Source organism: Natator depressus, chromosome 10 (assembly GCF_965152275.1).
Source record: "Natator depressus isolate rNatDep1 chromosome 10, rNatDep2.hap1, whole genome shotgun sequence".
Lineage (NCBI taxonomy): Eukaryota > Metazoa > Chordata > Testudines > Cheloniidae > Natator > Natator depressus.
Window position 1 is genome coordinate 46444860 of NC_134243.1, and position 71129 is coordinate 46515988.

The following is a 71129-nucleotide window of genomic DNA, read 5'->3' on the forward strand; positions in this document are numbered from 1 at the left end:
GGCACCTGAGCTGAGAGAACTAGGTGATTTGTCAGAAAAATCTGAGCAGATTGGGGAACTAGCATTGATTAATTAGCACTTCACTATTGGTCAGCATGGGCTTGGTTTGATAAACTAAACTTCTTTGCAAAGGTCTAAGGGCTTGTCTTCACTAAAGCACTAGAGTGGTGCAGAGGTCTCCCTTTATGTTTGAGTTTGGAAGAAGGGGCTATTTCTCCATCTACACATCCAAGAGTATTGAGCATGGGGGCAGGTGGTACAACACCTGGGGGTGCACCTTACCTACTGCTATACATCTTTAGACAACTACTATTGCTGTTTGCGCTCTTCAGGAAGCTTCTGCTGCTCTCTTGACAGACAGCAATTCAGCAGAGGATGGACTTCCAGGTGAAAAGTGGACAGTGACCCCTTGAGTCTTATTTTTAAATAGTGACCAAGACAGACTGACTACACCACCATTTTTCTATAGTGAGAGGGTCAGCAGAAAGAGTCCAAAATAAACTCATCTGATCAAATCTGTAGTATTTTAATAAGTTTGGTTCGTTCCCTCATGAAGATTTCCCTCTGGACACGTCTTCTGGCAAAGACTACACTGATTTGGTCAAGTAGTTACCAAGCGTATGTGAAATACTTTGAACAAGCCTACACTTTGATTAGGCTAGTCTTGTTCATTGCCTTTTTTAACTGTAAAAGCCTGGGGTCAAAAGATGATTTATGAAAGGATAAATTCCTTCTGTTAATATCTTCAGGTTCTTTTTCAGGTTTGCTATAGATTTACAGAGAATACAGAGGAAGTAGCTACTCAGCTGTAACAACTACTCTTCTCTCCTACACTCCTGAAGTCAGTGTTATCTCAGCACTGTTTGAAAAGAAAAACTGAACGGGCGTGGTTCATTTCAAGAACCCAGCAATAAATATAAGGTGTGGTATTAAATATTCTTGCTGTTTAGCTTCCCTTATCAGTCTGTTTTTGCTGCCCAACTCTAATCTGGCTAGGATTGCCTGTGAGCAGCTGTTGGCTACAGTTACTCACTCCTTCATGTGGACAGGGCTAACATCCCTGTGCAGTGGCAAAGAGTATGATTGAGGTATTGATCATATTATACAGAGGCAGATGTCGCAATCTCCCCAGTGAACAGTTCTAGAATGTTTGCACACTCCTTTTCACATTAGACACCTTTTGGTGTTTGGACTGTACTCCAAGTCAGATTCATGATGCACATGTCATTGCCTTAGGCCCTCTGAAAGATTCCATGCCTGGCAGAGCAGCAGGTGAGGTCATCAGGGAACAGTTTTATATTGATTGTTTTTTGGGAGGTGGGGAGGAGAGGGAAATAAAGATTCCTAAAGAGAGGAAAAACAGATAAGTGGCACTATCTGTATTGCCATATCACCGCAAAGTCCTGGTCAGGATCGGGACCTCTACTTTGTAGAACACCTAGCAAACGCAAAGATGGGATTCCTGCCCTGAAGAGCTTACAATTAGCATTTTATGTTAAAAAATAAAACTCAGCAGGTTAAAACGGATGTCCTTAAAAACATTTAATGCCATGTATGTCCTCTATGGGAGAAAAGAGGCCCTGATTTACTGAAGTTCAAGCATTAGTGTGTAAGCATAAGTCACACACAACAGACTTGGGTCAGCCAGTGGTCAAGCAAGCACACAAATGATTGCTTAAATTACATTCTGGGGTACAGCGAAACCAAGCAAAAGCCTCCCATGCCTCATTGCATTAATCTACATTGCTAGGTAGTTCAAAGAAGCCAGCTGACACAGTACTTTTATCCTTAGAATTCTAGTAAACTTCACATGTTGGGAATATAACATCCCATCTAGGAACTCTGCAGCTGGCCTTGGAAACCAGCATTGTTGCTGGATGAATTCAGAGTGGGTTATACAGTTAATAGCAAGTTGGCTCTATCCAAAGTGTATTTTTGCTACTTACTTTGCTCTTGGGAAATTTCATTTTTTGTTTTTTCTCTCCAATATCACCACAGAGGTAACAAGGACCAAGCTCAGTTCAAACCCATTTCTCCTTTATTAGGTCCAACTTCACATTACATACACTGGGACTCAATAAAGAAGGAAGTTATTTCAAATAAGGTAATATTTAACATTTGTGTCTCCAGGCGACTGTGTACAATCAGGGAGCATTAATAAAATGCACGTGCAGCCCATCTGGAAGAGAACAGATAAGGGATTAGTTTAAAAAAATTACTTTAAGCAAGCCAGTACTTCCACACCATTTTAGGTGGTCTCAGGTAGTTTCAGACCATATGGTGTTCTTCCCATCACTCACTCTATCAACACAATGCCAGGTTTAACAGTCAAATTCTTCAGAAGAGCAGTACCAGCACCAGTGACCCAGCATTACCACTCCACCCAGGGCATTAAAAAAAAAAGTTAGAAACTCAGTTTTTACCCCTTTAAACAAGCCAATTTGTTGAAGTTGTTAAAATGGGTGAAAATGCAAAGTCTGAGCTGCTTTAAGGTTACATATATCTAATCTTAAGAACTCTTCTGTATAACCCACTATTTTCCGAGAGTGAAGTCCATTTCTAACAAACAAATTGACATGCATCAGTTGCATCATCACTGAAAGTCCTGTTATGCTTCACTCTGGTCTACATAATAATCAACATTTACATTCAGTGCCTGCAGCTTACTTGCTATTGTGATAGATACCCACTGGCCAGCTGAGGGCCTTTTGGTACTAAGCTGTCAGCCAGTGATGCAGCAACATAAGCATTAGCTAATGTTAGACAATGGTCAACTTACTACTTTAAAACAGGATTTAGATTCCCATTCATGTCATTTGAATTTGAGGAAGATACCAGCTTTGAAGTTTAACCCTAAAAACAGATCCATCATCTTTACAGCACTGAAAATACCTTCCCCTGCCCTACCTCCCTACTTATTAAGGATTTCAAGCCTTAATAAGTAGGACCTGATCCTGCAAGCATTGCACTTGAAACTACTGAAGCGAACAGTTTTGCCCACAGAGCACCTAACCCTAGCTACACTATGAAACCGACCTGTCGACTATGTTGTAAGCAAGGGGTCCCCTGTGCCAGTGCTGTGCTTTTTAAACAGCTGAAAATAGCACTGTCCCCTTCAGCACTGTGTGGAGCCAGATCACACCTTGTGAAAGGTGCAGAAGATTTATCCCTTTTACATTAGCAGCTTCACTATTGTGATAGATGTTGCCAGCAATGCGTCCACTTCCCAACATAGGGAACCACTAGTGTCCTGTTCTATCTTCTGTTTAAAAGGGTTGGATAAACAGACATTAAAGTAAAGATTAGCATAGTTTCATATGGGATGATCCTTCCATATGGAAGGAAAGAGCTTCTTGCAAAGACTGCTGGGATAGCAAAAAAGTCAGATATACTTCTGAGCAAGTATGGTAACAGCTTATAATCAAGGCAACAGACTCAAAGCTGCAACACTGAAAATAAATGAGGATTCTTTAAAGACTAGTAATTGTGACAATCAAGCAAACATCTAGAACACTGAATATTGCCTCTTCCCCTGACCCCCCTCAAGCAGCAGAAACACATTGTTAGTTTTTAGTAGTACTACAGCTAGGTGATCAAAACTGTCAACACGTGAAAATGTTTCTCTCCATATATCTTCTGTCTTCTTGCTGTATTTGGACAAATGCATTTGATAGGCCCTCTTACTTTTATTAGAGGCACCATCTAAAGTTTTCCATTTAGGAATGGAGTCTAGGCTCCTTGGCTTTAAAAAGACATCTGTCTCAATTTTAACCTCCTTTCATTTTTAGGATGCATTAGAGACTCTGGGGCAAATATTTCAGTAACTGAACGTTACAATGATTTCTGTTCCAAAAGCCTCTCTCCACTTACTAAACCATGCTCAGATTAGTCTGCAACACCAGTCTCTCACCCACAGCCCCTTTGGTTTCTTTTCACAGAACACATTACAACTAGGAATTGGACTCGAGACACCCTCATTCTGTATATATAACTAAAAAGAGAACTTTGAACTCTTCACTGAGCATAGCCTTACTGTAGACACTACTGAATTGTTTCACATTGCCAGGTAATGCAAGTCCCAAAAGTCTTACCCATGAAACATGCATTCCACCTCCCTTCTCTTTAGGAGTTCCTTATATCCAAGGAAGACTACTATATACCCTTAAAAGGAGTTTTAGGCTGTGTAGTCCCCCTTACCAATTATGTTTATGCTTTGTCTAGGCCCAGTTCCTCTGGAGTGGAGATTCCCAATTCATTCAAAGTTGGTCTAAGTTCCTGGATAACATAAGGATAGATTTCCTTGTGAGGGCCTGCCTTGTCCTAATCAGAAGAGGAGAAAAATTAATTCAATAGCAAAGAGATGTCCAAAAAAAAAAAAAAAAAAAAAAAATCAATGTTGCACTGTATGCCAGACTATGTCTGTCTGTGTCTGAGAATCATGTACTCACAACAGGATCTACAGTTTGATCCACTTATTGCTAATGATAAAATAGTTTGTCCCCAATTAGATGGAAAGGTAACATTGTACCACTGCTTAAGAACAGTAAATCAGCTGAGCCTTCCACAGAATATCTACACTGAAATCTGCTAACCACAGCCTGTACTTATCTGGCTGGAGTATAGTACGAAGAGGTAGTAGCTAAATTCATTCATTTACTGCAGAGTTTTTCGAGTGTTCATAACGTGGACTTCTTCCAACCCAACCACAGTTATGTGGACTACCCTCCCCCATTCACTATCATGCAGGCTCTCTCATTGCCTAACAAACCACAGCAGTTGCTTACATGGAAAATAAATGGGTGGGCTGGGATTTTGAGCAGCACAGAACTTCCACTAACTTCAATGGAAGCAGAGTTAGGCCAAAGCCGAGTGCTTCAGCAAACCCCCTCCCAGTTTATCTGTAATGAAATATACAAACTGAAAACAAGGAAAAACAGCACTAGGTGAACAGCTGGCTCTCCACACACCTCTACATGCTCTACAGACCAGTTTGAGGGATGCCTGTTGATTGTTTTGGCAAAAAAGAGTAAGAGATACACTAATATCTAAACAAGTCCAAAGAAAGGGTCAGTTTATAAAACATAAAATTTTAGTTTCATGTCTGTTCAGGGGTTAACGAGAAGTCACCTCCACAAAAGTCTTTCAAACAGGGTTTTAGAGGAGAAGTAGTTTGGGAGGGGGGGTTATAGAGGCAATCTGATCCCTTACATTTCCCCAAAGGAAATATTTTAAAGAATCATCTCAGTGGCCAGTCATCCTGGCATAGAGGGAAGAGGAGGAGAGCAAAAAAGACATGGCACAGAGAAAAGAGAGACGATAAGTTTAGCATGTGGTCATCTTTGTTAAATTCCCTGAAAAAATGCTACAGTTGTACAGAGCTGTTTGACTTTCACAGCCGTGCTCCTTATATTCATGTGTATGTCTCGGATGATTTGGTGATAGGTAAGGTCTCAATTTGGTCTTCCTTACAAGATATGTCCAGTATAAACACTTCTGAAAGTCAGGCCCCATTAGCACACAATTCTCCTACAAGTTTACCTGGTGAAGAAGAGGGGACATGTTCCTTTTCTCATACTTTCCAGTGTGGGTTGCAAAGGCTCACCTCTTTATTCTGTTCTCCTCTAAAGAGGAGGGTCAAGAGAGGGGAAGGAAGAAGTACAGCAGTATCCAGTGCATTTACACTTGTGATCCTGTACAGGAGGGATTTTCTGTTGGTACTTAAACAGCAACAATTTAAAACTGATTTTGACCATGCGACCTTAGTCAAATTACTAGTTCCAGTACCATCAGAAAACTGGAGGTTTCCCCTGCTTAAGTGGGTGAAAAATGCAACATGAGAAGCTAGGAGACTCATCTCCATTTTAAAACCCTTTCAGCAGCATGAAGGCACAAGCAGCAGCATTTCCAGCATACCCCAAGTCACCACTATACTGACCTTTACAACTTCTAGGATGCGGACCGCAGTAGCAAAGTCATTTAACCGTCTGCATGCTCTCAAAGCAGCATCGATGATTTTTGGTTCTGGCACCAGATCGTAGCCCACCAGAGTGTTCATGCCTGTCAGAATGAGAAGATAAGACAGCCTGAGAAACCCTCATTATCTAAGTGGTAAAAGGAGGGTTAGAACCTGTTGCGAGAGAGTTTTTCAAAGTTCAGCCCAGGGGGTCTCCTTGCCATTGTAGTTTGATGCTAGTCATGTGATCTCATTATCTACAAAAGCTTTAACAGAAAAGCTAGGTTTCATTAAGCCACTGAGCCCCAGTTTCATCCATGCTCCTAAGAAGTCAGACTACATACCTTGACATGCCATTCTGCTGTCAGTTACAGAACCATCACATTTAACCAAGCACACTCAATTACACTCATACAAATGCATTGAAGGAAAAAAATTTTGTCCATGTCTCTGTTCCACCTCTTTCCTTTTTAAACTTCTAAACAAAGAGCGCGATTCCTTATCTTTCGCTCTTGCATTCAACTCTCTGCAGGTTTAGAAGCACAAGTTTATAAGCCTTAGTTTTAGGTTCCACAACAGTTGACATTATAAAAAAACTTCAGGGCTCAGACCAAAGGCTCAGGTCAACTAGAAGAGCTATTATACAGGTTTCCAGTAGGTAATGGCCACTCTTAAGCTATATAGTCAACCTCCAAAGGTTATTCCATTTGTGTAGTTATTCACATTCGTTAAGCAACAGCTGAACTCAGTTACTTTTCCCAAAAAATCAATTTTTACTCAAGTGACTTAATTATCAGCTACTGAAAAAAAACCTCAAATTTAATCAGATTCTTTAACTACAGTCTTATACTGGGATTTTAATGTGTTGAAATCTAAGCAGATATTTCACTTGGGCTACACAGTAATCCTCCTCCCTCATCTCAAGAGTTTGCCATGAAGATGCAAGAAAGTAAAGCCTTTCTGCACTAGCATAATGTTTATTAGACTCACTTTGTACATGCTATAAGTAAGGCTGCGAGTCTGTCACAGAGGTCATAGAATCCGTGACCTCCGTGACTTCTGCAGCAGCTGGTGCTGGCTCAGCCCCTGGGCCAGCAGCAGTAGTTTGGGTGTGTGGGAGAGGGCTCAGGGCTAGGGGCAAGAGGTTGGGGGGGACTCCCCGGCTCCCACCAGCATGGCCCCCACAACTCCCATTGGCTGTGGTTCCCGGACAATGGGAGCTGCAGCAACCGGTGCTTGTGGTGGGAGCAGCGGAGCCCCTGCCCTGACCCCTGCCTCCGCCGCCTAGGAGCTGCAGGGACGCGGAGCCGGAAGGAAGGCTCTGCCAGCCCCCTGCCCCCTCAGAGCACCCGCGGGCCCCCCGCCCAAGTTTTAGTCAGGGCAGGCATTTTTAGTAAAAGTCACGGACAGGTCACGTGCCCGTGACTTTTTGTTTACGGCCCATGATTTTTACTAAAAATATCCGTGACTAAAACGTAGCCTTAGCTATAAGAAGTGAACTCCAGGTCTACTACATCAGTGTTCTTCAAAGTTTGGGTACCCAGTACTAGGTCACGGCATGTAAGACACTGGGTCGCCTTGCTCAGCACCCAGGGACCCCAGCAGCTCTAGTGAGCACCGCCGAGTGGGACAGAGGTAAGTCTGTGCCCCAACCCCTTCCTGCACCCCAAGCCCCTCATCCCTGGCCCCAGCCCAGAGCCTGCACCCCCAGCCTAGAGCCCTAACCAGCTCCTGCACTGGGAGCTGCCAGAGGTAAGTCCATGCCCCAACCCCTTCCTGTACCCCAAACCCCCAGCCCAGATCTCCGACCCCCTCATTCCTGGCGCCACCCCATAGCCCTCACCCCCGCGCCCCAGCCCTGAGCCCCTCCCACACCCCTCATCCCCAGCCCCATTGGGTCGCAGGCATCAACAATTTTCTTCAACTGGTTAACCAGAAAAAAAGTTTGAAAGCCACTGTACTACATCACTGACCATCTTAAGAGTGCTGATACAAAGCAATCACAATGAAGCAGCAAGTCACACTGATTGCATTTGGACTACACAAGTAACCCCAATCCCTAATCTCAGGTGTCTACTGCCTAGAAAAGGCAAGACCCCATCACCTATGCCCTTGGTTAGCACTGAGTAAGTTAAGACGACTACGTTGGAGTTTCCTGGGTTCTTTTAACTCCTTCACAAATGTCTACTATTACAGTAAGTGTAGTAGTTTGTGTCATTCAAGGAGGTTTAGAAAACATACACAGACCGTACAGTTCAGTATTATGGAAGTGAATTTTAGGAGAATTTCTGAGCTCCCCCCTACAGCACAGCACATCTGCCCTGCTATAGCATAAGCTTTTACTTTCTGACATAGTAGTAACATTCAGTGGTCATAATATTTCAAAGCAGTTTAGATTTCCCCATATTACCATAGCCACGAGTATTTCAATATCAGACATTCCTTCCTGCCCTTTTAACATACCTTTCCTCAGCTCCCAGGCATCAATATCTGGTTTGTTGAAGTATGTCACCCAGCGAGCATCAAATTCTTCATCTGACTCTTGTGTCCCATGAGAGTAGCAACGAGCAGGCAACACAGCTGTGTGACGAAGGAATAGGAAAGGGTTGAAGTGAAAACAGAGGAAATTTAATTCAAAAACTTAGGCCAAGAGACTGTAGCTATGAAGTCATTACGTCTACACAGCAACTAGACACCCACAGCTGGCCCATGCAAGCTGACTTGAGCTCGCAGGGCTGTGTAGACTTCCGGGCTTGGGCTCTAAGACTATGCTGGGTGGGAGGATCCCAGAGCTCGAGCTCCAGTCTACACAGCAATTGAACAGCCCCGCAGCCTGAGTCAACTGGTATGGGCCAGCCATGTGTTTTTCTTCACTGTGCAGACATAACCTTAGTCAGGATGCAGCAAGTACATAATAGATTTGAGTCACTAATTCAGTACATTTAAAGTCCCAGTGATGTGCTCTATGGTAAGATGGTCCAAGTAAAGGCCTTTCAAGCAAGTGTTTGCTCTTCCTTTGAAAGAGCAAATCTACAAAATGTTTACAAACTGGATTCAAAAATGTAGTTATACCAGCTCTCAAAAAAGCACTAGTTTACGCTTAATAAAAGTGATCACCTTGAAATTGTTAGAATCTGTTGAACAACTCATTTTAAAAAAGGCTTCCAGGTCCCCAAATAGAAAAAGACAGACCACTGCAGTACTTTCGCTCCTTTGCTGCAGAGCAAACCAGTCAAAAATGAAAGTCAGAGTTAAGGAAGCTCTATCTACAGTATCTAGTTGGCAACACTGTCATCATTTACGACTACTTCACAAGGATATTTGCAAGCTAACACTATGTCAATTTTTGCTCCAAATGAAATGGTGGGAGAGGAGAAAGTGAATTCAACTGTTCCTGCCTCCTAAGGGCTTGTCTACATGTGGAAATTGACCAGTATAGCTATTCCACACTAGCTCCCAATGTAGGCACTTCAGAATAAGAGCATCCACCCAGGGAGTTATTGCAGAATAGCTATTGTGCTTCATGTTTACACACTACTTTATTCTGGAACGATTTCCCCATGTAAGCTCTACAATTGTTAAATAGTTGGTTTTGTAATCTAAGGGGGGAAATGTTTCCTAGTTTCTAAATCCTATTTCTAACAGTAAGAAACACTGAGAGCACAGAACTATTGGATGACTCAGAGGAAGGAGTAGCACGATACACGCAAGTCTGGGTAACCAGGTTCAATAGTGGATGAAAGCTAACTTTCAATTAATGGCTGTTCAGTGGCCTGTGTAAAGTGCCTTTGTGTACAAATATCCAGTCCCCAAAAACACACCTTTGCTGTCTCCAAGGGCATCCTCGAGGCAGAACTACTCTTACCCCGAGAATAGAATAGTGAAGCCTTACAGGGGAAACTTACATTATCGCTACTACAGCTATGCAGTGAGTCAGCACAGAACTTCAGTCTTTGGGGTTGTCATCCAGCACTAAGTCTACATTGAAACTTGAGTATCTGACAGTTTCTTAAAAACATTTATTTAAATGTAATAAAATAAAAGTGGGCTGGATTCTAAGATGAATTCAATTAACATGGTTGTAATCTAGTTTCCTCTCCTAATACTGTTCTTTATCACAAGGGGCTTTCCGAACACTAAGCAAGGGAGAACAAGTAGCCTTTGCCAACAGCAACTAACAGCTATGGGACTAGCTGCTGTGCAAAACCTCAGTTAGATCCATACTCTCAAGAAGAAAAGGAGTACTTGTGGCACCTTAGAGACTAACCAATTTATTTGAGCATAGCTTTCGTGAGCTATAGCTCACTTCATCTGAATGCATTCAGATGAAGTGAGCTGTAGCTCACGAAAGCTTATGCTCAAATAAATTGGTTAGTCTCTAAGGTGCCACAAGTACTCCTTTTCTTTTTGCGAATACAGACTAACACTGCCGCTGCTCTGAATACTCTCAAGAGTAAGTGCTTCCCCAGCTGCTCCACCCACAGAAGATAATGACTAAGACCCATCAATTTCACTCTTATGATTGGCACTGTTGAAAGAGTAATTGCACTCAGGAGCATAGCATTAATTGCCAACCTGAAGACAAGAGTCTAGGAGAAAGGGGAAAGAAGTTAAGACTTGTTCCTTTCTAACTTAGATGCAACACATTATTTTGTTCATATTGAACAAAGTTTTATTAAGATCTCTGGGGAGGGGGCATGTCTTATTCTATGTTTTGTAAAGTGCTATCTGCATTTACAGCACTTCATAAATGTTTAATGCGTGTTAAGGACTACTATGCTAGACTTTGGTTTATTCATGCTGACTAGCCTTTTTTTCCCCTAGCTTGAAGTGACACTAGGAAATTTAATTTACCATTAAGCATGAAGCAAACAATTTTCCTAAAAAACACGTGACTTAAGACAGTGGATCCTAATTACAAAAAAATTGCAAAATACAAAAGAATGTTCTCCTGAACATCATTCTCTCCAATACATATATACGCTGAGTCAGACTAAAGTTACGTTTAACAGAATGACCTGAGTGCAACAGATTCTTGCCAGATATTGATTCAGTACATCATTTGAACAAAGCTTTCACAAGGTATTCAATGCTCCCCAAAATGTAACAGATTATTGCATCATTCAAAATGGAGATTACGAATTACTGATTTAGAAATCAAATAGAGTTCTCTTAAAAAGATACAACTCTCCACATTATTACAATGCCTTCCTACTAGGATGGACAATGAACTCCCTCAGGTATACTGCTGCATTGTAGCTAATTGGAAGTCAAATGAAACTCATTAAATTTGACTGGAATTACTGACAACCCTTCACCTTCCAGGTATCCAAGTATTCCAGGGATCTGGGAGAAAAGAGAAATGAAGGGTATTCTGAACCACTTTGCAATAATCAGGCCACTGGTTTACCTAGATCAGACCCTCACTTGGCATATTCTTGATTTTTTATGCTTTAAATGTAGTATACCTCTATAATGATGGCTACTTATGTTAAAAGGATGCTGTCAACTTAATCATATTTCCGACAATGTTCCTTATATGTGGGCATACTAAATTTAAGATTAAAAGTGTAAATTTTAAAAGAACAATTGGCTTTTCCTTTCCCCTCCCCCAAAATCTCAAGTTGGAAAATGGAAGTATTGGAGAGTTTTCTCAGGCATCAACCCAAGACTGTGGAATGAGCTCTCAGAGGAACTAAGGACCATCATAAGAGCAGCAATACTGGGTCAGACCAAAGGTCCATCTAGCCCGGTATCCTGTCTTCTGACAGTGGCCAATGCCAGGTGCCCCAGAGGGAATGAACAGAACATGAAATTATCAAGTGATCCATTCCCTGTTGCCCATTCCCAGCTTCTGGCAAACAGAGCCTAGGGACACCATCATAATCTTCACCACCTTCCACTATAAGCAAAAGGCGCATTTCTGTGACTTTGCTTTTTCTGACATATATAGCAACATATGTATTATAAAAAATTCCAACATACGACAGTCTACTGCACACACTTCTCCAAGGGAAAAGATGACAGAACAAATACAACAAACAGCCACATTGCTTTAATGCATTACTGGAAGTTGCTCTAGTATTACAACCTACATAGAAGTCAATTAAGTCATTGTCACTTTCAGATTCTTACTGCCTGTGTTTTGAGTTGCAATTACTGAAGATTAAACAAAGTTTTTTTTTAAGAAGTGCCATAAAAATATGTCCATTGGTTTTAGTTTTTAAAACTGCATGTTTACAAAATATATGTTACGGGCCAACTAAGTTAATAACATCCTTTTAGAAATAGATACCTGCGCACTTAAATATTAAGAGCCAGGAGCTAGAACTCAAAGCTTCCAGGATATATTCCTAACTCTACTGCTGACTTGCTTCAAGACCTTGGGCAAGTTACAGCTTCCAAACACCTTGTCTAGTCATAGGTAAAAGTGGATAATACTTACCACCTGCCTTTTATAGGAGATATTCCAAAATGTTGACAGACATTTATAAAATATTTAGATCAAGCTGGAATGTGATATACATACTAAAATAATACTGTGATGAAGATGTGTCAACATACCCACATTTAGAAGGAGACAGCCTCAAATTCACTGTTACCCCTCATTATCCAACATACTCCATCTCTATTTGGTGGTCAAACCAGACTTGCACTCAGCTGCCTCCAGAGGATGACAGGGACACAACAAAAGCAAAAGTAAAATAGATTGGTAGAAAAAAGACAAGGTCAGAAGAGTGCTGGGGGAAGGGGAGAGGAAGTGGAGGGTTTTTTTTTTTTTTTTTTTTAAAAAGACCATTTAAAGAGATTTTTAAAAAGTTAAGTTTGAGTAAAGACATGCCCAGAGACAGAAGACAGGCGAAGAAGGAGGCTGTCCCTGCTAAGACAGAGGCAAAATCCAAGGCTCTGAAGGCTAAAAAGGCAGTCTTGAAAGGAATCCACAGTCACAAGAAGAAAATCAGGACATCTCCCACCTTCAGGAGGCCCAAAACTGTATGATTACGGAGACAGCCCAAATATCCAAGACAGGACATTGTACACCATACTCAAGTGTGCTAGCTAGGCATTTCACAAAAAACAAGAGACAGGTCTCTGTGCCAGAGAACTTACAATCTAGCGATGCACTTGACAAAATTATACAGGAATGAAGCACGCACCAGGAAGTGGGAGGAAGGAAATACAAGTTTACAGATATTCTTATACAGTTACTCAGTTTAGACAAATGCATCTTGGGGGCATAATTTTTTTAAAAGCATGAAACATTTTTGTGGAGGTGATTCTGCAAAAGTGGGTCTTAGGAGTGATTTGAATGAGGTAAGGATGGAGACTTGGAAACATGAAAGGACATTTCAAGCATATAGGGTAGCAGAGAAGGCAGCACACAGACTTTTGTGAAAGGGTGTAAGAAGGTTAGCACTGATGGATACCAAAGACGAGGAACAAGAAGAGGTGTAGGAGAAGGGAGACGAGGGGCTTGTTTGTACTCAAGATGTTACAGTGGCACAGCTGCGTCTCAGCAATGCTTGCATAGACACTACCTACCCCAATGGGAGGGACTCTCCTGTCTGCATAGGTAATCCACCTCCTCAAGAGGCAGCAGCTAGATAGATGGAAGAATTATGTCATTCTTTTTGTGGATACAGACTAACACGGCTGCTACTCTGAAACCTGTCATTGACCTAGTGCTTTCTACACAGTGACTTAGGTTGTTTTAACCAAATCACTTGGAGGGGTGTGCATTTTTCACACCCCTGACCTACATAGTTATGCCAACCTAATTTTCTAGTGTAGACCAGGCCTAGGTCAGAGATTTAAACATAGGTGTTTGAAAGCAATCAGAGAAAGCTTAACCTTGATGAGCAGAGTGCACATCAAGATACAGAATTGAAGACCAGGAAGAAAAGGAGGAAGATACAGCAACAAATTTTACATAAGTATTCTTTTCAAACCTATGATTTAAGGGTAGCCTGGCTGTTTATATTCTGAAGTGTTCAAATGCTTCCTAGAAACAGGGATGCAGCAATATCAACTTCCTCAGTCCACTTTCATTTTCTTTTTGAAAAAGCAAAGATAAATCAGGAGTTATTCCTGGGATAGATTGTAAGTTTACTGTAGACACAGATTTGAGTTTGCAAGTGGTACATTTTTGCAACCAATAGCCCTAATCATTTCAGACAAGAGCACAATATGCTCTTTAGCAGATCTCACAGTATCCTGTACAGCAGTGGCTCTCAACCTTTCTAGATTACTGTACCCCTTTCAGGAGTCTGATTTGTCCTGTATACCCCCAAGTTTCACCTGACTTAAACAATTTACTTACAAAATCAGACATAAAAATAAAGTGCCACAGCATACTATTACTGAAAAATTGCTTACTTTCTCATTCTTCCCATATTATAAATCAATTGAAATATAAATATTATACTTTACATTTCAGTGTATAGTATATACAGCCATATAAACAAGTCACTGTATGAAATTTTATTTTGGAACTACTTTGCTAGTGCATTTTACGTAGCCTGTTGTAAAACTAGGCAAATATCTAGACGTTTCGATGTACCGCCTGCAAGATCTCTGTGTACCCCTGGTTGAGAACCACTGCTGTACAGACATGTCACTGGGCTACTAATCTGAGGATTAGTAAACCTTAACACTTATTCTTGTACTCAAGATTTGTTTTCCCTTTGGTTGCAAGGCATGTGAGATTAACCAAAATATATATTTTTCATAAAACTGGGAGAACAAACTAGGCTGGTTTACACAAATCAAAATTTGCATGCCACAGACAGGTTAGCTTTGTTATAGAAAGGCCCATACAGTGGCTGCAAGTGGTGCCAACTATCTTCAAATCAAAGTCACTGCAGAAATGCTAGACGGGGAGTGGACAGAGACACAAGCATGAAAGAAGAAAAGGCGTACTTGTGCCACCTTAGAGACTAACAGACTGAGTTTATGCTCAAATAAATTTCTTAGTCTCTAAGGCGCCACAAGTACTCCTATTCTTTTTGCGGATACAGACTAACACGGCTACTACTCTGAAGCATGAAAGAGGAAGAGAAACTGGCAATAGAGACAGAGGTAGCGGCATTGCGAAATAGGCCGGCTGGGCTGGGACCCAGCTAACCTGGCCCCCTTTGCTGCCCCTCCCGAAAGAGAGACCCGCTCCCCATCGGGATGATTGAGGGGCCAGAATCAGGCCCACCCTACCTCCTCTCCCTTACAGGGAGGCCAGCACAGGTGCCCGTGCAGGCTTCACCTCCCTCTCCCCTTCAGCCAGCTCAATGTCACCTTCCCGTGGCGGCCACGGATGCAGCCATCCCCAGCGCTCCTTGGCGGGCGCGGCTCCCGCTCCGGCACGCGAGGGACCCCGGCACAGGCACCGGAGGCTCGACCTTTAAGCGATAACCTTGACAGGGTAGGGCGGTGTCCTAGCCCGGGCCTCCCGCCCCACTCATGCCACGGGGCGGCGCGGGGGCCGAGCCGCGGGGGGGACCGGGCTGCCACAGCCGCGGGGCAGGGCCCGAGCGGCGCGCACTAGGCCACAGGTGCAGCCAGTCCTCGAGTGACACCGCAGGTCACCACAAGGACACGGCGCCGCCGGGCCGCCGCAGCCCCCCCGCCCCGGGCCCCGCCGCTGGGCGCTCCCGGAACTGGGCGCCCCCGCGCTCCCCCGCGGCCCGGGACCGCGGAGCTGAGGGGGCCGGGGCAGGACCGGGCAGGGGGCACCCGTGCGGCCGGGCTCCAGCGGCCCGGGGCCAGCGCCGAGAGGAGAAGAGGGAAGAAGGCGCCGCTCGCTCGCGCGCTCATTCACTCACCGGCGGCGGCGCCGGGCGGCTGTCGGGCCCCCCGGGCCAGGCCACGGAGGCCGGCAGCGGTGCAGCGGCGAAGGAGCAGGGCGGCTCCCAACATAGCGGAGCGGGCTGGGGAGCGGGACGGGACGGGACAACCGGAGCGCGAGGCTTCCTCTCGCCGGCCGCGCTCAGAGGCCACCACCACCACGCGCCTGGACCGAGGGCAAGGGGCGGGGTAGCGGCTACGGCGTCGCCGGGCGGACAAACCGCCCCCGTCACGTGATGGCGGGGAGCCGCAAGGGGGCGGGGCCCTGCAGAGCGGAGGGGAGGAGGGGCGCGGGCGGCCATTTTGAAGGGAGGCCGGCGGGGAGCGATCGCTGCGGATAGCAGAGGGCCGGGGGGGGGGTGAGTAGGACAGGTTCCCGCCCTGCCCTTGCCCCCCCGTCCTGCCTCAGAGCAGGGGCAGATCGGAACAGGAGGGGGGCTTGAAGTTGCTCCCCCAGGCGGGGGGCGCTGCTCCCCCAAGCCAAGAAAAGGGGGGAACTGGGCTTCTCCCTTGGGGTGCGTCCTCCCTAGGAGAAAGCCTGTTCCTGGCACGTGGGGGCTAGCGAGTGGTATCTAACGCCACAGAGGTATTTAGGCTCCTAACTCCCAATGAGTTCAGTGGGAGGTGAGTGTGATGGGTTGGACCCCCCCACCCCCCGGGGTGCCGCGCGATGTACTAGGATTTAATTGAACCTGCCTACTCTACTAGCCTAGGCTCCCTCTCCCTGTCTTGCTCAATTAGGCTCTCCGGCCTTTGGCAGCGCACACACACACATACAGGTAGGGCCGCACAGCTGTAGAAATACAGAGAGTCTGCAAACAGCTCTCTGTGAGAGGACTCGGCTAGGAAATCACCCGGCACTCAAGTGCAGCGCCCTTCTGGAGAGTGCACCCCAAATAATATCATCTTGTGCTATATACAAAGATCTGCACAGCACAAGCTCATAAAAATTTGCCGTCTCCCTCAGTGTGTATAGAGAGATGCACAACTTCTTGCTCCCCCCCAGTTATGAATTGCACAAACTGTGTTTAATAATAAACACAAACAAGTTTATTAACTATAAAAGGTTGATTTTAAGGGATAGCAAACAGAACAAAGCAGATTACCAAACAAATAAAAGAAAACACACATACTAAGCTTAAGATCTTAAAGAGACTGGTTTCAAGAAGTAATTTCTCACCCTAAATGTTGTTTTAGGCAAGTTCTAAAGTTTCTGTAGCTTAGAGTTTTATTTCTCTTTACAGAGTAGACTCCTGTCTTAGGCCTTGTCTACGCTGCCACTTTACAGTGCTGCAACTTTCTCTGTGAAAAACACCCACCCTGAGTGCTGCAAGTTTCAACGCTGTAAAGTGGCAGTGTAGACAGTGCACCAGCGGTGGGAGCCGTGTTCCCAGCACTGGGAGCTACTCCCCTCATGGAGGTGTTTTATTACAGCACGCTGGTGCCATGACTACACATCCACAGCACTTTTACAGTGCTAGTGAAGCTTTGGCTACACTTACAGATGTACAGCGCTGTGAGTTAAACCTGCCTTCCTACAGCTGAGTAGGGAAAGTGCTGCAGTCTGTCCACACTGACAGCTGACAGCGCACTGTCGTGGCCGCCTTTGCAGCTGCATTGGGAGCGGTGCATTATGGGCAGCTATCCCAGCATTCAAGTGGCTGCAATGTGCTTTTCAAATGGGGGGGAGAGAGGGGGTTTTTGGGGTGCTGAGAGTGTGTCAGCATGCTGTCTTGTAAGTACAGACCCCTCTCCGCTTCTCTCTCACTCACTGAAAGCAAACGGCAGCTGTTTCTTTTTTTTCTCATAGACGAGATAAGCAGCTGCTTGCCAAAACGGACCCCAACCCCCCACCCACCTCTTCAAGCAACCATTAGCTGTCGGCACTCCAAACGGAGCCCCCCTGCCTGCCTCTCATTCATTCAAAGCAAACAGTAGCTGTGTTTGCTTTTTTGATAAGCAGCCCCTCCCCCAATGGAGCTTTGAAACATACTTCCCCATCTGGAGTTCACAACAAAACAAGAGAGGATGCTTCAGTTAAAAGGATTATGGGGAGTTTCTGGAGGTCAATCAGGGCCTAATAACTTACTCCCCGTTTACACTGGAGCTGGAGCCCCTCAGCCAATGCGCAACAGCTGTTAATCCTCTCAGGGAGGTGGAGTACCAGGAGCACTCCAGCCAGGGAGTCAGAGCGCTCTGGGAGGCTTTATTGCGGTATAACGTGCAAGTGTAGCCAAAGCCACCCACAACAGTCTGGACTCAGCACTTGCCTCTCCCACACTTCAGTTCCTTTGTCCCTTCAGGTATTGTCAGCAGTCTTTCTTCTTGGGCAGAAAGACAATGGAGGAAAGTCCTGTTTGCCTTCCTCCCCAGCCTTAAATAAAATTTACATAAGGCGGGGCCCTTTTGTTCACCAGTCTTGACTTCCCCTTCCTTTTAGTGGAAAATTACTAGAAGTCCAAGATAGTGTTTAGTACCAGGTGACTGGACCATCTGACCTAGTAGTAAAAAGAAAAGGAGGACTTGTGGCACCTTAGAGACTAACAAATTTATTTGAGCATAAGCTTTCGTGAGCTACAGCTCACTTCATTGGATGCATTCAGTGGAAAATACAGTGGGGAGATTTATATACACAGAGAACATGAAACAATGGGTGTTACCATACAGACTGTAAGGAGAGTGATCAGGTAAGGTGAGCTATTACCAGCAAGGGGGGGGGGGGGGACCTTTTGTAGTGATAATCAAGGTGGGCCATTTCCAGCAGTTGACAAGAACTGAGGAACAGTGGGTGGGGGCGGGTATGGAATACGCCCCTCTGGCCGACACCCTGAGAGCGAAGGGCTATGAGGTGCAGCTGGACGCCCTGATCGTTGGAGCCCTGGGCGCTTGGGACCCCCGCAACGAGCGTGTGCTGCGGACCTGTGGGATCGGTAAACGCTACGCACGGCTCATGCGGCGCCTCATGGTCTCGGACACCATCCGATGGTCCAGGGACATCTACATCGAGCACATCACCGGCCACCGACAGTACCAGGAGGAGTGAGCCGGTACGACCTTGTGCACGCACTGTGGGAAAGAGACTGAGAGGCCTTCCCCATCGGAACACTATGCACACACTGTGGGAAAGAGACTGAGAGGCCTTCCCCACCGGACCGTACGAACTGGAAACGTAATCCCACTGAACATTAAACCCCACCAAATGAGGGTAGACCCATCCTCACCCCCGTATTCACTCACTGTACCCAGCATACTGAACATAGCCGTTGTGTGGATAACTTACCCCATATCTCGATGTCTGTACTCTGACCGGTTAAACTTTTCCCCCAATCGGGGAGATTGCAGATTATTATGTGATCCTTGTTCCACCAGCTCCTAAATCGAATTTTATACCCCTTGATAATCTGTACCTTATCCCCTGACAACCAGAAACTTCTATGCTTGAACTCTGTACCGTTGCTTATTTCAACATTATCTTAATAAAATTATTACTTTGTGTAATGACCCATCCACTCCCAGTCTTTATTCAAGCCTTAGTTAATTGTATCCAGTTTGCAAATTAATTCCAATTCAGCAGTCTCTCCTTGGAGTCTGTTTTGGAAGGTTTTTTGTTGAAGAATTGCCACTTTTAGTGGCATATGCTTAACTTTGGTCTGTAATCGAATTACCAACGAGATTGAAGTGTTCTCCAACTGGTTTTTCAGAAACTGGTTACAGTGTGTATGGTAACACCCATTGTTTCATGTTCTCTGTGTATATAAATCTCCCCACTGTTTTTTCCACTGAATGCATCCGATGAAGTGAGCTGTAGCTCACGAAAGCTTATGCTCAAATAAATTTGTTAGTCTCTAAGGTGCCACAAGTCCTCCTTTTCTTTTTGCGGATACAGACTAACACGGCTGCTACTCTGAAACCTGACCTAGTAGTGTCACAGCTAAATCCCAGGACACCTCTCAGGAAGGAGAGAGATTAGTATCCTGGAAATCTTATTGTTTCTTCCTAATGGCCCATCAAAGCTGATGACCTGTTGTCTGGTGGGTGTCTCCCAAATACATACACAGTTGTAATTGTTACATAGTCAATATGCCTAACTTTAGATACAGAAATGATACATGCATACAGATTGGATAATAACATTCAGTAAATTATAACCTTTCCAGTGATATCTTACATGAGCCATCTTGCATAAAATATATCGTAATTATGCCAAGGCCTCCACCTCAAACCACTGATAACTGAAGACTCTGATTCTGTAAAGATGTATGCATGTGCTTAACTTTAAGGTTGTGAGATCTTGGTGGGACTGCTCATGTGCTTTGTATATGTGTAAGTCTTTGTAGGCAGGGACTAAACAGACATCTTTCAGAAAGCAAAATGAGAACAGAAACAATGAGATTGAGTAGGGAGGTTAAGGGCACATCTTCCTAATTTCATGATTTTTGTATGGTTTTTTTTGGTAATAATATCAAACTATTCAGGTTTGAATACTGCACCCATCATCCTGGTGTCTGATTCCCTTGCAGAGATGCTGTACTACATACTTGCTGGAGGAATAAAGAGGATTTGGTTCCCACGTTTGTATGAATAATATTAATTTTGAAACTGTTTCTTCAGAAAATAGATTGGGTGAAAATAGGGTTAAAATGGAAGTAGAATTGTAACCTCAAATATAGCAAAAGTGCTAACATACACGAGGAGACAGGATGACCGAAGGAATTGCTAAAAAGAGATGATGCTTTTCACCTATAGGTCACCATTTTGAAGGCACCTTGCATGTTGTGACAGAAAACGGTTACCACTTGGTTTATATCTTTCAGGGAAACCACTTGACAGCTTTACTTCACTTTCTAGCAAGCAGGTGTCCAAGTCACAAGAACAAAATTACTGTGAACAATAATTAGCCTCTGTCAGTAGTCTCTGCAGAGCTCAAAGGTTCAGCAGTGATTGAAAATGAGCTATCCTCACCCCCAGTATGGCCCTTCTAGGTTAGAGTTAGAGCATGTTGGTGGGGAAAGGTTGCACTGCCACTGTTCTTTAGATAGAGGATTTCAATTTCCAAAGCTATCCGTTTCAGCCCAGATTCTCAAAATGTATGTAGGCGCCTAACTCCCTTCATGGAAAAAGAAAGAAATCACCCAACGGATATCGGCCACTATGGGAGACAGGATATTGGAGTAGGTAGGATCACTGATGTGATTCAGAATAGTTATTCTTATCTTTGTAGGGATAGAGTTAGGCTTTTTAAAAAACAGATCTTTGGATGGTGTGAGTATAAGGCTCAGAGTAGCTCCATTAAACTCAACAGAAGTACAGTACAACATCAGAGTTACAAACAGGAGAGTAACAAACTGACCAGTCAACCACACACCTCATTTGGAACCGGAAGTACACAGTCAGACAGCAGCAGAGACAAAAAGAAGCTAATACAGCACAGCACTGTGTTAAATATAAACTACTTCAAAACAAAAGGGAAAGTTTAAAAAAAAAGATTTGACATGGTAAAGAAACTGCTTCTGTGCTTGTTTCTTTTAAATTAAGATGGTTAAAAGCAGCATTTTTCTTCTGTGTAGTAAATTTCAAAGCTGCATTAAGTCAATGTTCCACTGTAAACTTTTGAAAGAACCACCGTAACATTTCGTTCAAGAGTTACCAACATTTCAGAGTTATGAACAACCTCCATTCCCAAGGTGTTCGGAACGCTGAGCTTCTCCTGTGTGCTGATTTATGCCACCTGACGATCTGGGCCCTAAGTTTCAGGAGCTAAATCAGGCCCTGTATCTCATTACAAAGCTCCTGAGCCTCTCAGACCCCATCTAAATAAATCATTTGTCAATACACACTTTGAGATGAACTTTTTTAAAAATAACTTTTCCGAGTGAATGGGCTTGTGACATTGGTGTGGTAGTGACTGTGGGCCAGATCCAAAGCTGGAGTGGCTGCAAAGGCTCACACTGACTTCAGTGGGTTTTGAATATGGCCTGAGGAGAGGCAGTGTAACCTTAGGAGACAAAGTCATTTAAATTCTTGAGTTTTCATCCTAACCATGCTATTGAATCACTGTAACTTTGGGCCAGTCTCTGGGTGTCAGTTTCCCCATCTACGATAAATTGATGATAATGCGTACCTCCGGTGACTGGTGTTTATGTGCTTTGGAAACAGAGGGCTCAATACACAGAGCAACACTCAGTACACCTGAGCGTGGGGCAAGGGAAGAGAGAGCTTCATGCCACCTTTCCTTCCCCCCATGGCTCCTGGGACTGACTGAGAGCCAGTCTGGCTCTGGATGAAAGTCGCTGCAGTCCCAAGGCTACTCTAAGTTACACCAGCCTGTAATGAAGCCCCTAGGAGCTGTTGGTTTGGAACTGTCAGAGCACAACATGCTCTGACCCCCCCACCCCCTGCATCTAACAAGCCTCCTATGCTGGGGACAGTGTAAAGGGGCTGATGTAGAGCTAGCTCCTTTGGGCAGCTATAAGGCTGGTGCAGAGGGACTATATGGGCCAGGATCTAGCCAAGAAAATGCTACATAAGAAACCGTCCCTGTACACTGTTCTGCATAAGCACAGGGGGTCTGCCCTGCATAGAGCAGTTTGCAGGATCAAGGTGCTAACTGTTATTATTAGCAGCAGCTTCAAGTGTTAAGATGAACATAATAAACTGAGCCCCTTAAGACGCTGTGCAGTAGGGTGACCAGATAGCAAGTGTGAAAAATCAGGACAGTGGAGTGGATAACAGGTGCATAAGACAAAGCCCCGAATACCGGCACTGTCCCTGTAAAATCTGGACATCTGGTCATCCTATTGTATAGCCAGATGCCTGCAGGCTATTTTTAAATGTTTTTTTTTGTTTTGGGTTATAGTATTTAAAAACAAACAAACAATTTCCTAATGCAGAGAATCCTTGGTACACAGCCAATATAGTGAAGAATTTGAAATCCCCAGGCTCTAGTGTTGGAAACATACATATAAACCTGCATATAAAATTAAAAATCATTTAAAACATTAAGCAAGTATTGAGGAGAAATGACTTAGAGGATGTTTTCCTGCTTGCCAGGAGCTTTCCTGATATAAGACAAGATCCTTAATGACAGGTTTCAGAGTAGCAGCCATGTTAGTCTGTATTCGCAAAAAGAAAAGGAGTACTTGTGGCACCTTAGAGACTAACCAATTTATTTGAGCATAAGCTTTCGTGAGCTACAGCTCACTTCATCGGATGCATAAAAGTGGAAAATGCAGTGAGGATGTTTTTATACGCACAGACCATGAAAAAATGGGTGTTTATCACTTCAAAAGGTTTTCTCCCCCCACCCCACTCTCCTGCTGGTAATAGCTTATCTAAAGTGATCACTCTCCTTACAATGTGTATGATAATCAAGGTGGGCCATTTCCAGCACAAATCCAGGGTTTAACAGGAAGGGGGGGGGTAGGAAAAAACAAGGGGAAATAGGTTACCTTGCATAATGACTTAGCCATTCCCAGTCTCTATTCAAGCCTAAATTAATTGTATCCAATTTGCAAATTAATTCCAATTCAGCAGTCTCTCGCTGGAGTCTGGATTTGAAGTTTTTCTGTTGTAATATCGCAACTTTCATGTCTGTAATCGCGTGACCAGAGAGATTGAAGTGTTCTCCGACTGGTTTATGAATGTTATAATTCTTGACATCTGATTTGTGTCCATTTATTCTTTTATGTAGAGACTGTCCAGTTTGACCAATGTACATAGCAGAGGGGCATTGCTTGCACATGATGGCATATATCACATTGGTAGATGTGCAGGTGAACGAGCCTCTGATAATGTGGCTGATGTTATTAGGCCCTGTGATGGTGTCCCCTGAATAGATATGTGGGCACAGTCCTTCATGTCGGCATTCAGCTTCTGTGGCGGTGAACACGGGACAGATGGCCAGACAGATCTTTGAAATCTGGGCTTGGCAATCTGAGAGGTCTCGACACAGCAGGGAGAGTGAGAAAACAAAGGCCCAATTCTGCTATCAGTTAGTTGGACACAAGTCCCACTGATTTCCATATTTGTGCCCATTATTTGGCAGAATTAGGCCCCAAGAGCCTATCCAAAACCAGTGGGGAAATGGGCAGAAGAGTCTCTATGAGATTTGAAGAAAGTAGACAAGATGTATAGGAAGGGCCTGATTTTTATTTAAATTTCCTGAGATTCTGGTTGATCTGGGCCCTGTTTAATTATAGCCTATGCTGCCCTCTCCTCCAAACACCTCCAAATAATTTGGCATGGCTGAGAATCCCTGTTTGGGAAAGACTTAGGCAGGGCTAGACTTATGAAGGCACAACGATGCATTAGTGGCACTGCCTCTCCAAGCCACATGACAAAATTAAGTGTCATGTCTAAGATGGCAAGGAATAAGCATAAGCCAAATAGCTTATGGAGTGCCAGAGAATGTCTAAGTGCTCAACATGAAAGGATTTGGGCCTCCCTCTCCTAGAAAGCATAGCCACTGGGAGCAAGTTCAGAGAGGTTTTAACTGATGACTATTGGGGTCCTCTGTCTGCTGCGGGTGTTCCTAGTGGGAGAGCCCCACAACAAGTTGCTTATACTCACAGGTGATGAGCATAGCCCATAGAAGGGCCAGAGAATTCCCCCACCTCAGCCTCTATTGGCCCATTTGCCGATACGAGGGCACTGCAGTGGGCAGAGGGGTGTAGCAGTTATGGGAGGACACCTTAGCACTTCCCCAGATAGGTGCAACTTCACCTTCTTCCAGAACGTGCTCGTCACTTGCAAGCATTGCCATGCCGGGCTGGTGCTGGACAGAGGCTGCTACCTTGCATCAACAGCGAGCTGTGCAGGCAAGAGGACTCCGAGGTTGTTAGGCTGAGGTGTGCGCTAGAAGAGAAGTGCAAGTGTCTTTGGGACCATGGGAGCAGCACATGAGGCTGAGAAAAGGAAGCATTCTTCAGTACTGGGAGAAAGCACAAGACACTGTGAGAGCGGCTAGGAAAGGTAATTGATCTGATCCAGGGGGCACAGGGGAGGGGAGAAGTTTTTGGAAAGCGTAGGGGACAATTTCCTGGCGCAAGTGCTAGGGGAGCCAACTGGGGGGGGCGCTTTTCTTGACCTGCTGCTCACAAACCGGGTAGAATTAGTGGGGGAAGCAAAAGTGGATGGGAATCTGGGAGGCAGTGACCATGAGTTGGTTGAGTTCAGGATCCTGACGCAGGGAAGAAAGGTAAGCAGCAGGATACGGACCCTGGACTTCAGGAAAGCAGACTTCGACTCCCTCAGGGAACAGATGGCCAGGATCCCCTGGGGGACTAACATGAAGGGGAAGGGAGTCCAGGAGAGCTGGCTGTATTTCAAGGAATTCCTGTTGAGGTTACAGGGACAAACCATCCCGATGAGTCGAAAGAATAGTAAACATGGCAGGCGACCAGCTTGGCTTAATGGTGAAATCCTAGCGGATCTTAAACATAAAAAAGAAGCTTACAAGAAGTGGAAGGTTGGACATATGACCAGGGAAGAGTATAAAAATATTGCTCGGGCAGGTAGGAAAGATATCAGGAGGGCCAAATCGCACCTGGAGCTGCAGCTAGCAAGAGATGTCAAGAGTAACAAGAAGGGTTTCTTCAGGTATGTTGGCAACAAGAAGAAAGCCAAGGAAAGTGTGGGCCCCTTACTGAATGAGGGAGGCAACCTAGTGACAGAGGATGTGGAAAAAGCTAATGTGCTCAATGCTTTTTTTGCCTCTGTTTTCACTAACAAGGTCAGCTCCCAGACTGCTGCGCTGGGCATCACAAAATGGGGAAGAGATGGCCAGCCCTCTGTGGAGATAGAGGTGGTTAGGGACTATTTAGAAAAGCTGGACGTGCACAAGTCCATGGGGCCGGACGAGTTGCATCCGAGAGTGCTGAAGGAATTGGCGGCTGTGATTGCAGAGCCCTTGGCCATTATCTTTGAAAACTTGTGGCGAACGGGGGAAGTCCCGGATGACTGGAAAAAGGCTAATGTAGTGCCAATCTTTAAAAAAGGGAAGGAGGAGGATCCTGGGAACTACAGGCCAGTCAGCCTCACCTCAGTCCCTGGAAAAATCATGGAGCAGGTCCTCAAAGAATCAATCCTGAAGCACTTACATGAGAGGAAAGTGATCAGGAACAGTCAGCATGGATTCACCAAGGGAAGGTCATGCCTGACTAATCTAATCGCCTTTTATGATGAGATTACTGGTTCTGTGGATGAAGGGAAAGCAGTGGATGTATTGTTTCTTGACTTTAGCAAAGCTTTTGACACGGTCTCCCACAGTATTCTTGTCAGCAAGTTAAGGAAGTATGGGCTGGATGAATGCACTATAAGGTGGGTAGAAAGCTGGCTAGATTGTCGGGCTCAACGGGTAGTGATCAATGGCTCCATGTCTAGTTGGCAGCCGATGTCAAGTGGAGTGCCCCAGGGGTCGGTCCTGGGGCCGGTTTTGTTCAATATCTTCATAAATGATCTGGAGGATGGTGTGGATTGCACTCTCAGCAAATTTGCGGATGATACTAAACTGGGAGGAGTGGTAGATACGCTGGAGGGGAGGGATAGGATACAGAAGGACCTAGACAAATTGGAGGATTGGGCCAAAAGAAATCTGATGTGGTTCAATAAGGATAAGTGCAGGGTCCTACACTTAGGACGGAAGAATCCAATGCACCGCTACAGACTAGGGACCGAATGGCTAGGCAGCAGTTCTGCGGAAAAAGACCTAGGGGTGACAGTGGACGAGAAGCTGGATATGAGTCAGCAGTGTGCCCTTGTTGCCAAGAAGGCCAATGGCATTTTGGGATGTATAAGTAGGGGCATAGCGAGCAGATCGAGGGACGTGATCGTTCCCCTCTATTCGACACTGGTGAGGCCTCATCTGGAGTACTGTGTCCAGTTTTGGGCCCCACACTACAAGAAGGATGTGGATAAATTGGAGAGAGTCCAGCGAAGGGCAACAAAAATGATTAGGGGTCTAGAGCACATGACTTATGAGGAGAGGCTGAGGGAGCTGGGATTGTTTAGTCTGCAGAAGAGAAGAATGAGGGGGGATTTGATAGCTGCTTTCAACTACCTGAAAGGGGGTTCCAAAGAGGATGGCTCTAGACTGTTCTCAATGGTAGCAGATGACAGAACGAGGAGTAATGGTCTCAAGTTGCAATGGGGGAGGTTTAGATTGGATATTAGGAAAAACTTTTTCACTAAGAGGGTGGTGAAACACTGGAATGCGTTACCTAGGGAGGTGGTAGAATCTCCTTCCTTAGAGGTTTTTAAGGTCAGGCTTGACAAAGCCCTGGCTGGGATGATTTAACTGGGAATTGGTCCTGCTTCGAGCAGGGGGTTGGACTAGATGACCTTCTGGGGTCCCTTCCAACCCTGATATTCTATGATTCTAAGGAGCTGATTGAACTGGAAGAGCTTGCAGGCAGAGGGACTGGTATCCCTGTCCTACTGTAATTCTCACACAGCTTCTACAAATATATAAGACCAAAGGGAGCCTGAGATGCACTGGCAGAGCTGGGGTGAGAAGTGTGCTCAGCAACAAAGCGTAGGAGTTTGTGGCTCATGATTTACAATGTCAGGCCGAGGAAAACAAGGAGGTAAAGCAAGGGCTAAGGTGAAATCTCGCTTCTCGCGGGCTGGGTTGCAGTTCCCGGTGAGTCGAGTGCACCGCTTGCTCCGCAAAGGTAATTATGCTGAGCGGGTGGGGACTAGAGCCCCGGTGTATATGGCCATGGTGCTGGAGTATCTGACCACTGAGATTCTCGAGTTAGCCGGCAAAGCTGCTTGGGACAAGAAGAAAACCAGAATCATTCCCTGCCATCTGCAGCTCGCTATCCGTAACGACAAGGAGCTCAACAAACTGCTTGGGAAAGTGACGATTGCTCAAGGGGGTGTCCTGCCCAACATCCAGGCCATGCTGCTGCCCAAGAAAACCGAGAGCCATAAGGCCAAGAGCACGTGAAACTGATCAGGAAGAAGCAAAAATCTTCAATCCAAAACCACAGATTGGTCCTTGCTCTTACCAGTGCTAATCACTGCATTTTGAAAGCCTGAGCAGCAGCAGGTGGGGGGGGGGTTGTTGATCTGGCGACGATCTTACCTCTAGCTTCTGACTTGCGATTTCACAGGCCTACACCTCACGTGGGTTTTTTTCTTCTTGGTTGCTTTTCATTGTTACACCAATCCACTGCTTTTTTGCACTGTGTTTCCCTTCTTTCCCTCTCTCCCCCTTCACTTCTCCTTGAGTATCTAGACGGAACTTCACACAGCTTGTCTTCCCAAGTGCCCCAACTTTGCCGACAGACTCCACTCGTCCAGTGGAAAAGCATCCGTCATTTCTCTTGTTGGTGTCAGAACAGCACCATCCAGCACAAATTAAACCCATCAATCAGTTCAGCTCCATCTTCCCGGTAGTTCAACAGAGAGTAATGAATAGCAGGGAGGGGTTTTGAGATCCTAGAGTTTCTGTCACTTTCTGGGGAAGAAGAATGAGGATTTTGTATCATTATTTGTGGTGGGAAATGGTAGGCAGAGTGGGCAGGTGGGTTATTATATGGTAATGAACTTACCCTTATCAATAGAACCAGAACTGCTCAGTCATCTGTGTATCATAGGCCCTGTATTGCTAACACCTAAGTGGGTTTCTCCTTTTGCTCAAGTAGAAGGGTCTGTAATTTCAGAGCAGGAAGGTCTTGGCACTAATTTTCACTGCTTCTGTATACCTCTGAATGGCCGTGATGTTCAGCATAGCGATAGCCATGAGGTTCCTGTGTGGCCATGAATATGTTCCAATATACTGATATATCTGAACTCTCTCAAGCATGTTGCTTTGTGAGTGATATAGAAGAAGCTAGTTTGGACCCTGAGGCAGAAATCTTTCACCCAAATTCAAAACACTCAGGTTAGCACTGGAGCTGACATTAATAGCTCATTAAGAATTGTAATCTTTCTTTATTTCTTTAAACACATATAGGGCTGACTCATTTATATTTATGCCCCTTTACACCACTCTGGCAATGGAAAGTGGCCTTAGATTGGATATAAATTATTATTAAGAACCAACACCATCCTGCTCTGAAATTGCAGATCCCTTTCACTTGAGCGAAAGGAGAATCTCCCTTGGGTGTTAGCAACACAGGGTCTATGACACACAGTCGAGCAGTTTTGGTTTCCTCCAATAAAGGTCAGTGATGTGCCTGCACACACATACACACATGCGCGTGCCAGTACTTTAAGTCCCATGACATTGCCAGTGTGATATAAAAGAGAATCAGGCCCTTGTATGCCTAATGGTTAAGATCGGGGATTGAGAGTCAAGAACAACAGGGTTCTGTCCCCAGCTCTCCCACAGACTTGCGGTTCATCTTCAGTAAATCACTTGACCTCGTTTTACAGATGGACAAATGGTTGCACAGAGAGGTTGATACCTACCCTCCTATGTCATTTTCAGAGCCTCTTGTAAAGCACTAGTTTAGTGCTTGTGATTATGTCTCCCTCTAGTGGCTGAACCCAGAGACTCCACAACCTGCTACTTGCTACCAGGGAACTTATTTCGCAGAACAGCTTGTGCTTTTATTGCAGAAGTTCCAGGATTCGATCCTCCCTGGCAACCGTGTCTTTTCATGTAAGTGGCCACAATTTATTCTGCTTGCATGCATGATGCTATGGATGTGCCAAATATCACTAGTATCATCATCTTCAGATTTAATCTGCTGAACTCCAACAGGACTGGCTCAAGCAGGTGCTGATTTTTTGTCTGAACTGTTTGCCAAGCACTAACTGAAAATCATTCTTCTAGGAGGTCAAGGAGGACAAGCTGGTGGGATGATTTAGCAGCTCAGTTCATGCTGCTGCATGTCGCAGAGCAGATAAAACTTCAGGACTCTTGCTCATGGAGTTGGAACTCTCACTATGGCAAGATGTGAGTAGCAAGCATCTGCAAAGCAAGGGGCTTGGTGTTACAGAGGGGAATTAGAAAGTAACTACCCTGAAGTCAGTGGAGCTTCAGCAGTGTGAAATTGGTGTGAGAGGAGAGTTAGGCTCCAGGTGTCTCCTGCTAGCTGATCCATGGAATAGCCCTGGGGTCGTCCTTAGAAGTGTCACCCTCCAGTCTGGAGTGGGAGCCCAGAATTGGTGATGGCCGAAGAGAGTTACAGTAGAGGGAGAGAAGTGGTGGTGGTTCACTAGAATGGAACCAGGGGAGAGCCTCTTGAGCCTGCTGGAACCAGGTACAAATACAGAGATAAATCTCCTTCCTATAGCTGAGGTACGTACCATAATTGACAAAAGAACAACCCCAAATGCCTGTCTCTCAGGGACGGGTGGCACTGAGTGCTCTCCTACAAGGAATGCCAAGAGAGGAACTGATGAGGTTAGGATCTCTCTGCAGAGCTATGAGAATTTGGACCAAACTCAATTGAGGAAGGATTAGAACCTTTACAGTATAGCCCTGGATGGGTGTTGCTGGGTTCAAGGTCCGCTCTGTCTCCTGCAGTGAACGCAGAGTGATAGTTGTCAGAGGATCAAAGCCAAGCCACTCCTGATTTTATGATTGCTGCATAATATGCCCCGGCCAAGATGATACACAGTCAAAGGAAAGCAGGGACAGAGCTTGGCTTGTGGGATTGGAAATGGACTGAAGAGCCTTTGAACTCTAGGTTACCAAACTGAGAGTGGAAGTCACCAAAAATCTTTCCTAGCTGGCCACTGTCTACATGAAAGGAGGTGGTGGTGTCACTTCTGTTCCTAATGGATGAGTGTCCATATCACAATAGCCACTCTCCCCATTGCAGAGTACATGCACACGTTAGCAGACATAAGACCATCGGAACTACTATACTGGATCAGACCAATGGACCAGTTAGTGCTGGATAATGCCAGATGCTTCAGAGGAAGATGTAAACCCCTGCAGTACACATCACTATAAACCTCTACAATCATTCCACCGTGGGGGAAATTGCTTTCCGAGCCCATCTGCTGATGCCCTGAAGCCGGAGGTTTAACTGTTGTCCCAGCTCATATAGCTACAGCTGCTGTTTGCTCTCAGCAGAGACGCTAAAGATTGAATGGGTTGTGGACACTGGACTGAGCTCTCAGTCCCTGTGGATGCTCCCTCCACATCAGGATGTACAGTGCAGAAGGTTGGCCTGCTACTTCTCCTTCTGTACCTGGGCTGTGCACTGAGGATTTCAGTCACCAGGGCTGAAAATCCAGCATCTAAAGCCATTGATGTATAAAGAGACAGGAGAGCAGCAATCCAGCGACTGAAGTGATATTAGACTCTGAAAATAAGGCATGACTTTTTAACAGGGAGAGTGATTAACCACTGGAACAGACCGCCAAGGGGAATGGTGGGTTCTCCAGCTCTTGATGTCTCCAACCAGAGTGGATGCCTTGTTGGAAGATCTGCTTTAGCCAAACACAAGTTACTAGGCTCAGTACAGGAGTAGCTAGATGAAATGTAATGATCTGTGATATACAGGAGGTCAGACTAGTTTGATCTAATGGTCCCTTCAGGCTTTAAACTCTATAAAGCTATGAAACCAGATGAGGGATTAGTTCAACTCCCCCTGCAAAGAATCACCTCCAGTCTGCATTATTGGCCTGAGCCCCAACAAACTCATTACATCCACAGTTGCAAAGCATTCTGTCTCATCTAGGCTGGGCACATTCATCCCTGTGTCCTGGTCTATTTCCCCACCCTCCATCCCAACTCCTCTTCCTCCCCACAGCCTGGAATATGACAAAAGGGCCAAGATAAGAGCAAAAAATAACAATCAGAAATTAATATTCAATTACACAGGCGCCAGATAAGTGAAATGAATCAATCTGTGCCACAGGCAGATAAGCGACTGCCTCTGGCCCTGAGAAGCAGCTGTCTCCTAAGAGATAAGGAGGTCATCCTAAAACAAAACCATTTCCTGCATCCTCCCTCTGGTACAGCCCCTTGTCTCCCTCGCTCCCTGTTTCTCTTCCTTCTCCTTCCATAGTCATTTCATCTCCCCCATTACTGCAGCCGAGATTCAAAGCGAGCCCTGCAGAACCAGAGCGAAACAAAAGGAGAGCTGAAAAGAAAAGGTTTCCTTCCTTCTGTGCAATGTGACTGTTGCCTCTGCGTACCCCCTTCCAGATCTCTGACATCTTTTCCTAGCAGCAGCTGTGCTGCAGAACATAGTTGGACTGGAAGCCAGGGGAGAGGCAGAGAGATAACGGAGCGATACAGAGACAGAGAGGCAGAGCTGAAGGGATTTCTCTCTTGCTGCAGGCTCAGGGCTTACAGAGAGAGTTAATACATTTGGCTGCCTGCAGACACTGATAGGAAAAAGCCATTCAGGGCTGGCAGCAGAGGGGAGAGGATGGGGGTGAAAAGACTGAGAGCTTGTGGCATCTTTGACTCCCTTTTGTATTCAGCCCTTGTGAGCTGCCCTGTAATCCTGCAAGACAGAGATCGGCGGCTACTGTAACTGCAGCAAGCGCGCGAGTGCTGATGTCGGAGCGAGCGGAGGTTCATCCCCTCCAATCTCTGTACATCAGGCTGAAAAACAGCAACCGAGAGCTGTCTGAACAGCTAAGTCTCAGTCGTGGCCAACATTGCCCATGCATCACAATGAGCCAGGGCGGAAAACAAACCCAATATCCATTGGCGCCTCTCAGGGCCTCTTCTTGTTCTAATATGTTTGGCAGAGAGCATGTGGCTGAATCCAAGAGCAGAAAATGCATTTTCTCGCCACCGTACCGTGCTCCTTCATCATCTATCCATCCATCACCGGTTATTAGGGCTGGCCTGCCACGTCAGATCCAATAGTCCCTGTTCCGGACGAGAGACCAGTTGAAGGCTTATTTAAATATTTTCTGACAGCTGCCTTTTGGGTGAGACTGCAAAGCCTAAGTCCTGCTCCTAAGCAGCTCTGAGAGATCCCAGGGCACATATTGCAAGGGTAGGGCCCGCCACCCCAGGGTCCTGGCTGAATTCCAACTCAGTTCATTGCATTATGCCTGTCTCACGTTCCTCTGCTGGGTCAGTTGGATGCAGTGGCCAAGATTTTCAGAAGTGGCTAGTGCTTTGGGGTGCCTTGGGTTGTGGGGCTTCCAACCAGAGACACTTGAAAGGGGCCTAGTTTCAGAAGGTGCTGAGCACCCACCCTGTGAATATCAGACCCTTGTAAGGCACCTCAAGCTGGGCCCCCCCAATATTGAGGTATCCACAGTCACTAAATTCTTGGCCACTATTCTGAGGGCTGGTTTCAGTCAGTCTCGGGTCCTCTGCAAAGCTGTTCAATTGAGCCCCCATTGCTGCCACGCCCACGATTCCATGGATGACCTTCCCCTCTCCACACACCTCCCCATCGTTCCTCTGGCTTGCCAGCTAGAGGGAAATTCAGTGCCAGGTGGGGGACGGGAAGGCCAGTAGGGAATGTGTCCACAACTGGTGCAAGTAAGGGCAGCTAGGAGCACAGCAAATTGCGGCCTTCTGTCCAGACACCCCAGTTTCCCCAAGCAGAGCTCTTGGGCAACTTGGGCATTACACCATGTGCCGGTAGGCCATGAGCACTGACTAGTATCACACTAGTATTTCAACATGGTCTACGTAGGACTCCGGAGATCCCGTGCCCCACCACACACTGCACGTGACTTGGGCAAGTTACTTAGTCCCAGAACCACAAAGCTATTTAGGCTCCAAACTTCCACTGATTCCTAAGTCTCTTAGGCCTCAAAGCTCCTCAACTTCCATTCATTACAGTGTATGCAGCGTAGTTGTAGTCCTTCTGATCTAAAAAAGAGCTGTGTGTGGCTCGGAAGCTTGTCTCTCTTACCAACAGAAGTTGGTCCAATAAAAGATATTACCTCCCTCACCTTGCCCCCCATTGGTTTCAGTGGAAGTTAGGATCCTAAATACCTTTGTGGATCTGTGCCTCAATTCCTCAGTTGTAGAATAGGGAATAGCTCTTCCCTGCTTCTCAGGGACGTTGTGAGGATGAATACATTAAAGATTGGGAGGTGCTCAGATATTAGGGTCATGGGGCCCATGTGAGTGCCTAAAATAGGATCAGGGCCCCTCTACATTATGGCTGGGAAGTGTCTCTGTGATCTGAGCTCCTGCTGTGGCTGCTGGTGTGACAGCTCCCTTTGCCTTCTTCCCTTCCTGTCCTAAGCTTTTGTGTAGTGCTGCTGCAGCTGTGTCGCATTACTGAGTGTTGTTGCTGTGTTTCACCTCCAGAGGTGCATGCATCAGTTTGTTATGCTCTTTGGGATGCTGTGTAAGTGCAGGACCATGAGCGGAGGCTGACTGGTTAGAGGATTGTTTATTGGGGACATGGAGCTGCTGGCTCAAAGCCAGACCAGGTGGGGAGCGACCAAAAGTTGTTACCATCTAATGCCTTTTTGATGTGAAATGAGATTGATGGTCCCAGTCCAGTTGCTCATGGGCAGGTACACAGTGCTAATCTCTCCAGTGAATGGGCTCGGGAGAATGAACTCCCACTCCAGAATAGGGTGGAAGTACATGGGTGGGGCAGTATGGGGAAAGCTAGCACTCCTGGGATCCACGCTGTGTCCCAGTCTCTAGGGCTGTTGATCCAGTACTGTTTGCCAGCACTAAATCGACTTCAGACAGAAAAAAAAAATAGTGATTCCTAAATGATTTGCATGGATTTACGACTTCATGTCTCTCTTAAAGGATCTTCCCCAGACGGTGGCATTGGGAACATGAACAGTAACGCTTGCTCAACAGGGCTAGAACACATCCCCTACTCTTCAGAGAACAGATCCCTGAGTCTTCACAAGAGAGCCTGATCTGAAAGGCCCAGGCTCAAAATCACAGCTAGCTCGTTTTAAGCTTTTTTTTCCTTTGAGATTGCACCAAAGCCCATGCATGGTTTTCTGTTGCCTTCAGTGAGAACAAGACCAGGCCCTTACTCCTCATGGCAGTCATAATCATTCCAGGTGATTTTTCCATTTCCCTGGAGAGAATGCAGTGCTTGGATCTCTTTGAGTTCACCCACTGCCAGCAGTTGGACAATTTCAAGGCCTGCTAGCACTGAACATGGGTCAGCCTGGGATTCAGAAAGATCGGACATTTCATCTTTCTAGGGCACTGCTATCCCCTAGTGGCAAGCTGGAAAAGTGACATGTCTCCCTGCTGCTTTAAACCTGGAAATGATATACAGAGGGTGCAGCCTGAATGGCTAAGAGTTATTTACCCCTTTTTTACACACACACACATACACACACCCCACCCTCCTGTCCCTCACATGACTGCAGATGATCTTGGACACACAGGGCAGTCTGGATTATTGAAAAGAGAGGCAGATGGCTATGTAGACATTTTTAGTTTACCATCAGAGAGTCCCTGTAGCTTTTAGAATGTGGGGTTGTGGAGGTTGAATGCCTGGGTGGATATGATCTCCGCCTTGTCTATTAGAACCTGGATGTTAAGCCATAAATCATCAGAATGGGGATTTTCTCTAGGTCTACAATAATTTCTCAGACTTGACCTTGATGCACAGAGAACACTAGATAGGCAATTCTTTTAGATAGAAATAAGTCCCGGCTTGACAAAGCCCTGGCTGGGATGATTTAGATGGTGTTGGTCCTGCTTTGAGCAGGGGGTTGAACTAGATGACCTCCTGAGGTCTCTTCCAACCCTAATCTTCTATGATAAAGAGAATTACATGGCACAAGGAATTAATGATCTCTGTACAGTCAGAGATGAGATGACCACTATTTTTTTATTTTGTTGGAGAGTGGCTAGAATTTTATTAATTTGAGTTTATCAGGATAATGGGAAAAATTCTGAAAAGCACATAAGTGACTTGGGAGCCTAAAGCTCATTGATTTTTTCAATGGTACATGGGCTCCTAAATCCCTAATGTGCATTTGAACATTTTGCCCAATGACAATAATGTTATTTATCAAGCCTCCTGCCAAAGGGGTTGGCTGGTGTACATTAATTATTACTTTAATTTGTATTACAGTAGCATCCACAGGGCTCAAGTGAGATAATGGTCCCATTGTGCTAGGCACTGTACAAATGCATGAGAGAGTCAGTGACCCAAAGAGCTTACAATGTAATTCAATGCCCATTCAAATAAATAGACTCTTCCTATTGACTTCTGTTTTAATTTAATCTGGCCATAAACAGACAAGACAATAAAGAGATTTTAAAATACAATTAAGCACAGAGAACAAACAGAGATGCGACTGGCACAGGGCAAAAAGGAGAGGAATCAAGTGTAGGCGATTATTCCTGTAGGGGGAGCACCAGTGGGGCTCAGAGGTGGTTTGCACACTGTCTTTCAGAGGCATATGTTCCTGAGTAGCTCTGCAACTGGGTCTGATCAGACAAGAACCCCTTAAAACCATCACTCTGAGAGTCTGAACTGAGTTTTGATTAGTGGGTCCATCCCCCCCCCCCCCACTCTAGTTTCTAGCTGGGTGGAGGCCACGTGAGAAAGTCTCTTCCCATGAGATCCTCAGGAAGGAGAGGTTTTGAGAGGCTTGGGCTGAACATTCAACCAGCTGAGCACATACCAAAGCACTGACCCTCATGAGCTTCACCCAGCCTGAGAGATGCCATGGCTTTGGCCCTCTTTCCCCACCAGGCCCTGACAGCTGATGTCCCAGCTGCCACCGCTTTTCCTGTCCTGAGGGAGAGATTCGAGGTCCACCAATGAAACGTAAAGCAAAAGCTGCTGGAGCGGCAGTTCCAGCCGACAAGCTGAACAGAGCGGGAAAGCGGGAGGCAGACTGGCATCTGAGAGATTGCTTTTTTTAACTCTGAAGAGAAATTGGCCAGGCAGCACATGTTCCCTGAGGCGGTTTTGCTGCTTCAAGCTCATTTGCGGATGAAGGTTCCATTTTTTCGATCCTCCATCTCCTGTTCCGTACTAGTCCTGGTTCCCCTGGAAGTTTTGGTTCTGATGAGTACCTCAAGCCCCCTCATTTCTCCTTTTTCAATTGGCACCTTGGCTTTTTACTGTTAAAAACTGTGGGTTTTGAGCCCCTTCCCGGCCTCGTTTCAGAGTGGGGGGAGCAATTGGAAAAGTTGGGGCACTGTCATATCTGCCTGACTGGGGAGCAAGAGCAGCCTGGAATTGGAACAGGAAGTTGATCCATTTCTGTATTGCCTGCACCTCTCCCTCCGAGTGATCCTGCCATACCCAGAGAGGAATTGTGTCCAACTGAACTCATACACCTGCCTGCTCTGCATCATCTCTGACCCTGGACTGCCCAACAATGAATTGAGTCCTTCTGCATCCTCACTGTAACCTTGCCTGCCAAATAAATGTTCCTGCCCTTTTGCACTTTGGCACCAGCCTGGCACTGCTGTACCTCAGTATTTCTGGCCTGATGCTGTAGAGTTAGGTTCCACCTGGGCACTTGGCAAGATGTAAGAGCAGCTCGCAGGAGACATCTGAATCTGATACCATCTCCTTTTCTCTGAACCCCAGTGAAGAACAAGAGGCTGAGCAGCTCAGTAATACAGAACAAGTGACAGTTTGCTTTATTCTGATGTTAGTGAGGAGCTTCTTGGGCTGCGTAACAACACATCCAGCAGTTCTCCAAAGAGGCAGCATGCATACAAGCCTGGGCATTAGGAACTCCTGAGTGCTAATCCTGCCTCTGCTACTAATTCAATGTATAGCGTTGACCACATCACTTAATAGCTTTGTGCCTCAGTTTCCCATTTGTTAAATGGAATAATTATCCATGTGCTCCTCCTTGGTAGAGTCTGGATCCCCCTCAAAGTATAGTGTGATTGGAACCCAGGCTTGGAGAAGGGAAGAATGGAAAGAGGTATGTTGCTCTCTGATCACAATCTAATTTAAAGTTGCAGTAGCGCTATCTTCTTTAGAGTTAGCCAATGACCTCTGAGGGAGGGAGGATCAGTGACTTGCCTGAAGTCACCCAGGAAAATTTGTGGCTGAGTCAGGAACTGAACCACATCTCCTGAGTCCAGGGCCTTAACCACAAGACCGTTCTGCCTTATTCAAGGGGATGCTGAGGTGGTATTTACCTCACACTGATCAACACACTGAGGGCCAGATCCTCAGCTGATGTAAATCAGCGCTGCTCTGCTGAAGTCAATGGGGCTATGCTGATTTACACCACCTGAGGATCTGGTCCTGAAAGTTCCAAAAGAAATAGCTGCCCCTGAATAGGTATGAGCATATGTCCTGATGCCCATGTGCTATGCGTCTTGCAGAGGGGTGTCACCTGTTAGGGATTATTCACATTCATTATTGCCTGGCAGAGACAACAGTCAGGTACTGGAGCAGAGGGCGCCATGGGTTGCTTAGAAATGCCCTAAGTTTTGGCTGCCTGCTGGTAAGAGATACCTCATGATACACACAGATGCCTTTTAAAAACATTAAGCAAACACAAACTCTCCACATACAAACCCCACATGACAAAGTCACAAAACAAACACACAGACACAGGAATGAAAAATCGTGAACCCCAAACAAAGGGAAACACTCAACGTTTAAAATACACGAGACCAGATTTTCCCTTTACAATAAAAACGTGAGCAGGGCAGAAGAGGAACAAAGCTAGAAAAGAGTAAATTGCATCCTGTCATCCCACTAAGAATTTCCAATAGGGCAAGGCAGACGTTTCATAGAAGGAAAAGGTGACGTTTATTCAAATGTAGTAAAAGGAGCCTCATTTATGACTCCTGGAGACTCAGTGTGCAGCTGTTTGCCTATAACACAGCAATCATGTCAAACGGGAGATCCCTCTTGCTATGTCAAGGGAGCAGGCATGGGAGCCAGCAGGTGTTTCAGCAGGAACATTCACACAGGCAATATGAGGGTGGGACTGTGGTGCTGAATCCCGGCAGAGAGGATAACTTGTGAGAAAGGTCAGTCTGAAGGGGATAAGAAGAGCGAGTGCTGTACACTCTGTACAGTAGGGGCCTGATATTTGGAAGTGCTGAGCAGCCACATCTCAAATTGAAGTCCCTGGGTGCTGACAATATTTGTCCCGTCTGAAAATCAAGGCCTACGTGGAGAGAGAGAGCGCTGCATCCTTTATTTATTAGCGCTTCCCATCTCAATCCAGCCGTAGCCACGCATGCCTATTAGCTCCAGAACAGCAGTCTCACAAATGCTGAAGTTGGAAAACAGCGGATTGTTTTGTACAACCAGTAACGTCTGCTGCAGAGTTAAGCTAACAAGATTTATCTCCCATCACAAGCACCTAGGCCATTCAAAGTCAATCAGCTGGAAACCAGAGCTCCTCTATTCAATAACATTAACCTGAACACCAAAGAGCTTATGACGTAACGTGGAGGGGTTCTAGCAGGACCATATTGCCAACAGATTGTAAGCTCCATGGGGCAGAGGCTGTTTCTTCCTATGTGTTGAACAGTGTCTAGCACAACAGGGTCTTGATCTGGATTAGAAATAAGTCAATATATATTATCAATATGACATGCATATCACTAGAATGGGCTATTTCAATTTGGCATCAGCCCATTCAGCAAATACATCGTCCCCCGAAGCGCAATAACCTCTCATTAGCAGCAGAATTAGATACAAAGAGGGGCAGAAGGAGAAATGTATATCTGTCCTATGCAAATACAGGGAACATGTCGAGTTCAGGATGTAGCCCTGGCCACACCTCCTGTTGGGAAAGCCACACCCACTTTTCCATACCAAAAGTGAACTAGCCACTTGTAACTTTTGGTGTAACTTGCACCAATGGAATTCACAACACACCCAGACAACACATGGAAATGTACCACAGCGCATACCCACAAGTGCATACAGAACACAGAGCCAAGCAAGGCCAAGTCTACACTGGAACCTTTTGCTGGTATAATCACATCGGTTAGGGGTGGGGGTTTTTTTAAATGACATTTCAATACTTGCAGAAGCCCTAGTATAGATGCAGTTATACCTGCTAAAAAGTGCTTTTGCCACTATAGCTTATTTCGCTTGCCAAACCAGGATAAGCTATGCCGGCAAAAGCATTTTTTGCCAGCATACATTGCATCTACACTAGATGGTTCTGCCAAATAGCTATATGGGCAAATCGTCTCTAGTGCAGACTTGGACCAAGACATGTGGGAAGCACCTTGGACTGTCTGGCGCTGTTGGAGCAGAGATTGTGTGGTGTGGCTGGTGGTGGCCATCTCACCCCATACCACAGAGACAGCAGGACCAGTGAGGGGAGAGAAAACTTTGGTATTGGGGACTGTGCCTTTAAGGGCTGAGCTTCCTAGACAGAAACATCTGAGGTCACTCTCTCTCCATGAAAAACCTCTTCAACCCAAACTGGGAGATCAAGCCCCCTCAATAGGAAAGACTCTCCTCTATTTTCAAGCTCCCCCATCCCTACTTTGAGACTGTCACAGTAGTATGATGGATAAAGATGACCACAAAAAAATTAGGTTTTTTTTTTAATTTCCTTTTTTTTCACCTCAGAAATATCAGGAATGTCAAGCCCCCTCTTCCCTGGTTTTGTGGGAGGACTTCTTGGGAGATTCACATGTGCTTACAGGCACTCAGCAGCTTAGCTTAGTGGTTCTCAACCAGGGATACGTGTACCTCTTGGGGTAAGCAGGGTCTTCCAGGGGGTCCATCAACTCATCTAGATATTTGCCTAGTTTTACAACAGGCTACATAAAAAGCACTAGCGAAGTCAGTACAAACTAAAATTTCATGCAGACGATGACTTGTTTATACTTCTCTACATATTACACACTGAAATGTAAGTACATTTATATTCCAGTTGATTTATTTTATAATCATATAGTAAAAATGAGAAAGTAAGCACTTTTTCAGTGATAATGTGCTATGATACCTTTGTATTTTTATGTCTGATTTTGTAAGCAAGTAGTTGTTAAGTGAGGTGAAACTTGGGAGTACGCAAGACAGATCAGACTCCTGAAAGGGGAACAGTAATCTGGAAAGAGCCACTGGCTTAGTTGAAGAGTTTTAACAAAGATGTACTCTTTCTCCAGAGTGTTCATTGAGCATTGAAATTAGATTAATAAAACAGAACAGTCTGATGAAAAATTCCTCCCCATCCCAATTGTTCAGTCTCCTGTGATGGCATAGTTTCACTAATTCTTCAGAAACTTCCAAGGTAGATAAGACCTGATTTTCTAAAGTAAAAACAGATTATTATTTTTTAAAAAAATCTTTCAGAACTTCTAATCAAAAAGACAGAAGCCCAATCTTTGTTTCTTTTACAGGTTAAATTTAAGACGTGAAAGGGACAGGACTGGATCACGCAGTGGATTTACTAACTCTCTAACAAGCTCAGATGTCACAGTGATGATCATTGGACAGATAGATGGGTTAGATGTGCTTGCTCACCTATCTAAGACAGAACCAGAGAGCTCTCCTCAGTTTTCCAGGCTGTAGGATCATTTCCCCCCAGTTTGGAGGCTGAGCCATACTGCTGTCAGGAATTATTTGTGTTTATGACAATAATGGGCCCAGTGCTGCTTTCATTTATAACAGTGTAAATCAGGAGTGAGCCCATGGCAGCCAATAGAATTATACAGGTGTAAAGTCAGTGTGAGAGCAGAATCAGCTCCAGGGTACTTAGTATGAATAAGAACAAAGGGCAAAGTTCTCTGCTGGTATAAATGGGTAAAACTCCATTGAAGTCAGGGGAGCTGCAACCATTAACAACAGCAGAGAACTTGGACCAAGATTTTGATGAGAGACTCTCATCGGCTCGGTTTTCCTCTCACACTGGTATAAATAGCTCCTCTGGAAAAGTGTAAAAAACACTGAGAGCAGAATCAGACCCTTTATAATCATTGGTAGTGCTGTACTAGAGACCCTGACCAAGGCCCCATTGCAGTAGATGCCATACAAACACATAGCAAGAGATAGACAAAGGGTGGGAGGGGAAAATGAGGCACAGACAGGGGAAGTGACTTGCCAAGGTCACACAGGTCAGTGGCAGAGCCAGGAACAGCACCCAGGTCTCCAGAGCCTTAGGCTAGGGCCCCAGCGATTACGTCACACTGCTTGGCTCGACCACAATTCCATCACATACAACCATAGCATTCACCCACATTGGATCAGTGGGAGGGTTTGAACCATAGACCTTCAGATCAGCCCTGTATTACTTAAGCCATCTTCCTTTCCTTCTTGCTCAAGGTAGAATCAGTCCTTTTCTTGAAAAGCTGAAAGATCTTCACAAGATAAAAACCATGATAATACGTAGCCCTTGTATACTAGCTTTTGTGTGAGGTTCCCAAGAATGGAATGCATAGGATAGCCCGGCTTCAGCTACTTCAGAGCAGAGTCCAAAACCACAGAGGACAAAATAAAACAATTACTGAAAAATACACACTAGAGAGGAAGACAACACAGTGGTTTCAGATGCATCAGTGCCCTGTGGCTTATGGAAAATGGAGAGCTTGGTACTCAATAAATGGTGAGAGGAGAAAACAACCCATCTGCTTGTTTGTGTGTTTTATTCAAAATGAATACAGAGCCATGAGTTGCTGAGCCCTCCATTAATAACCCTGACAGCTCCTCTCCGTCTGTAATTGAAGCAGCTCCAATAATGAAGGTGTTACTCCAACAAGCTTCAAGCAAACCATCTTTCCTGATGTCTCAGGCGTCTCATGGTGGATCTGACAACCCCCAGACATTGTGCATAAAGGAGTCGTGACTAACAGCTTTTGTATTCCCTACAACACCCACTCTGGATTGTTTGATTCTTTCCTGTAGCGTTAGGTGCAGAACCTCCACATAGTCCCACCTACAAAGCCCCCCATGCTGGACTCTGAAGAACATTCCCTCCCAGGACAGGAACTGTCTCCACATCCATGTTTTCCTGGGCTTCCTCTCACTGCTCCTCACGTTCCCCAGCTTGGGAGCCGTTCAGTCTCTAGACACCGATGTTAGGTGTCCGCAGTGCTCTGCCAATGGACTCCACCCTGGATGTAGAAGGCCCACATCTCCTGATGTTAGGGACCAATCTTTCAAGGTACCGAATGCCCTCAACTACTGTTCACTTCCCAGGGTCAGGGAAGATCTGAGTTACATGTTTATTCATTGCAGGTCTTTAGCCACAATGCTTCAGAAATGCCTATGATGGAGGAACTCCCGCTCAGCTCGAGTGGGAGAAGAGTCTGGTCTTCATATTAAGTCCCCGCAATTTCAGTTTCCTGTCTGGGCCACCACCTGGGACAACCTGCACATCTCAGTTGTGAGCTTTGTCACCAATTAGTCAGGGCACTGAGATTCAAACAAGTCATTCCACTTGTGGTTAGAAACAGACCAGTTACACCGATTTCCTTTCCTGAGGGTTTTCTTTGTCCCACTGACAAGAGCAATGGGTCTGTTAGACACACATTCTCAATCATCTGAGACACATGAGCTCTCCAAGCCTGGAGTTCCTGTCTATGGATTGAGACACACCCTGTAGCTAAAGAAGAAACGGCTGCATTCCACAGCAGCCGGACACTTATAAGCAATCACACTCAGAATCAATTAATTCTTCCCTACCTCCATCCTCTGTGCTCCCGACAGAAATACAAACATTCACTGAAGGAACAGAGTGGGCCTTGTGTTATGAACAGTGGCTGATAAACACCATCTCAGTGTCAGGGGAAGAGAGTTGCTCACTTTACACACACATGGGAGGAGAAAGAAGCAGAACACTTTAGCAGAGGCAGGAACTCTCAGGGCTGGGGAGACTGCAGCCTTTCCAGCAAGAGGGTATTATTTAGTATGGAGGGGCTGGGCCGGGGAGGTGGAGGGGAAGAGGTTGAGGAACGGTTTAAAAACCTCTCAAAATTCCTGCACACACAAAAGCACAGGTTCAGCATCAGGAGCTCCCAGCCTAGGTGAGGGAAAAAAAGTTTTGGCACTGTGGATTTTCCTGGATCTTGAGCATTACATACCCAATTTGAATTAGCAGTTATTGAAATGGAGAAGCCTTTGCGGGAGATTGCGTGCTGTGCTACTGACAGTCAGTTAGCGGTTAGCGCCTCAGAGCTCCCCCGGATCAAATTGCACCTTTATGGCCTGTAGGGATATTAGATGAAAATTATTACATTTCTATTTCCCTGGAGAGGGATCAGGAAATGGATGTGCAGATAGATACACACACACAACCTGAGGTCAGCAGCCCCAGCAGGACCCTCCTCTCACCTCAGCATCAGCTAATATGATCATTGGGCTTTAACCCTTTCCAGCCTCAGGGGTCACACAGTGCCACACCCTAGAGCATATTCTGTCAGACCCTGCCCTCTTGTGCCTTTCAGTTTGCAAGTTTCTCTGGGCAGGAAACCTGTTCTTTACCCATGGCACCCATGACTGTATGCAAAGCCTTGTACCCACCCAATATATGACAGCCACCCCCATGCTTCCACATGCAAATGAGCTGCTCCTGGTGCATTACTGCTCCCACCACTGGATTGATGTCTCTCATCACGTTCCTTCTAATTAGCCAGCTCCCTGCAGCTTGAGAACAGAGCTGATCACTGCCCCCAGCCCTAAGAGCAGCAGAGGGTGGGGGGCTGGGGAAGTGAAGGGGAGCAGCAGTGTCTACGAATTAGAGTCTTTGTGGGGAAAGCTACGCAACATGCAAGATCATCAGGACTCATGACCAAGCAAGGCACTGGCTTCATCGTCCCTTTATTGATTACAAAGCATCTAAAAATTTAGAGTGTCTTCAATATATAATCTCCTTTCTATGTACACTACATATGGCTTAGGTTATTTCTCTGGGGGGTGGGAGTGAGTCAGTGATGATAGTCCAGCATGTAGTCCATAGTCCCCAAGCCCTTTTGACTCTCTGGTACCTGTACCTGCATTTTCTTGTTAGCCAGCTCCCCGTGCGGAAGTGCCAAAGGTCTCTTCACCCCTTGTGGGGGTGAACTGAGTCTATCTTCCTCTATTCCCCCCTCTTCAGCCCACAGCCCATCCCTGGGCTCCGGAGGTTGGTAGCCCATCTCATTGGGGTCCAGGGGGTCCTTGGACAATAGGATACAGATGGAGGGCACATTCTTGTGGACAGTGAGGTTCTCCACTTGGCCATCAGGCTGGGGGTCCTTGTTCTCCCAGACCTCCAGCAGGGTCTTGTAACGCACCTTGGTGACCTGGTGGAGACCCCCCAGCTTCCTCTTCATGATCTCCACACAGGTGATGGTCTTGGTGACTGCCCGACCACAGCCACTGAAGACTATCTGCCGGGTGCCCTTCAGCTCCATCCTGGCCATGGCAAAGCCCATCAAATTCCTGATCTTGCTGCCCTCCTTCACTTTCATCTCCACCACGCCAGGGGGCAGGTCAGGGAAGGGCAGTGGGCTATCCTGCTCCGACGTCTTGACCTTCCTGAAGTTCTCCATCCTGGACTGGGCTACGGGGGGCATGGGAGTGGATTTCACCCCTTTGGCAGCCATCGCTTGCCCTTCCTGGAGGGAAAATGAGTCAGATCAGATGTCTAAACGCCAGCATCCATCCCAGAGACTATCCTTGGCTACAAACTCCCTTTGGTCCAGGTCAGCAGAGAAAGGGGACCAATTTAGTGCTGCTCTTCCATGATTCTGCCTCTTCTGACTGGCTACTCAGCGCTCTCCCTCCCCAGGTGAAGGACCTTCTGTCAAGCCCAGATAGTCCTCTCCTGGCTGTGCCGGAGAATCAGTCCCCAGAAGGGATGGAGCTGCAGAATTCTCCCCGGGTGGGAATTCCTGCCGGTGCCTCCTCTGCTCCCACTGCAGCACTCGCTTCTGCTGCTCTTTGCTTCATTCTGGACTTCAGCAGCCCCCAGAGCTGTTTTGTGTAATTAGCAGTTCCTCCTCCTCTCCTCCTCCTCCTCCCCCTCCTGCTCTCCTCCTCCCTCTCCCCACACTCCTGATCAGCCTCCCAGCCCAGCCCGGAGCCCTCTGCTTCATCCCCCAGCTGCACTTCCCTCAGTCTCTGGCAAAAGGAGAGTCTGACTTTTCCCCAGTCCAGGAGCAGCTGTGGGGAGGGAGAGGGAACGGTACTCTTTCTCTTCATGATGCTTCTGGAGTCCTGCCCCCTTAAAGAGAAACTGGCCCCTTCCCGTGGGCGATTTCTCCAGCTCAAGGACATTAACTGCTAACTGCAAATGTCAGCAAAGTACAGGCAGCTGCTGCTGCTCGTGCCTCTCCCTGCCTGGCTGGGTCAGCTCCCACACCGTGCACCTCCACAAGGGGCACAGATCTCAGTGGCCCTTCCTTAAAATGTCCTGGTGACTGAGTTTTCCATTGTCTTCTCAGATTCTCCATTGAAATCCATCGCTCTCAGCCAGTCCTTTTGAATGACCCATCCTGACTCAGACAACCAGGTGGCATTCATACCTATGCCTTTTACTGTGCCCTGAGAGCAAACAGTTCTTTTGCACCCAGAGGGTAACAATGCAGCATATGGGGAAACTGAGGTACAAATATTACAGGAAATTTCCAGTTTGTCACAGGGAGTCTCCTGTGAGGGGTGCAGGGAGCCCTGTACCTCAATCCCTGACCCCAGGTCAATGGGGAATCTGCTGTGAGATGTTCAGGGAGACCCTGCCCCCGGATCAGCATAGGACATTTCATCCCCATGTAGGTTATAAGGCTTTTAGCATGATTCAATCTCCCTCTTCAGCCTCCGGAGCAGAGTATTTGGGGACAACTCAGCCCAGACCTCCTAGTCTCAATTGCCCCTTTCCTAGAAACCGGAGGACGAATGCTAGGGCTGAGCTGGGCCCTGGCTGGAGCAACGTGGAGAGAAAATGAGCAAACATGGAAACAGTTCTCCTGCCATCGAGGGGAGTCTGAAAGGGGCTAGAGGGATGGGATACTGAGGATACAGAGTTAGAGCAGTAGGTGAATGCCCATAGTGCCCTGGAGTCCTGCTGGTCCAATGCTGCAGCCAAATGAACTCCGGATTGACTGAACATGGAGTTCCAGCCATGCCCCTCTAGGAGGAGATGGGTCAGGATAAATTCAGAGCAGCATGGTGCATGAACACAGGGACTGAATCCTCTGCTCACTCCAGGAGATGTGTTGGCCCATCCCTGCCTAGGGTCTCTTGGGAGGAAGTGAGATCAGGTGAGTGGGCTGCCTAGGTCAGTGTCTGAGTCCAACGGTGGGGCAGTGTGTGCGAGCCCTGCAAAAGATGAGCATGAGGACCATATTACCCTCGATCTCTTCCCAGGAGGGAATGGCCCCTCTGTGCATTGACAGTAATGCTTTCCCACCGAGTAGCGATGAGGGATGGAGAGCCTGCCATTTGGTGATGTCCTCATTCCGCTGCCTAAAAGACGGAGTGAATGAACACTATAAAAGAGACATCAGGAAGGAGGAAAAGCTACCTCACTGGGAAGGCAAGGCTAAATATCCAGTGGGAGGTGGCGTGAGGCTCCCAGCGCTCTGCAAGCAGAATTAGCATTGCTGCGCCCACTGGCACCCACATGCATGGGTGGTGGGTGAACCCCTGGTTTGGGGAGGCCCCACCCCTTCTGTGCCCAAGGGAGCCCAACCCCCATTATGGCCACTGGCCCCTGCCCCAGGCTAGCACCCCCAGTCTCTCCTGGCCCCGGAGCACCAGGCTGCATGGCCCCAGCCTCCCTGGGCTCTGCCGCCTGGCCCAACCCCCCCAGCCAGCATGCCTCAGCCACCCCAGTCCGCGTCGCCTGGCCCAACTCCCGGCTGGCCAGAACCCCCGCCCAAGCCGCCAGCCCCAGCCTCAGCACTGGGCTGGTGGCGTAGCCAGAGTGCCCCCAGCCCGAGCGCTGGGCAGGCGAAATGGCCGGAGCACTCCCAGCCCCAGCACTGGGCAGGCATAAGTTAGAGCAATTCTAAGGTTGCTCTGACTTACATCTGAGGGATAGGGCGGACAACCCAGCCTGCCCTGGCACAATGGAGAGCACAAAGGTGGCTTTTGCCTACTTCCCTCTTCCCTGTGCTAAATGCAAGAGAGAATGGAGCTCCAGTCTTTGCTGACTGTGACAGAGGAGCCCAGATCTGCCTGGGAGTCATCAGGCTACTCCCCTCCTCCTGACCATGTGATGTGGAAGGGGAGGGAAGATCCCCAGGGTGAATCTTCCCTGCCCTTTAGAGGAGAAAGGGAAAGCCTCTGGCTGGGAGGGCTCAGACACATGGGTCCTCAGAAGAGAGGAGGAGGAGGAAAGAGCCCCCATGGACTGCTAGCTCCTCTGCCCAGACATGGGGGAGGAGAGCAGCAAGCTCCCTAGCCCATTGGCTCCTTTCCCAACACTTCACAACAGAGAGGAATAAAGATCCAGCTGGTGATCCCCTGCTGACTCCCAGGGGATGTGGGAAGGCTCCTGGAAAGTCAGTGCCAGGAATGAGGCAGGCAGTTATTTGGGATCATGTGCATTAAGGGTTCTGATTATCTCCCCAAGCAACAGGGCCCACGAATACCAATGCCACCCTTGCCATGGGTACCCTACATGCAGAGTGAGGGCCTGATCCAGTGGGGGGGCTGAGCTCTCATTGGAGCCAAGCAAGAAACAAGATGTAAATGAGCTCTCAAATAAATCACAATGATCTCCCTTTGCAAGCAGCACAAGTGGGCCTGGGCACCCAATTAGGCAAATAATTATCCTGTCTGTGCAGCCAGGTGCTTAGCTAGCCAGCCATGCCTCAGGACCTCCCCAGCTGTCTCACTGTGCTCTGCCAAGGGCAGGCAGGCTCACCTCTATGCTGTGATTAACCGCCCCAGTGATGGAGGTCGCGTGGCATGTGAGTGTCCTTTGGCAAAGCCATTTGGTCATTTCCTAGTCAAACACATGTACAGCACCAGTTCGTTTGCTATTAGGAAATCCAGCCCAATGCCAGGGCTCAGTAAAGGACCATCCTAAACCACCAAGTGGCACTGACTGCATAGAAGGTAGGAGGAGATTCCCTTGTAGCTTACACCAGTTGATGTCAGCTCTTAGCGGTCTGTGTGCAAAATCTCACGGACAGGTGCCCCCAGCACAGATCTAATGCTAAGGGACAAATATTCAGCTGGTTTCCTTACCTAGCCCAGCAATCTTTGCAAACACCTAGCCATGGATTTGCAAAGAAGCCATGCAAGTTCAGTTCCAAACTTCTATGGAATTTCAGTGGGAATTACGAGCCTAACTCCCTTAGGTTTTTTTGAAAGTCCCAGATGTAGATTTTGCATGCACACTGGGTGACTAATTGCCTTGCTGCATGGGCACATGGAGGTGCCTGCAAATACTGTGGGCATATCTATGGAAACGAATGAGACCATGTTTTAGGAACTCCAAGATCTGAATCGGCAATGGGGACTGGATTCCCCTCAGATCCTCTTCCAGCCTCTCCAGGTCTATGCAGAAGCTTGCACTGATGCTGCCTGTGCTGTACCATTGCCATGGCTAAAGAGAGACTTCAGCCTCCAAAACTGGCACCTTTCCTCACACTAAATTCACTTCCCCCTATGGAATAGTCTCTAATGCATGTGCGGTTCTCTCCACTGCATCGCAGAGCTGAGATGCAGAATTGTGAGATGAAAAGACATCCTGAGTATTGGCTTTCACTTGAGTCTGCTCTGCCTCTTGAGACCCATGGCTTATTTTCATCTGAACTAAAAATCTACCTGATCTCATGTCAGCAGGAGCCTGGATGAAACCCAGTTGTGCAGTTACAAGTGGTGTTCAGATCCAATCCACCCCAAAGACCAGTTCACATTCAGTGAGTGTCTGGGAAACCTGGACTGACAGTGTCCTTCAGATAAGATTCTTGCAGTTGAGTCTTTGACCTGTTAAAATATTATGGCCAAAACCTGGAACCTGTGCCAGAGGACATGGGCTTCCCACAGTGCTGCAGGGGGAGGGAATCTTTCCCCACAAGAGTGTGGAGTGGGAACAGAATTGCTTGTTGGCCGCTCTCCACAGTGGTGGGAGAAGTGAGGGGCACCTTCCCAGAGAAGCTGTGTGATCTGGAGGACAGTGCACTAGTGTGGGAATCAGAGAGCTGTAGTCCACTTTCCGACTGATCTGTTGTATGACCGTGGCTAATTCTCTGTCTCTCTAATTCCCCATCTGTAAAATAGAGTTAATAATACCTAGTAAATGGCTTTGAGATCTACAGATGGCATGTACTAGCTAAGGGATGGCTAGTGGATCTGTACAGTTGTAGATGCCCCACATTCTATCCTGTTCTCTCCTGCCCAGTGAGTCCTCATGTTGGGTTCTTCGCCTTGCAAGGGAAGTGGATCCAAGTTCTGCTCCATCCTGCTGAGTAGAATTGGGCTAGTCCCACTGTCTTAAAGATTTGCCCTTAATGATGTGATTTGTATAAAGGTAGCACCCAGGTACCCCAGCAGAGATCAGAGCCCCATTGTACTATGGGTTGCATATACACCCAGTAAGGGACAGAATCTGCATCTCAGTCTAAGTAGGCAATACAGACAGAGGACAAATTGTCCCCATTGTACAGGTGGGGAACTGAGGCACAGAGAGAGACTAATTGACTTGGCCAAGGTCATGCAGGCAGTATGTAGCAGAACTGGGAATGGAACCAGATCTCCTGTGTCCCTGTCGAGTGCCACGCTGTAGTGATCCTGCACAGTAGCTACTTTTAAAACATGAATTCCTCATTCGTATGATGAAAAACAATGTTGTTTTTCTCCCTCATGTCTGATGAATGTTTGTGAAATTCTCAAGTAAGGCACAAAGCGGCTCTGCTCCTTTCTCAGTCAGTCTGGGATGAATTAAGCTTCTCACACAAATTGCTTCTTTTAAAAAGATGCATCTTCAGGCTAAAAGCCTAGGAAAACAAATGGGAAGGAGTTTGGCAACTGTTCATGGAATGTATTGACACAGAATAAAGGGCCGGGAAGGCAGAGGCAGCTCTCATTAACTCAATACATAAACTTTATGGCGGGCACAGAAGATGACAAATCTTGATAAGACATTAAACAGCTCCAGAAATGCATATTGCTTCAGCACAATGCCGTGCATCTCTGAAGAGTCTTGAGAATCAAGCTGTGCCCTGGTTGATACAGGATCAGGAGCAGAGAGAGACTGCCTGCTGTAGAGATTTTCTCATGGGTTTATCTGTGCTGAAGTCAAGGGGGCTCCACTCATTTACCCCAGCTGAGGATCTGGCCCCACATATGTATCAGGACCAGATTATCTCTCTCTACCCATCCCACCGTTTCTGCACTTGAGCTGGGAACAATGGCAATTCATGGTGCTTGGGGGGAGGGCTGGACCAATACAAATAATCGTCCCAACCCTTCTGAATTGGCCAGTGGAGCTGGCTGAGTGCAGAGGGGAGTGGATGTAACCCCTTCTCCAAAGGTGACGTAGCATGCATGTTCTCCCTGAGTTCTGAATGGCATCATGCACAATGCCTCACAGTGGCATAGGGCTATAGCTATATGTCCCAATCCAGCCCATGCCATATGGACCAGATCCCAAGGGATGCTGTATGCTGACTCCCCACTTTTGAAATCAGTGGCAGTTGTGGGTGCTCAGCATTTGTCTCCATATTAATATTTATGTCTGCTAATGCCTGACATGATGCTAAGCAAAGCAGCCAGTCGAGGGCTTGATGGTCCAGTGCAGAATTCTGCACCTCTTCTCCAGTGGTTGGATGCATCCTGAAATCGCTACGTGTTTCTATGGAGCCTGCCTCCACAGTGCTGCACTGATTGGGTATTTAAATCCAAGGCAGCATTTATTGTCTAATTGCCGCTTAACAAACTCTGCTTATTACAGCCTCCTAAATGGGGAAGATGAGGTGCAATCATGTTAAACAGTTTACGCATCACTAAAATTGATTGGTAGGGAGCTCCCCCCAAGGCAAGGGATGTCAGGGGGTGTTAATGACAGGGTCCTACTTCCTCTCTCTCTCTCTCTGTGCAGTGCTTAAAATGTAAATGAATTTCATTATTAGCAACTCCATCACTAATTACCATCCAAAGCCATTCATTACCCTGTCAGCTTATTTGTTGGAGGACAACAGAGTGGATCGTTTAGCCCATGTGAAGGAATAGCGGAAATTAGCTCATGCATAAAGAACAGAGAGTGGGAGATGGGATGCAGATGAGTTGGAGAAGAGGATGGGGGCTGTGGGTGGATGGGGAGGAGATGGGAAAGACAGACTGACATCGGAGGGAAGAAAATCAGAGACAGATTAATTAGAAATACATTGGAAAAAGAGGAGAGGTGAGATGAAAGGAGAGAGAATGGAGAAAGAGTAATAAATAATGGAGAAGTATGAGAGAGTGAGTGAATAAGAGAAGGTGGGAGGAAACAATGAGGCAGAGTAATCAAAAACAATAATACTTTGATCCGTCTGTCATAGGTTTTTCCATAGTGCCCATTGCTGTAGTATCTAAGCACCTTTTCTCCTCATGAAGATCTCAGAGCGTTTTCTGAACTCCCATTGCTTATCATTACTTTTGAGTGGAGGTACTCAGCTCCATGCAGGGCATGGAAGAGCTTACCACTGAATAGAGAAGCAACAGACAACCATGCAGATACAGAAAGGTCTGGCTGAGCAGAAGGCAGATGCATTGCATAGCAAGGCAGTGGGATTTTTTAATACAGATACATAACATGACTCCCTGGGTAGTGGATTGACACTGACAGGCTTCATGGAAGAAGTATGTTCAGAGGGGAGACTTGAAGGAGGGAAAGGAAGGATGCTGCAAGACCAGGAGCCATGTTCTCCTGCCACAGGAGATAAGTGACTGTCTGTGGGAGATCAGAGCCCATGAGTGGGAAAGAATTCCAGCTGAAAAAGGCAGTGTGGAAGAAGGCACAGAGAAGGGAGAGGGACAGGAATGCAAAGGGGATGGTTAGGTGAGAGATGTGGGTAGAGCAGGCAGGGGATTAGCAGGGGTGGGGAATTGAGATGTAGGTCACAGCACAGTGGTATAGAACCTTGAAGGTGGTGAGGATCAGGAGCTTGAACTTGCTGTAGGCTGTGAGAGGGAGCTAGCAAAGGGGATCAAAGAGGGAGATATAATGGGTGAGGGAGATGGTTTCCACACACCATCATTGCGGTGGGATTGGAGAGGAGGGTAGTGGGATTCAGGCAGGCTGCAGTACTGATGTCAAGAGCTGACCAAGGGGAATCAGCTGTGTCAAAGATGAGGGAAAAACCAAGGAGAATGAGACTGGAAAAGAGGCTAAGTCCAGAGCTGGTGGTTGGTGAGCGACCTTGGGAAGGGCAGTGCCAGTGGGGAAAGGAAGCCAATGGCAGGGGATCAGAGGCAAAATGAGAAAGACAATGGAGGCAATTTCAGAGTAGCTGTAGCTCATGAAAGCTTGTGCTCAAATAAATTTGTTAGTCTCTAAGGTGCCACAAATACTCCTTTTCTTTTAATGGAGGCAGTGAGAGCACAGGCACATTCTAGGAGTCTGGGGGAAAGAAGGAAGGAGATGGGCCAGAACTGGAGGGGTGGTTGAGGCTATGGGGAGATTTTTGAGGCTAAGGGCAGCCATAGCCTGTTGATGGCTAAGGACAAGGAACACTAGGTGAGGGAGGGAGCAGGGCCATCAGGCCCCAGGAGATGTGGTCAAGGGGGCAGGGTGAAAGGTTGGCCCTCAAAAGAAGGAGAGGCCCCTCAGAGTGGAGACTTCAGCAAAGGAAGAAGAGGTACTGGGTGGGAGAGAGTGAAAGTTCCTGACAATGGTGCTGATTTCCACTTCAAAGCTGGTGATATTCTTGGGGAGAGAAGGATTTGCTGAGAGAGTCAAAGGTGGGGAAGAGATGTCCAGAACTGTAGCCACAAGAATCAATTTGGGGGAGAAGAAGAGCTGCATAGCACAGAAGATGGATGAAGAGAATGAGGTGGGGGTGGTGGAAGTTGAAGTGGTGCCTGGATTTTCTCCAGAGAGTCTCAGCATTTCAGGAACAGGAGCAGAGGAAGCAGAGTGATGAGACAGGGCTAGAGATTGGTGGGATGGCCAGAATGGAGCAACCGGGGAGAGGAGGCAAGGCCAGAAAAGAGATTGGAGTTGAAGGTGGAAGCAAAGGAGTGGAAGGATGTTACAGAGGGAGCTCTGTCAGGAATATAAATTGGTAGGAGAGACAAGAAGCATTGTGGGCTCGCACCAGGCAGGTGGGAGTGAATTTGGTAAACGAAGTGAGGTGTTGATCACAGGAAGGGAGCTCTGTGAGAGAGAGAGCTCTGTGAAAGCATGGGAGAGCGAGAAACACCAGAGAAGTGAGTGGTGCCATCAATCTAGAGCTGAGGACCAATGAGGAGGTCAGGGAAGGGAAGTTAGAGGTAGCAGAGGAGTGGGATGAAGTCACTGAGGAAGAGGATGTGGGACTTGGATGAACTAAAGGGTAAAGGAGCTGAACAGTTGAAGCTGGACAAGGAATAAAGGTGGCAGTCGATAAAACCCATTAAGTAAATCTCATGATACCTTGGTGAGGGCGCCTCTCAGGGTGACTCCCCCACCCATAACCAGGAAGGCAGAGGTTGCTTGATAGCATTCAGCACCACAAGGTAAGAGCTTCAGGAGAGGAAGTGTATCCAGATGAAGCTGTGGAATGCAAACTCCTTAGAAAGCATTTGCTTAGGGCACTGAGGCTAACACCTCTACAGCACACAAACATATATAATAACTACACGTAAGCCTATACTCTTACAAACAGTGCCATGCCCTGCCTCATGATGACAAGAGGTCGCAACCTTGGGGCGTATGTCCGACCTAAGCCTGCGTGACAAAGTGCCCCGTGACACCACATAGGTTCATTGGCTCAGAGGAGAGAGTGCCACCTGCTGATTCACCAACACCATTCCCTGCAGTCCCTGAACACTCCTTATGCTGTGTCATCCAAATACGGATCCGGCCCAAGTCTGCTTAGTCTCTGAGCACTGACAGTCCCACACAAGGTGGCATGGCTCCAGGCAAACATACTGGTTAAAATAAGGAGGACCAGGAAGAGAGAGGGGACAGGGAAGAGGAACCATATTAATAACGGAGAGCTGGGGTGGGGAGAAAGTAAGGAGCGCAGAGTAACCTGAGATTTTGTCTGCCACATGCAGTCTATTTTCTTTCATCCAAGGTGACCCTGTTCTGGAGTAATTCGGAAAGTCAAAGCATATGATACAACAAGGTCACTCTCTCTGCCTCTCTCAATCTCTGTGTCACATCATCCCTTCTCGGGTCTCAGCCAGTCATCACATTGCAGCCTGGGCATGGGTTATCAAGCTGAACCGTATGAGACTTGATTCCTGCTGCATGAGCCATATGCTCCTTGTTTGAGGACATATGCCACATCCGATCCTGTTAGCTTGTATCTGTAATGTTCTGGGGAAATCTACTTCACAATCCTAACCAGGATTTTGGGCCAACTATCTATGAAACCAGCTCCCCCCCAAATCCAAGCCAGGTCTTATACTGAGCGCTCATTGCGGTGGGGAACAGGACTTTGAGAGTTTGGTCAGTGTTGGGTGAGCCCTCAGGCAGGGTGGGCATGATCAATAAAGCTGGTGGTTGTGTAGCTCACAATAAAGCCTCAGTACTTTGATTCAAGGAGCTCCTAGTATTTTTCATGCCATGCACTTCAGGTATAATTTCAAAGTATATAGAATTGTGTTACTTACACGCACTCAGAAGAGACTTTCTTTGGTCCTATAACGTTTGTAATCATATCTCATTCTCCAGAGCATCAACCAACCAGAGGTCAGGAATGAACCCCTTCCACCCATTTGTAGTGCCACGCAACTTGCTAGATGCATTACTAGGGACATTGTGCCTTACTCAGAATCATCAGGCTTTGGACAGTGCTGGAAACAGGATGCTGCAATGGATGGACATTGGTTGATCCAGTGTGGTAAACTTTGTGGGCCTGATACTGAAAGGTGCCCAGTGCCTTGTGAGGTGCTAAATAAGTGTTCTTGGCTCCTATTGACTCCAGCAGGAATTGACAACATGCTGATTTTTTCAAGTGGCACTCAGCACTTTGCAGGATCAGCCCTGTGCTCCTAAATGCATCTGTCCTGCTGGCAACAGAGAGGTCATGTTCAAGTGGCTGAATATTTGATAGTCCCACGTGTGGCAGCGATCCAGTGTTTAGCGGTATCAGGGCTTGTCCAGACTAGTTGGAGTCCTCATCTGCTGGGAAGCACTTCAAGGCGAGTAAATAAACGAATGTGTTCTTCTCTCTGAGGAAAGAAACTCCATGTGATAATAATACACTCGTTAATCTTGCATGAAATTAAACTGCTTAATGCATGCAGAGGATATGAGCAGCGAAAGAGCGGTTAGGAAACCATCTGAGACAAGGGAGTTGCCTCTGGGACCATACTGCTGTAGGGGCTCAGGAGCACTTCACTTCCAATTGGCTGCTATAAACCCAGGAAAAGAATCAATTTGTTTCAGGTTCAATTAAAACAGCTGCTTCCCTGACCTTGCTCTTCCGATCCCCCCTGGAAAAGCTAGGGGGAGGCAGAAGGGATGAGAATACAGGGGCTCCCATGCAATCATCCTTCCAAATGGAAATGCCTAAGGAATGCCCTTCCCTGGTGCTTTACAATCAGTCTTCTTCACCCCCTTCCATATCACACGGCATAATGGGTACAGTCAATGCAGGAGGGGACACAGAGTGGCCATGGTGTCCCCATGCAACAAATCCACCCAGAAGAGTTCAAGAGATTTTGGAAGAGTCCCCTTCACCCTGCTAATAAAAAGAAAATTCAAACAGAGATGCCAGCAGTTCAAAGCTACTAACACACAGGCATCTAGGGCTCCATTCTGTAATCAGCAACATTAATGACAATTTTGCTGTAATGACTGCTCCATCAGCTATAAGTGTTGCTGCAAGCAGGCCTAGGTAAGGAAAGAGTTCTTTATTAATTTGCAAGCTGAGTCTCAGAGTCTCTTTCAACCTGCAGAGTTGGCCTCAGGATGATTCTCTGTCCTTGGGCTCTCCAGCAAGCTTGACATCTCGACAGACTCATGTTGGGTACTTTCTGACTCTCCACTGAATCTGTTGGCTTGTAGATGCCTCCTGTGGGTTCATCAGAGCACTTGTCTCCCTGGGTGGTCCCCTCACGTGACCTGAGAGCCAATGCACTATTCATGACTCCTTTAGTTTTTTCTTTCCTGTGTCTTTCCCAAGGCTGGATCCACATTGGAGAGCCCTACTCCAGGGCCAGTAGATCTCTGGCTGAGCAGTTGTAATAACTCATTTGCTTCTACCAGGTCCACAGCTGGGCTAAACTCCTGTCTGTGTGACGTGGTTCACTGTGCAAGTCACAGGTGCTGAATTTTGGTTTTGCCGGTGGTGCTCTTCTCCGCCCCCAGGGCCCACAAAAGATTAATCCAGTCCTGCGGGTGCTGAGCATCCCCTATTTTTTTCGGTGGGTGCTTGAGCCCTGGAGCACCCATGGAGTCGGTGCCTATTGTGCAAGTTACTGTGCTCCAGAACTTCTTCCAGACAAATCGTTGTTGCCAGGTTTCATTAGCAATAAGTGATGCAGCAGGCAGGCAGAGCTGTAGGAAAGAGATCTTGTGCTCCCTATCTGTCTGTCTCCACCTATTGTCTCTTAGATTGTAAGCTCTTTGGGGCAGGGGCCATTTTTTTGTTCTGTGTTTGTACACAACCTAGCAGAATGTGGTCCTGGGCCATGACTGTGGCTCCTAGGCCCTACTGCATTACAAACAAAAAAATAATACTTAATAAATAATTAATAATTAACAAGCATGTTGAGACACAGTTTGAGGCAGCAGCCTTGCTCTGGTTTGCATTCCTCAGCCCCAGGTGTCATACCAAACTAGGACCTTCCTGAGACCTCACCCTCCTTCTTCAGTTCCACCCATCATACTGTAATGACTGCGACCTTCCCATCTGATCCTCCCTGCCTCTCCCCCTCACTTTGAATGTAATCTTTCCTCTCCCCTTCTCCTGCTGTAGTCAATGGGAGTTAAGCACGTGTTTAAAGTCAAGTATGTGCTTAAGTGCTTTGCTGAATGAGGGCCATGGAAAGTTCACTAGCCCATACTGATTAATACTACATTTGAAATATAAATTAATAATTGTTAATTATAAGCCACATAAAACAACTCAAGATTTCCTAATTCTCACCCCCACTCTTAAACTACTAGATTACCCCTCTCTCTGCCCAATGATGAATACAGCACTAATAGTTCTGGAGGTATTTTCAAAGGCACCAATGGGAGTTAGGCACCCAATTTGCCATTGACTTTCAGTGGCATTTAGACTCCTAACTGCCTTTTGATTCTCCTCCTTTTTGAGTTTCTTTAATACTTTCATCTGAAGATCTCAAAGCACTTTACAGAGAGTAATAAATTAAGGCTTATGACCCTCCTGTGAGGTAGACCCAATTTTTACATTGCAGGTTGGGAAACTGAGGCACACAGAAAGAGGAAGTAGCTTGACCAAGTCCATGGCAAAGCCAGGAGTAGAATCAGTCCTGTACAATGTTTCTGCCTAAAGCACCCTAGAATCTCTACCAATAATGCTGACATGCAAGGGTTACTACATTTGTATTTGTACAGCCCTTTTAAACAGGTCCTTGATTCCCAGTAGTCCAGTAACTGCAAGTAATACCATTGAGCATGACTGCTCACTGCGCAATGGAAGCAGGTTACTTCAGTTGTACAGGCTTATGTTTCAATTAGCCAGTTGATCTATGCCAGGTCATCTCCAGCATGAGCGGAAAATAGCAGAGCTCAAGATAATCCTTATTTACAGAGTGTGTGTGTGACAGAGAGACTGAAAGAGAGAGAGAGGGCAATTCTTCTTTACACTATCCCCTTTACACTACTCCAACAGTGTAAAGGGGCTTGACAGTAGAGCTGGTCAGAAAATTTTCATCAAAACAGTTTTCCATCAGAAAATGCCATGTAGTAAAAATTGACATTTTTCACAAAATTGTATCAATTTTGGCAAAAATATTTTTTAAAAAATTGAAAAAAAGTTTTGAAAATGCTGAAATGGCCTTTTTGACATTTTAGGAATGAAGTTTCAATTTTTCATCTCAAAACAACTTTTCATTTCAAAAGGTATTTTATAATAAAATAAATAAAAAGGGTTGAAACTGCAAAGAAACATTTCAAATTCACTGAAGAGAAACATTTTGATTGTCCCCAAACTAATTTTTTTCAGATTTTTTTTCACAAAATAATTCAACATTTTGCCTTTTCATCCTGAATTAGGAGGAATGTTTTTTGAATTCTCAATTATTTTTGCAGGACTGAAAAATCCATTTTTCAACCAGCTCTACTTTATTGTAAATCTAGCTTATATTTACACCCTGTGCACTGCCAGAGTGGTGTACATGAGAGTTGGGTCCACCAGTGTCCTTTTTTGCACCCTGCCTATGTGGTCTACATCACTCGTATAAGAAATGAGTTGATATGTGTTACGTTGGTAAAATGGGACATGAACTGGGAAACTGGAATGTTTCTCTGTTAGTTCACTATTAAAAAAGACACCAGTTGTTGCATGATGGTGAATTTATTAGAACATTTTTCCCAAGCATCAAGGCTTAGTTAAAACAAACAAACAAACAAACAATCAATCAGGGTTGGAAGAAGCAAAGCTAGCTAGTTCAGAATAGTTAGTACCTAGCAAAATAATAAATGTAGAACTTTGGCTTGATCTGGATCAATGAGTCACCAAAGGGAATCTCACTCAGTGAAGAACACAACCACAAGGGAACTACATGAGTAAAAGCCAGGGGTCTGATTGTTCATTTCCCTGCACCTTATATAGTTATTTATCCCCGTGCAAAGTGGACATGAAAAGTTACCATTCTGATGAGGTAGCATTTTCCACCCAGTTTGTCCAGGTGTTTAAATTCTGTTTATTTTCAGTTTAGCGCCAAATATACATTTTTTCCCCATCGAGCAAGCATTTTTGTAGGTATAAAGACAAGTATTTTGCTTTGGCATTCTGCTTTTTCACTGCTATTGGGGACAAATCCCACACAATAATTAGGAACAGTGTGTGTGTAGCCAGTTTATAAGGTACTCTGTATTAGATGGGAGAGGTACATGAGGCTATGAATTGTGGAGCCCCAAACCGTAAGTATAAAAATCAGTGATTAACTAGTAACAATTTTAGGAAAAATGCTCATTAAGTTCTTCTTCTTCTTTTTGCAGCTTGCATTTTGAATCCCACTGGCATTGTGGGAAGGGGGTGGGGAGTACTAGGCAAATGGCTTGAGTTCCACCCTGAATGGCAGCATACAAAAATCCTGTCTTGTATAAATAAGTTAACAGGCTCACTAGCCAGAAATTCCTCCCATCTATATATTAATAACAATAAATATGGCAGCAGAAACTTACCAGGATCCGGCTCCTGCTCTGGTGCTTGTTCTGATGCCGGTTCCTCAGCAGGCTGCACCCCATGGCCATTCCCAAATAGGTCCTCCAAGTACAGACCCAGGATGTGCGGTAGCTGCTCTAGCGGCATAACCTCTTCGGTTGCTGGCCTCAGCTCCAGAGTCACTTCTTGCCCTTCATCTAGTGGCTGTCTCTCCTCCAGTGGTGCCTGTGATGGGGGCAGGGGAGAGTTAATAAGGTCGCCATCCCTGCTCAGGAGACTCTTATGCACCACTGTGGGTTCAGTGCTCGCTACACTTCCAGGTAACCAATTGTATTTCTCATAAAAGAGACATGAATATGGAGAGTTCTCAGCGGGTGCTGTTGGCATCCTTGACTTTGTGGTATTCTGTCTTCAGCTGCCTGATGTATTATCTGTGTTGTTTTGTTATCCAGCCAATCCCCAGTGCTGCCAGCTTCTTGGATATAGTTTTGTAGACATGACCGTTTCTCGAACTGTTGCTAACGTCGTATGTTTTGCTTGCCTTGCACCAGAGATTAACCAGAATTTGGCTGTGTTCCTCTGGCCAGTTAGAACTTCATCGTACTGCTGTCCATAGCTAATACGTGTCAGCGTTGATTGTGTTTCCAGCTGAGCAGCCCACATGGAAATGAAGGGTTAAATGCTGAGCTGCTACATTTGAACCAGGAGGTTGCTTCTGGTTCCTGGGAAGTGAGTGGCAAGTTTTGGAATTCAAGTACTGGGAAGCTCAGCCCCAGGGGCTTGTGGGATATTGCTGTCAGACTCTCCACACCTGATTTTGGGGACCTGGGCTTGAGCCGTGTCCACACTGCAAAAAGCCTGGGCTTTGACTCATGTTACAAAGGGACTTGGGCTCTGACCTACCCCTAGCAGGGTCTGTGGTCCTGAGTAGAGTGGCTGCTGGCCTAAGTCAAACTAATTTCTGTCTGGATAGAAGGGAGGTTTGGGCTTAAACCTGAGTCAGATCCCAGGGTATGCTGTTTAGACATACCCTGAGAGGCTGGGCTGGATGTGGTTTCATACAGAGCAGCACTGGGGAGAACACAGGCTACAGCTTAAGACCCTACACTGATGGAAGAGAGAAAGAGCTCAAGCACTTCCTTCTTACTATCCATCACTTTGCCTAAATGCCAGACACCATCAGTCTACAATATATTTCTTCTAGACTAAGGATCCCACCCACGTATTGATCTATCAGTGTGGATTCCATATTGTCAGCCTTTGATCAGACCTATGCCTTTGCTTCTCTGAGAGGGGATAGCATTTTAACAACTTTTCCAAAACTGTGGTGGGCAACTTTTCCTTTATGTGTGTGTGTGTGTGCTTGCAGGTATGCACACACAGTTCTTTATTTTCTTGTGTACCTATGGTTTGACAGGCCCCTAGGGGTCATCTACAAAAGCCACTGCATTAAGATGTCAGAAATAAAAATCTGAAAAGGCTGCGGCTGAAATTAATCACATCCATCTGATTTTGTTCTCCTGACCTGATCCTCCTTGCTTATTACTAGGGTGTGACAGGGTTCACTCACCCTGAGAGGTGCCTTCCTGTGGCCACCTCTGGGGATTAGCTCCACTCAAGTCTGACACCCCCTTCCTTGCACCGTGTGACCCCTCTCTCTCCAGGGCTCAGGGTGCTCCTTCTTCATGACTCAGCCCTCTGGCTAGGTCACTATAGTCCTCCCTTTCCAGAGTAACAAGACCAGCTGTCTGGTTGGCATCTCCAGCGCTCCTGGGCCACTTCCCAGTGGCTGATATGGGAAGCCAGGTCCACCCTCTACTCTGGGTTGCCTATACATGCAGCCAAGGTCTGCACAGACCTATCCCTTGCTACTGTTTCCCTGGGCTTCTTCCTATCTAGCCTTCTCAGGATTCTTTTCCCCACAATTTCTCTGGGGTTGATCCTTCTTCTAGGGCTAAAACCCCAGGTTTATTCTCCCTCCTGGGTTTTCACCTCCCCCTCCTCTCAGCTCCTAGAGAGTGACTGAAGACTCTCTCCCTGCAGCCTTTTTCTGTGCAAACTTCCTGGCTTTACAATCCAGCCTATTCCAACCCATCAGAACTCTTATTCAGTTAAATCTGATTCTCCCTCCAGGTACAGCCAAGTACCCTAATTGGCCTCACAGGCCCACATTAACCCTTTCAGGCCCTGTGTGGGGTTAACACCCTATCACATAGGGCTTCTGTTTTGGAGGGTTTATTAATTTAATTATTCAGGATTTATTTTGAACATGTTTTAAGTTCTATATATATGTCCAAAAATTGGGGGTTGGGGGGGGCTTTCTCTTTTTATATACATGTAGTACTGTTTGAAACAGCACTACATTAAAGCAAACTAGGGAACCTTTAGTGTGCACAAGGAGGGTCTACACAGACCAATTAATGTGCAACACATTAGTGCAGTTTAGAAATCACACCCCCTATAGTGCTCATTACTGCTCTATGTAAACAAGCCCTTAGGTACAGAGCAGGGACATTGCCTATGTAAACAAACTGCACTGGAAAGAGGTGATATTAACATGAATTGACTAAGCATTTCTGGTGTTTATTGGATAAACACTGATTTCATTTTTCTCTATCTGGTGGGGGGTTAATTGGTGTTTGTTGGTTAAAACCTACAGTCAGAAGCCCTACTTATTATATATAGCCTTGGTAGGATTCTATATTATATTGTACTTAAAAATCAAATTCTCCATACACACAGAAATAAACTAAATAAAACATCCATCAATTGTAATCAAACAGGGCAAGGACACTGTGGGGATGGGAGTGTCTGCCCGGCTAGTGCAGCCTTCCCCACACTTAGTACCCATAGGGATCTGGTATCTCGGCGCCCCTCGGATTTGCAGGGAGCCTCCTGGAACCCACTGTGAAACTGAAAATTTAAATAGATAAACATTTTAAAAAATGCTTAAAAATCAACATGGATATTATCCATCAAAATTACAAAAAAAAATTAATTCTTCCGAGCCTAATTATATACTACTAATAATTTACAGTAGTATCTCTTATCTGCTGGGAGCTTTCTAAACACTCAGGAAGGAAAGTCCTGGAGGCACTCTCACAATTTAAGGACAAACAGACAGAAATTAGGGGGAAGGGAACGGGAACAAAAGGCAAATTATATACAATTTATATATATGTCAACTTGATTCACTATAGGCAGCATAGCAGAAGTGAGTCTTTAAAAGGTGATTACGTGCAAACAGAGTACTGCCTTGAGGGTGAACTTGTGGAAGTTGAACCGTGCTCGGGGGACATATGGAAGAAGATGCAGAGGTAACTGTATGAGAAGCTGATAAATAGGCAGGCAAGGTTGAGGCATTGGCACAGCAGAAGTGGTGAGGGCCAACTCTAAGGCCAGGTCTACACTACAGACCTTTATCGGTATACCTACATTGCCCAGGGGTGTGAATAGTCCACACCCCTGAGCGACATAGTTATACTGCCTTAATACTGAAGACAGCGCAATGTCAATGGGAGAGCTTCTCCCATTGACATAGCTACTGCCTCTCAGGGAGGTGGATTAACTACGCCGATGGGAGAAGCTCTCCTGTTGGCATAGTAGTGTCTTCACTAAAGTGCTACAGTGGTGCAGCTGCAGTGCTGTATGTGTAGACAAGCCCTTAGGCCATGTCTACACTAGAGAGCTTATAGCAACACAACTGTACCGATGCAGCTGCTCCACTGTAAGATCGCTTGTGTAGCTGGTCTATGTTGATAGGAGAGAACTCTCCTGTTGGCATAATAAAACCACCTCCGCAAGCAGTGGAGGCTATGTCTGCGGGAGAAGCTCATCGGTTCTTCTGTCGGTGTAACTTATGTTGGTGTAACTTATGTTTTTTCACATCCCTGAGCGACATAAGTTATACCGACAAAAGTGGTAGTGTAGACATGGCCTTAGAGATTTGGCAATAGTGATGTCAGGAAAAGGAAAGGATGGATCTTGATGATGCTGAGAAAGGAAGAAGTGGCAGGACTGGGATATGATCTGGTTGTGTGGGGCAAAATAAAGGGGGGGAGTCAAAAACAACTCCAAGATTGAGGGTTTGAATGATGGAGTGAATGATGGTGTGAGAAGGTAATTCAATCTCCATGGGCCCATTCAGTCACTGGTCTCTGCCAACAGAGACCAGTTTGGATGCATATTAACAAGGCAATGTGAAGGAAGCATGCACTGCTGCTGCCCACAATGTACCCAGAGCTGAAGTTTTCAAGGATGCCAGTTCAGTGCCAGAACTAAATTCACTCGAGGTAGATAAGGAAAGGAATTTACCTAAAATGGAAGAGAACATCATTCCTTGGCCCAGCTGTTGTGAGTTAATATCCATCTGCTTTCAGAACATCTTTTTCTGTAAAACCTGTCAACAGATGGAAATTTGGGGGAAATAGCTTTGCAGAAATGGCTATATTAAAACTCTAAATGGAGGACCTGAGAAAAGATCAGTGTATCGGGCAGAAACAGATGGACAGATGGATGGAAGTGGGGAGAGAGGGATGGAGGCAGAGAGACAGGTAGAAAAAGAATGAGTAGCAGAGAAAGACAGAGTGGAAATCACAGATAGAGAGACAGGAAATGAAGAAGAGAGGGGGGAGGAGCTGTTTCCTAGGTGTGTGAACTAACAAATGGATCTTTAAGATGATACTCTGTGATCAGGTAAAATCAACAGATGAGTTTCGTATACACTTATGATGGTTAACTCCTTTCCAGAAGATGGATACATCCAATCATTTGTGTATGCCACAAGGCCTTACTCTACTGTGTGAGTCCTGTATCACTGTTTCATTTTACCAGGATTTCAAAGAATGCGAGGATCTTTCATGTTTGCAAATGCCTTTCATTTTAAACAGAGTATATATAGATATTCTAACTTGTATTCACAGGACAGAACACAGAGTATGGTGTGCAGAAAGTGTCAGAGCACCGCCTTGAGGTCTGAGTAAGACATTACATTAACTAGAGAGACAAAGTGGGTAATATAATATCTTTTATTGGACCAACTTCTGTTGTTTCTCTCACCACCAGAAGTTGGTCCAATAAAAGGTATTACCTCACCCACCTTGTCTCTTTAATATCCTGGGACCACCATAGCAACAGCACTTCATATTGCATTAACTACTCAGTAAGCTAGAGTCCTCATGCAAGGTATCATGGTTTTCAACAGATGATTTAAAATAATATGTTCTTGGGTTTTTAAAAAATGTTTCTGTCTCTCTCTTTCATTTTTCTGCATGTGGGACCTGATTCAAAATTATTAGACTTCCATTGACTTTAATGGGCATTGGACCAGGCCTTTAGAATTTGAGTTGTTAAAGCTAAAGGCAGTGTGTCTAGTGGTTAGATGACTGGTCCTCTGCTTTGCCATTGAGTCACTATGTGACTTTGGGCAGTTCAGTTATTCTCTCTGTTCCTCGGTTTCCCCATCTGTGAAATGAAAATAATGATCCTTTACCCATCTTCCCTACAAAATAATGATTTTTGTCCCAGGTGGGATCCTTGGATGAAAGGAACTATGCAAATACAACATATTAATTAATTGTTTTCTCAAACTGTGAATTGCAACCCAACTGATTTTCCCATATTGTTAAATGGGAGGGGCTCTCAGGGTGTTCCCAATAGGAAAAGAGGGTTGTGGTATCGCAAAGGATGAGAAGCATGGAAGTTAATTAACATCAAACAACAATATTAATGGCAATTATTATTTAGTGCTGTTTGCATATTATCACTGACTGACATTTATGAGGAGCATTAAAACAGACATTTTGCTACATTACACCCTTCTTTGTCTCTGTCTGCAATATTTTGAGAGGTGGATCCATCTGTCTCTCTCCTGATTATATTCTGGTCTTGGCAGACATACATTTCTGACTCTCTTGAGCAGTTACTTTTGATCTACTGAAAAACACTGTGTTTCTTTAGAGTAGCAGCCATGTTAGTCTGTATCTGCAAAAAGAACAGGAGGACTTGTGGCACCTTAGAGACTAACAAATTTATTTGAGCATAAGCTTTCGTGAGCTACAGCTCACTTCATCGAATGAACAGGGCTTTAGTGATCAGGGCTGGAGGCTGAAGGTCTCTGTTTAGATTGTCAGCTCTTCAAGGCAGCAACCATCTTTTTTGTTCTGTGTTCATACAACACCTGGCACAATAGGATCCTAGTCTGTAACTGGGGCTTCTATGTGCTACTTCAATGTAAAGAATAATAATATGTACAGAATGGCTATACCATTGTTAGCGCCAGTGTAAGATTCCTCCCTCCATTCATGAAGGCACATACCCCTGAAGGGTTCATCTCCAGGGCTGAGAGGAGAGCTCAGCCGCCATGCCTCAGAGAATCCTTGGCTGCACTGCTGAGACTGAAAACGTGGACCCCAATCTGTACCAGTTGTGCTGGTGGTTTTGTGATGTGCCCACTTGTCCACTAGAACTATGATGAGACAGCCAAACTCAGAGTCTGTATTAGTGAGGAGCTTTCACTTATGACCTGCTGTGTGGGCATGGTGTGCCCTTTTGAGGCCATCTTGCAGCTGTTGCCCAAGAATCCCAGCACTTCTGGGAGACACAGTCAATAGTGCATAAGCTGTCTGTCCTTTCTTTTCCATCTCTGCTAATAAAACCGTGGGCTTCTTTTGCATCAACCGCAGCAATCTTCTTCCTGGCCTCTCTGCATTTCACCTCTCCCAACTCCAATCAATCCAAAACACTGATGCTAAAGATATCATTTTTCCTGCAGCGTCAATCAAGCCAAACTCCTCTCCCCTCCCCCGCAAATCCTTTCATTGGCTTTCCACTCTTTTTTCTGTATCACATTCAAGCTCCTCCTCCTCATCTTCAAGACTGCAAACTTGACTCCTATCTTGACTCATGAGTCTGTGGCCTGTTTGTATGATTTGATGATCTGGTAGCACTCATACCACAGACATTGGTGTATAATAAACACTAGATACATTAGATAGATACATCTCTATTCTAATGCCATGCTATATTCCATTTATTTCTGAATTCACCTTTATGCTCTTTGCATTCTCTCCAAACCCTAGTTCATACCTCTGGAATGGTCATAATTTGACCCTAAGCATTTAATAAAAATATAGAGCACAAGATTAAAGGCACCAAAAGTGGGTAGACTACTGCAGTTAATCCTGACCCTAGTTTGCAGTATCATTCATGTCTATTACAACATACTTTTAAATGGATTGGATGGAATGCAAACTTTTACTTGGCTGCCCAAGTATCTTGAATCCCAGATTTGAACAGAGAGGAATCAATAACTGAAAAGATTCCTTCTAAATCTAGTTAAACAAGCTGTGAGAGCTAAGCAACTGGAAATTCAACAGAAGGAAAGATCATGGGAAAGACACCAAGCTAAACTGATTGGGATTTTTCTTGAGATGAACAAGATGATTTCTTCCCAGACTCAGACCTAGTTATTCTGTGGAGGAGGATGCCCAGAAGTAAAGCTGTCACTGGGATAAGCATTTTAATGATTTCTTGTTGCCTTATTTTTTGTAGTTTGAAAATATTTCTACCATGAATTTATTTTGCTTTTGAGAACTTGGCCTGTTAAAAGGACAAATATGAGCCAAATCCTCCTCTCAATCTCATTGTTAGAAGGCTTATTCCTTCACCCTCCCACTTCCCTCGTCCTTCTCACATGAACAGAGAGCAACAATACCCGAAGTCTGAAGGTGCAAACAATTCAATGTTTATTGGGGTGAACTTCCAGCAAGCTTAAATCAAAGTTCCTTTTTCCTTATTTTCGAATCCCAATTTACTTCCTGCTTGCCCTTAATTTATATAGTAATATTCTCAGCTATACCTTAACCAATCATTTTACTGAAGTCTATCTAACCAATCCTAACATATTGTAACATAATTCTGTAACCAATTATATCCCACTACCCTAATTAACTGACACCAAGCAAAATTAATTATACAGCAGACAGAAAAAATTCGAGAACCAGATTAACAATAGAAAAGTGGGGGCCATAAAGATAAAACATACAGAAATGAGGGTTTCACAACCACAACTATTGAGAAGTGATTTCTTGCCAGACAGGATGCTATCAAACTAAGTTTTCTTTAACCATCTTTATCTGGTGGTGATAGGCATTATCAGGACAGGATTGTATTCCTAACAGCCCAATAGCACCTTATTTCAATGTGACTAGTTTGGAATGTGAGGATGTGACCATAAGCTTCCCAGTTTATGGCTGCCTCTGCTGCTTAGCCAAAGGCCTTAGCCTAAGAACCAGGCCTCAGACTATCCTAGTGAGAGAAGGCCCATACACAGGCAGACTGTGATTTTGATTCTTTGTTTTATACCTCTATAACTAGCTAAGTGATAAAAATACACCTAAGTTCTTAAAGTATAGGCCTTTACAGGCAGGCCTGCATGTCTATATCCTAACACGCCACCCCTTTTTTTGTGAGGGGTGGGGGGGAGAGGGAAGAATCCTCCTGCCCAGGTATCCCTGGAAAAGCATAGGACATATGGTGACACACTTCCTGACAGGCCCAGGCATCAAGGTGGAAGGTGTCAATGCTCCGTCTGTCCCACTGCCCCTTGTGTAGTACTGTGCCCTGCACCTTCTCTTGTATGGGCATACCATACCTATTCCAATTAGTGTTCCAGACTTCCCATATAGTGGGCATGAGAAGATTGGGTCCAGGTTGTCTAGTACAGTGGGTGGGGGGGGAGGCTTACTACATTACTTATAGGTTATAGTTAGTGGCTGTTCTCTAGGGGGTTGTGCCCCCCTTGATTGTTTCCATATGCAATGTAACACAAATACAGTTAACAATACACCAGCTGTTATGATAATCCACAGCAACACCGAAAGTCCTGACCACTGCAGTATGGTTCAACATCCTGCCACCACCAAAAACACTGCTTCTCCTCCTTTGACAGGGTTAAAATTTTGTCAGCGCCATCCTTTAGTGTGTATTGTAAGTGTGTCCAACTGTTGGCACTTGCAGCAAGTTGCTCTTGTAATCTTTGTGTTCTCCTGTCCATATTGTGTGTCCATTGAATATCCATAGTGAAATTTGGTATTGTCCAAACCAATTCAACTACTTGAAATGGCATGGGGTAGTAGGTGCTGGTTTGATTGTTCACAATGATTAAAGTCCACTGATCCATTGGTGCACCATAGTCCAGGTGCTTTCTTCCCAGACTCAGACCTAGTTATTTTGTGGAGGATGCTGTCCAGAAGTAAAGCTGTCACTGGGATTAGCATTTGAATGATTTCTTGTTGCCTTATTTTTTGTCGTTTGAAAATATTTCCACCATGAATTTAATTTATTTTGCTTTTGAGAACTTGGCCTGTTAAAAGGACAAATATGAGCGAAATACTCCTCTCAATCTCATCACCAGACCAACCCTGTAATAGACCAAATAGTTCCAACAAGACACAAGTGAAAGTCTAGCTCCACCAAAGTCAGTGGTCAAAATCCCATTGATTTCAATAGGCAGGATTTCATCCAGTGATGACTGCTATACCCCCTACCCTACAATGATCAGAACACAAAAGCAGAGCCTCCAGAACTCTCAGAAGCAGAGCTGCAAATGGCTTATCTTTTTCGACTAGGTGAAGCAAGAGCTTCCTCTGTTCCAGTAGTGTAAAGCCATGGTAACTGCACTGAAATTACTCCATATTAACATTAGTGTAACTGAGATCAACAGTGAATTGTAAAATGAAGGGGAATCCTGTATTCAGCTGAAGAGGTTACTGTTACCTTGTGCTCCGACCCCACTCCACCCCTCTCTTTGTTGTATCCACCTGTTGCCTTTTGTCATATAGTTAGATTGTAAATTCTTTAGGGCAGGGACCATGTTTTCATTATATATGTGTATAGCACTTTGAACAATGGGACACTAATCCTGATTGGAACATCTAGAAATAATAATAACAACAACAACAACAAATAACAGACCCAGGCTGGAATCTGGCCAGGATAGAGATTAACACTGGATTTGCAAAAAGTGCAATGAGATCTTTAATGACCACAAATGGTCAGGTATTCTCTTCTATGTTTCATGTGAAAGGAAGAAAAATCAACAGCACTGTGGCTCATAACATGAGGCTAGGGTATTATTTTGGTACTGATTCAGAAGGAAGAGCACCATATCCTGAATCACCAGCACAACTTCTTGTGGTATCCTGGTTTTTCTTTCACAGTTTCTCACTAAACTGATCTCACCTGACCTATCTTGAGTAGGATGGTAGGCAGTATGCACCATTGCCTGTACTGGTGGAGATGTGTCTCCCATGGTGTGCTATTATCCAACTGTAAAGTCCTTGTTGACTATGTCTATTTCTTCAGTAGGTTATCTTCACTGTGTTCTGCTAATAAAACAAGCAATAAGAAGGCAGGTATGATCTGTGCAGATTGTAACAATGACTACCTCGTGACTGAACTTTGTGATTTTGTCCTCACCCATAACTATTTCACTTTTGGGGACAATGTATACCTTCAAGTCAGCGGCACTGCTATGGCTAGCCGCATGGCCCCACAGTATGCCAACATTTTTATGGCTGACTTAGAACAACGCTTCCTCAGCTCTCATCCCCCAACGCCCCTACTCTACTTGAGCTACATTGATGACATCTTCATCATCTGGACCCATGGAAAAGAATCCCTTGAGGAATTCCACCATGATTTCAACAATTTCCATCCCACCATCAACCTCAGCCTGGACCAGTCCACACAAGAGATCCACTTCCTGGACTCTACAGTGCTAATAAGTGATGGTCACATAAACACCACCCTATACCGGAAACCTACTGACTGCTATACTTACCTACATGCCTCCAGCTTTCATCCAGACCACACCACACGATCCATTGTCTACAGCCAAGCTCTAAGATACAACCGCATTTGCTCCAACCCCTCAGACAGAGGCAAACACCTATAAGATCTCTATCAAGTGTTCTTACAACTACAATACCCACCTTCTGAAGTGAAGAAACAAATTGACAGAGCCAGAAGAGTACCCAGAAGTCACCTACTACAGGACAGGCCCAAGAAAGAAAGTAACAGAACTCCACTAGCCATCACTGTCAGCCCCCAACTAAAACCTCTCCAGTG

The 71129-nt window shown here is 45.8% G+C and overlaps 3 protein-coding genes and 2 long non-coding RNA genes across 5 annotated transcripts in view; 2 read left to right on the forward strand and 3 right to left on the reverse strand.

Annotated features, from left to right (window-relative positions):
* Nucleotides 1–2015: 2015 nt before the first annotated feature.
* On the reverse strand, nt 2016–16002 carry COX5A (cytochrome c oxidase subunit 5A). Its single transcript, XM_074966009.1, has 5 exons — nt 15769–16002; nt 8417–8533; nt 5936–6057; nt 4198–4320; nt 2016–2179 (listed from the first exon to the last, which is right to left on the reverse strand). Exons 1-4 carry the CDS (start codon nt 15860–15862, stop codon nt 4207–4209), a joined length of 447 nt encoding a protein of 148 aa, XP_074822110.1. The 5' UTR covers nt 15863–16002; the 3' UTR covers nt 2016–2179; nt 4198–4206.
* An 11345-nt stretch (nt 16003–27347) lies between these two features.
* Nucleotides 27348–27737, forward strand: LOC141994665 (histone H2A type 2-C-like). The gene has a single exon (XM_074964890.1). The coding sequence runs from the start codon at nt 27348–27350 to the stop codon at nt 27735–27737; it is 390 nt and encodes a 129-aa protein (XP_074820991.1).
* A 1537-nt stretch (nt 27738–29274) lies between these two features.
* On the forward strand, nt 29275–41113 carry LOC141995133 (uncharacterized). The gene is made up of 4 exons (XR_012641264.1): nt 29275–29399; nt 29574–29696; nt 37503–37570; nt 40977–41113. It is a non-coding gene; the product is annotated as an uncharacterized LOC141995133 (long non-coding RNA).
* A 3035-nt stretch (nt 41114–44148) lies between these two features.
* On the reverse strand, nt 44149–45592 carry RPP25 (ribonuclease P/MRP subunit p25). The gene has a single exon (XM_074966010.1). It carries the CDS (start codon nt 45156–45158, stop codon nt 44499–44501), a length of 660 nt encoding a protein of 219 aa, XP_074822111.1. The 5' UTR covers nt 45159–45592; the 3' UTR covers nt 44149–44498.
* Nucleotides 45593–60025: 14433 nt separating this feature from the next.
* Nucleotides 60026–71129, reverse strand: part of LOC141994489 (uncharacterized) — a 12617-nt gene continuing 1513 nt past the window's right edge. Inside the window, exons 2-3 of the long non-coding RNA XR_012641141.1 lie at nt 64314–64398; nt 60026–60224 (exon numbers count right to left, since the gene is read on the reverse strand). This is a non-coding gene — a long non-coding RNA (uncharacterized LOC141994489). The remainder of the gene's footprint in view (nt 60225–64313; nt 64399–71129) is intronic.

What these genes read in the sequence shown, in the direction of transcription:
- COX5A (XM_074966009.1), bottom strand. Translation starts at nt 15,862, where the DNA reads ATGTTGGGAGCCGCCCTGCTCCTTCGCCGCTGCACCGCTGCCGGCCTC. An exon ending in GCCGCCCGGCGCCGCCGCCG is followed by an intron (nt 8,534 to 15,768) that starts GTGAGTGAATGA and finishes TTCGTCACACAG; the next exon opens with CTGTGTTGCCTGCTCGTTGC. An exon ending in TGCCTGGGAGCTGAGGAAAG is followed by an intron (nt 6,058 to 8,416) that starts GTATGTTAAAAG and finishes TCATTCTGACAG; the next exon opens with GCATGAACACTCTGGTGGGC.
- LOC141994665 (XM_074964890.1), top strand. Translation starts at nt 27,348, where the DNA reads ATGTCAGGCCGAGGAAAACAAGGAGGTAAAGCAAGGGCTAAGGTGAAA.
- RPP25 (XM_074966010.1), bottom strand. Translation starts at nt 45,158, where the DNA reads ATGGCTGCCAAAGGGGTGAAATCCACTCCCATGCCCCCCGTAGCCCAG.